The 72,089-nt window shown below is 36.0% G+C and overlaps 3 protein-coding genes, 1 long non-coding RNA gene and 1 pseudogene across 4 annotated transcripts; 3 read left to right on the top strand and 2 right to left on the bottom strand.

The window, feature by feature from the left end:
• The first annotated feature begins 1,363 nt into the window (after positions 1 to 1,363).
• LOC148212856 (uncharacterized) lies at positions 1,364 to 1,927 on the top strand. Its single transcript, XM_088120401.1, has one exon. The coding sequence runs from the start codon at positions 1,364 to 1,366 to the stop codon at positions 1,925 to 1,927; it is 564 nt and encodes a 187-aa protein (XP_087976527.1).
• Positions 1,928 to 10,800: 8,873 nt separating this feature from the next.
• LOC148212855 (putative disease resistance protein RGA3) lies at positions 10,801 to 12,574 on the bottom strand (annotated as a pseudogene).
• A 7,652-nt stretch (positions 12,575 to 20,226) lies between these two features.
• On the top strand, positions 20,227 to 21,469 carry LOC148212854 (uncharacterized). Its single transcript, XM_088120400.1, has 3 exons — positions 20,227 to 20,768; positions 20,914 to 21,115; positions 21,161 to 21,469. The coding sequence occupies exons 1-3, from the start codon at positions 20,227 to 20,229 to the stop codon at positions 21,467 to 21,469; spliced, it is 1,053 nt and encodes a 350-aa protein (XP_087976526.1).
• A 30,586-nt stretch (positions 21,470 to 52,055) lies between these two features.
• LOC111022202 (uncharacterized) lies at positions 52,056 to 52,965 on the top strand. Its single transcript, XR_002602936.2, has 2 exons — positions 52,056 to 52,180; positions 52,621 to 52,965. It is a non-coding gene; the product is annotated as an uncharacterized LOC111022202 (long non-coding RNA).
• Positions 52,966 to 58,908: 5,943 nt separating this feature from the next.
• Positions 58,909 to 59,856, bottom strand: LOC111018895 (uncharacterized). Its single transcript, XM_022295159.1, has one exon. The coding sequence runs from the start codon at positions 59,854 to 59,856 to the stop codon at positions 58,909 to 58,911; it is 948 nt and encodes a 315-aa protein (XP_022150851.1).
• Between the last annotated feature and the right edge of the window lie 12,233 nt (positions 59,857 to 72,089).

The following is a 72,089-nucleotide window of genomic DNA, read 5'->3' as shown; positions in this document are numbered from 1 at the left end:
AGCGACCGACCACTCGGGTGAGGCAAGACCGAGCCCTGATCATCGACCTAAACTGACCACCCTTGATAGGGGAGAATCGGTTTTGAGCTTGAATAAAGGAACGACTACTCAGGTGGAGCAAGACCGAGCCTTGGTCATCGACTTAATTCGACCACCATTGACAGGGGAGAATCGACTGAGGAGGTAGAGTCTGTCCCTCTGATAGCCGAAGATCGACGAGTCAACATTGGAACTAGATTGGGGAATGAGGAAAAAGAAAGCCTTATAAACTTCCTCAGAAGCAACGTCGACGTGTTCGCATGGTCATAAGAGGACATGCCAGGAATTGATCGAGGAGTCATGGTACATCGACTCAACGTCGACGAGAGCTGTAAGCCAGTGAAATAGAAGCGTCGCACGTTCAACCAAGAAAGGAATGAGATTGTACCCGAGCAGGTGAAGGAGCTACTGAAAGAAGGCTTCATTTTGGAAGTACATTATCCCAGTGGATATCCAAGATGGTGCTGGTAAAAAAGCCAAACGGCAAATGGAGAATGTGCATAGACTTCACAGACCTACATAAGGCCTGTCCAAAGGATTCTTTTCCCTTGCCTCGAATAGATCAACTGGTTGATACCACAGCATGACATAAAAGGTTGAGTTTCATGGACGCCTACTCCGGATATAATCAAATCATGATGCATTTACTGAATCAGGAGAAAACCTTTTTTGTCACGAGCCGAGGTTTATATTGTTACACAGTGATGCGGTTCGGATTGAAAAATGTAGGAGCGACCTACCAACAAATGGTAAATCGGATGATTGCAGCCTTAATCGGTAAAAATATGGAAGTCTACGTAGACGATATACTAGTAAAGAGTCGGAAGAACAGGCGACACCAGGAAGATTTGGCAGAAGCATTCGACGTTTTGTGAAAGTACAAGATGAACCTGAATCCTACTAAATGCACGTTTGGAGTAACCTCAGGCAAGTTCCTAGGATTTTTAGTACACCAAAGAGGAATCGAGGCCAATCCAGATAAGATCAAAACTATTATGGAGATGGATCCACCTAGAAATCTGAAGCAACTACAAGGACTCAACGGAAGAATAGCAGCACTCAACAGATTCGTTAGCCGTTCAACTGACAGGTGCCTGCCATTCTTCAAAATCCTGAGGAAGAAAGGGCAATTTGAATGGACAGAAGAATGTGAGGCTGCCTTTAAGGAGCTAAAGCAATACCTGGGAGCAGCTCCCTCCTCTCAAAACCAATCGTGGGTGATGAACTCTACTTATACTTAGCTGTATCCGACACTGCAGTGAGTTCCGCGTTGATAAAAGAAGAAGATGGACGATAGTCTCCAATCTACTACAGGAGTAAAGCAATGGTAGATGTAGAGCTTAGATACCCGCAAATGGAGAAATTGGCGTTAGCACTGGTCACTTCGACTCGGAGACTACGTCCATACTTCCAAGCTCATAGAATAACTGTCCTCACCAACTTTCCCTTACGACAGTTTTTGCAAAGGCGAGACATTTCGGGGCGACTGGTAAAATGCGTAGTGGAGCTCAGTGAGTATGACATTCATTATAAGCCAAGAACTGCCATAAAAAGGCAAGCTGTGGCAGACTTCATAGCAGAATTAACACCAACAGAGCCTCAAGTATATAGTATTGACTCACAATTAGTTGAGGAAGAGCAACCTTGGACACTCTACGTAGATGGGTCCTCAAATTTTCGAGGATGCGGGGAAGGACTTCTACTGGTCTCTCTAGATAGAGAGAGATTTGAATATGCACTGCGGTTCAGTTTTCATGCATCCAACAACGAAACCGAGTATAAAGCTCTGTTAGCAGGATTAAAAGTGGCCACGTACATTGGAATCAGGAATATACTGATACTCAGTTATTCACAGCTGATTGTAGGTCAGGTGAAAGAGGAGTTCTAGGCTAGAGAACCGCGAATGGCGAAATACCTTTCTCAGGTAAAAAACGAGCTCGGCTGGTTTTCTAAATATGAAATTCAACAGATTCCACGTACTCAAAACGTCAACGCAGATGCGTTAGCTCTAAAGGGATGTAAATCCCGGAGCGGAAGCGGATCTTCGTTGCTGATTTTCGGGATACAAAACCAAAATTGAAAGAAGGAAAATACAGAGGAAACTCAGTACCTTTGAAGAACGTTTTTTTAACAAATTTCCGACGAACACCACCACCGAGCCTTCCTTGGTATCCTCTGGGTACGAGATTGTTCTTGTGGGAGAATATCTTTGGAACGAAAGGGAGAGATTGAGAGAGCTATTGAGAGAATTGGTGGGAGTTTTCCTTGGTTCTGTTCTGTAAACTCTTCTTCTCTTCTCCAACACACTTGAAGAAGAAGAGGGATGACGTGGGGTAACACCCCACGTCACAAAACCTCCCACTCTCCTGCAATTTTGCAGGGGAGTTAATATTAATATATATATATATATATATAATAATTAAAATATATATAATAATATATATATAATAATTAATATATATATATAAATAATTAATTAATCCTATTAATTAATAAATATTAGTTAATTATTAATCCAATTAATAATTAATATATATATATATCAAATAAATAATTAACTCTTAATTATTTATCACATGAATAGAATCATATTCTATATGATTTCTCTCATATAACCTATAGTTCTAATGTACATCTTATTCACATTATTTTTAACCTATAGTTTTAATATGAATCTCATTCATATTAATTTTATTTGAATCTCATTCAAATAATTTCTCTCATAATATATAGTTTTAATTTATTGTTAACTATATATTATAATGTATCAATATACATATAATCCCTTAAGTAATTTGAACAATTCAAATTCTTCCAAAAATTTGATTCTCGTTTTACCCGTTATGAGCTAGCAAGGGGACCTAATGGACCTACAGATCAGAAGCTCCAACGATGCAAGATAAATCGGTCAAACTCATATACCGAGTTAATCTAGATTCGTTAACTACAGGTCATTCCACTAAAGACCTGCAGTTGCACTCTTCTTACTGCAGAATGTTTTCGTGTCCATGGATATACGACCATTAATGACGAGTCAATCCTTCACGAGTGTTCGTAACTCAAGTTGGGTCAAATTACCGTTTTACCCAGGAGTTACATCTTACTCCTTAAACACCACTGCTCCTCTAATGAACAACCCGATTATGGTCCAACCAATAACCGGAAGTCCCTCTCGGCCATTGAGAGGGGGGGCCCCTTGTTCAAGTCCCGGAGTTAGGATTTAAGGGAGCACTCATCTACTCCCCTAAAGTTGGGGAGGAGTGCATTCCATCTTGTGAAGTTATGTTCCCAGCTCCCCACTCGGTCTCGTCCCCAAAATGGTAGGAATGTTGAGTCGGCGACTCGGGCCACTCTCACCCATACAGATCAAAGGACGAGCCCTCACGGGCAGGAGTCCATAACTCACTCAGCAATCTATTAGTTAACAGTGTTACATCTAAAGATTGCCTATTTCGTGGTCCGATCTTATACAAAGTCATTGTATAGGATACCCCCACTCACATGTCTCCACACGAACGACCTGGATCGAGTCATCTGTAACCTTTACAGAGTGGGCCGTATCCATAGTGTTGCCAGGATAAGGTACCCAGCCTTATCCATATACTATAGACCCTTTAGGTTATTCACGGGACATTATCCATTCATATATCAGGGGTATATCAAATATATACCCCGTATATCAACTATATACCCAGTATATATACTGTCCCGATTACATCATATAAATAACCTTGGATGTTTAGTTTATTGGATTTTGGACAATGCAAAGCTATGATTCAACAACAAATTTATTGAATAAAACTTTATTAAATAGACATTTGTTTTTACAAAATACAAACTACGAGTTTAGGGCAACACACCCAACAAGCTCGACTAGCTGCAGCTTATGAAACCGACCTAGGATGAACTGTACCGGTCAAGATTCTGCCCGAGCCAAGCATAGAAGCTCAGGAAGCAATGGATATCGACGAACAAAGGCAACCAGAAGAAAACTAGACGAACCCTTTGATCAAGTATTTGAGAGATGAGATTCTGCGTACTGAAAAGATAGAGGCCCACTAGCTACAACGATGAGCAGCTAGATATGTGCTTAAAGACGACAATTTGTTCAAAAGAGGCTACTATTGCCACTTTTAAAATGTCTAACGCCCGACGAAGCTGACTACGTCATGAGAGAGATACATGAGGGCGTTTGTGGGAACCATTTTGGAGCACGATCCTTAAGTCACAGAATAGTTTGACAAGGGTACTACTGGCCGACCATGCTAAATGACACGAAGCAATTCACCAAAAAATGCGATAAATGTCAATGGTTTGCAACAGTACCTACGCAACCGCCAGAGCCTCTAACAAGCATAATGAGTGCTTGGCCCTTTGCTCAGTGGGGAATAGACCTTATAGGACCTCTCCCACTAGGAAAGGGCCAGACCAAATTTGCAGTAGTGGTAGTCGACTATTTTACTAAATGGGCCGAAGCCAAAGCCTTAGCTACAATTACTGAGAAAAAGGTCACTGACTTTATCTGGAAGACATAATTTGCCGCTTTGGAATACCCTACACCATTATTAGTAATAATGGGAAGCAGTTCGACAATGCTGCCTTACGAGAGTTTTGTAGGGAGTTGGTCATTAAGCACATTTGTTCCTCGCTAGCGCATCCACAAGCCAATGGGTAGGTTGAAGCAGTCAACAAAATCATCAAAAGAACTCTAAAGACCATATTAGAAAAACTTAAAGGGTTGCGCAGTAGAACTTCCCAACGCGTTATGGGCTTACAGAACAAAACCTTGTACTTCGACAGGAGAAACATCGTTTTCACTGTCATTTAGCTCTGAAGCGGTAGTGCCAGTAGAGATTGGTCTCCCCTCCTCAAGGGTAGAATAGTTCAGCCTACTTGAAAACAATGAGTCCGTGCAGCTCAACCTCGACCTATTAGAAGAACATCGAGAAATAGCACGACTATGAACGACTGAATACAAAAATCGAATAGCTCGATACTACAACTCGAAGGTTAAAAAACGTGACTTTAAAGAAGGTGATCTAGTGTTAAGAAAGATCATGCTTAATACCAAAGATTCAACTAGCGGGGCGTTGGAAGACCAACGGAGGGCCCATACAAAGTCACTAAGGTTGTTCGAACAGGCACTTATGCTTTGGAAGACCAACAAGGGAAGGACTTACTACACCCATGGCACACTCAGCACCTCAAAAGATACTACCACTAGTTCGACACGTTTGTTCTAGACATTTTATGTTGTTCCATTATTTTGGCCAACTAAAGTTATTGTAACTAAATCTTCGACAAGACGATCTTTTTACTAATAAAGTCTCTGACATTTGACATAATACTTGAGTTTTTAATGTTCATTCTGAAATAAATTTCTCAAGTAGGGGGCATTATATGTAAATATTTACATATCTATGATATCTACATATCTATGGCCAATCAAGAAACTCAAAATTGAGACATACCTAGAAGCAAGGCGATAAGCTAAGTGCTAGGGAAAATAATCACAAGGTGCTGAAAAAGGCATGCGTACAGGCCCAACAGGGTTAAAACAAAAGGCAGACATGCCAAATCAATCAATGAAACCCAGGGATAGAAAACCATTTGGTGAAAACCAAAATAGGTTAAAAACCTAGGGATGTTGATTAACTAAGGGTAAAAACCAGCAAAAGCCAAAATGTTAGAAACCCAAGGCCGACTAGACTCAGGGTATAAAACCATTGGCAAAAGCCAAATAGGTTAGAAATCCAAAGAAGTACCACTGGCCCTGCTGGAAGTTAAATCTCAAGGCCAAAATCAAACGGTAAAAACTAACCGTATAGTAGTGCCTGAGAGACTTGATTATAACCAACGAAAATTGGAAAAACTCCCAATTCATGAAGTAATATCAACAAGCTCAAGATACAAAACCAGTAGCAGGAACCAACCAACTAAAATCCAAAATTGGACCAAAAGCTTTTGGTAGAAGCTCTGTGAATTAGAAACCTTGACATAATTAGCCACTGATATGCATATGAATTATGCTAGGTTACATGATGATCTCGTGGTGACGACAAGTGACAAGTACTCTCAAAATAAAGATCTTGACACAATCATTTGACTTATGTTTTGAGGGTGGGGCCATTGTTATAGAGAACAAAAACGACCCATAACGAGACAAGAGATCAAAGCCCGAGATCATCAACAAGGGAGACCGGCCCATAACGTAATGGGCCAACCCACGCCAAAAGACGACCCGACGCCGAGACCATCGCGGCGCCTCGACGCCGACCCACCTTCTCGGCGTCGAGGCGCTAGCCTCTCACCTTGGCCTTCAGGCCAAGGTACAATGCGGTTTCCTCCACTAGGATCTAATGGCAAGAGGTTAAGCACCCCTGTTCAGGGTCGAGCCCAGCATCGACCCTCTCCTGTTGATTAACAATCGTTGGGCCTTGATAACATAGAGCTAGATCTCAACTAGAAGGGTCTGATGGGATCCTTCCAGCAATTATAAATAACTGTGTTGCCTAACCCTAAGGTAAGGTAGTCTCCATACAAGAAACTGACTATTTCTCTACACTTCCTCACTGAGTTAAGCATCAGAGCCCGTGTGACAAAGGTCACACTGGTTTAGATCGGGTTTGTTTTGCAGGTATTCGCTCCCTTAATCATCGAGTTCGGTGTGTGAAGGAAGGAGAACCGAAAGGTCGCAATCCACGCATCAACAGAAGTCATGTGAATGTTTACTTGAATATCAAATATTATTAATTTATTTCTTTACATATTTGATGTCATGGGTTTTGTATAATTATTATTTTCATAAATATTATATTATTTAGGATATCAATATGTTATCAAAACATCATATAGTACATTTATCAAAATTTATACGTAATTATACCTTTTCAAATTTTGTAAGTGTCTAAACTCGAGAAATCGTGATAAACTTGAAAGCCCTTGAATTTTTTTTAACAATAGGAAGAAATGTAAAAATGGGAGAATAAAATTCAGCAAATGGAAAAAAACAAAAAAACCAGAAGTTATAGAAAAATATATGCTACAAAATTGGTCATACTAATTTTAATGGCCAACTTTTGCTATTGCCAATATAAATTTAGCTGAATTGAATGACATATACTTCTTGAAAGGTTCAAACTCTACTCTCGACTGTTGTACTTAAAAAAGAAGAAAATAAAAGGCTAACCTTTACCATTCCTTACATCAGGGTATTAAATTTCCATCGACGTGAAGAATAAATCGATATTTCTATAGTATCGCAAAAACTATCGATAAAATATAAAAATATATAAAAAGAAAATATCACTAATATTAATAGTAATCATTTTAAACTTATTTAGAAGGAATGAAATGGTCCTTTGTTAATTTAGATATTTTTTACAAAATTTTTAGTTTTATAACATTTTCAGAAATGTCCATTGATACGAACATTTTATCAATATTTCTATGAAATTGAGAACTCGACATCGTTGACATCGACATTTAAAACCTTGTCTTACGTTACATATTGAGTTCAGGTTTGTGATTATTGATTTCTGTCGGTGTAGGTACAAGCGATGCAGAAACCTTTTTTTGCCGTTTCTAAATTTTAATATAGCTAGATTTGGTATATATATATATAGATAGAGGGCAGTTGCAAATATAGAAAAATAGCATCCACATTTCGTTTTTTCAAATATAGCATTTTTTTCAACAAAAATGAAGGTCCAATTTTAAAATTACAACTTTACCCTGCAATATATCTGATATACATATGTAATATATCTGCAATTGATATAATAATGATATACAATTGATTTACTTCTCATATAACTATGATATCTACTGAACTTCTAACATAGTTTACCATTGATATATGTATGCTAATCGTTGATTTACCACACCGAATATTTATATATCTGTGATATATACTTGATATGTCTCTAATTTACCATTGATATACAAATGATATACCACTAATATAACTATGATATCTACTTATATAACTTCTTATATATTATTATATGATTTACTACTAATATAACACTGATATATATTTGATATATAGTTAATATGCTTCTAATTTACCACTGATATATCTCTGGTATAACCATGATATCTATTAATATAATTATCATACCTGTGTGATGATATAATACTATTATATCCATTATTTTTCATATGAAAACAATGGTGCACAAAAAAAATTGAAATATAAAGTTATTGTATAAAAGGTTTATGTGGATCATGCACGTAACAAAAAAAAAAGGTTAGAAATCTGATATACTTTATAAATTTAAACAGTTGATATCTCTTATCTTTAGTATCTAATTAATATTAATATAGAATAAATAGTAGTACTCTAGTAATTAACATTATTGATAATATTAGTATATCAATCAAAAAATTACAATGGTAAACTAGAATTTAAACAACTAATATACCACTAAAAATTAACATTTGATATACCTTATACTTAGTATATCAGTTGCAAATATATTTAGTATATCGTAAATTAGAGTTACATCATATATATATATATATATTAGTGGTATAATACATACATCTGATAATGTATATCATGAATACATTTGATAATGTATATCAAGAGTATATCAGATGTATATTAGAGGTACAACAGATATAGAAATGGATGTATATCAGATACGGATATACATTGGATTTATATCATATATCATAACGGTAAAATCGGAAATAATAAAAATTTCGAAAATAAAAATTCAAATATTTTGCTATATTTTAAATTTTGAAACATTGGTGATATTTTTTGAAATACATGAATTATTTTTGCTACCGACTACAATTACCTTTTTTTTTTAATGTCGTTACTTTCCTTTAGTTAATTAAAAGGTCATTAAGATATCTCTACTTCTCCCAATAACTCGTACGTTCAAATTCGATCCCACCTCACATGTGATGTCACATTCTTGAAAAGAAAACTATAATAATGATCATTATAATGTATCTATATATATATAAGGATTCTGAACTAAACACAGAGTCATGGCTTTTAAAATGGACAACATTTTTTAATTGAAACATTACAAACTTAACATATAACAATGGTTAACAAAAGAGAATTGAAGCATGAAATTAAAGTGGAATACATGTATCCAAGGAGAAAACATACAAGAGGAGGCAACGCAGCAACTTGAATATGAAGTGTGTTGGAAGATGCATGGCATCTGCCTTCCAAGTTTTTGCCAAGTAAAATACTCATTCCCCATTTCTTACATTTATGACATATGTAAGCTCCAATCTTCGCAAAGATGTAAGGTTCTCCAACCATTGTGGCAAAGTTTGGGTGTTACCAAAATCTTGAATCGATGGATCTTGGCTCCCACCCTCCAACTCATCAACCAATTTAAGCTTCAATTCTCACGATAATCAAAACTACTATGGATCCAATTCTTTTCGACGATTCCATAAATGTTTAATTCCTAGTTAGTGCGGTGGGCTAACTTCTGTGGCAGCATGATTCTTAAAGAAGAAACCATGTCTATATTTTCAAAATTTAAGGTCAAAGAAGACAAGTCACTTATATCCAAATACTGGATTGAATGACAACATTTTAGTCCATTGGGAAGTCCGCCTAATTTTGTACATTTATAGATAATAACAGTGGTAAGGTGCTTGTCACCATTCCCATCACATGAACCAAAAAGATCATCTGGAATGCTCACTAGTTGGTAGCAATCAGAAATATGCAAAAATTCAAGACGAGGAAACAAAGTTGTAACATTTGATGCAACTTTCGCTTCTTCCCATTGCATTAGCCTTCTCATATGATGGATACTAAATTTCTTCCACTTGGAGAACAATGTCTTTTGGTTGGAGTCATTAATTCCTCCGTAGAATTAGTTGCCTATACTTCGTACATTTTCTAAGCCAGAGATAGAAAGGTCCTCTCAGTTGGGTAGTTGCCCAAGCATTGGAAGGCTTTTACAATTGTGACAATAATACAGGCTTATTGTTACTAAACTCTCCACAAAAATCTTTGTTTGGGAAGCATTCGCCTTGAAAGTTGTGAATACTGAAAGATTGTAAATTTTTGGGAGGTTGCAGTCCTTCCAACACTTCAAAATCTTTGTGGTTCTTCTCATCTTCACTTTGATCAAGCAAACCAACACAGGGATAGCTGATGTAACTTCTCTTTTTCTACCAATTTTGCAGTCTTGGCTTCCTCTTTACTTTCAACTCGTTCTAGATCGACAAGTTGCAAACTACCCTTCAAGTTTTTCAAAGGTCCAAGCTCTGTAATTTTACAACCCTTCTCAAAACCTACTATAAAATATGATAATGTTTGAAGTTGAATCAATTGGCTCAAATGTGGAGGCATATGTATATAGGAAAAAAATTCCAAATGTCTCAAATTAACCAATTCTCTAAAATTCTTCGAAAAATGTACAATTATGTCTCTCATCAGTGGTGTTTGCAAATTATAAAATAAATTCTGGGAGCTCATTTATTGAACAGCCTGATATGTCGAGATATCTCAAGTGCTTCAATTTATCAATTAAGTTTGGTAATTCTTCAATAGATATTGAATTCATCGTCAAAACATGAAAACAAACAAACTTCATCATCTTATCATGAATCACCTTCTCTATTATGTGAGGTATCGTCTCTTTGTAATAAATTATGGTGCGTAACTTGTTTGCAATTTTTTTATTCTCCTTCGTCCAAAGTTCGCTATACATTAAATTACTAGAATAATCTAGTTGCAATTTAGTATCATTTGAAACATCACATGCAATATCATGTATAAGATCATGCATCTCTTACACTTTATAATTCTCCCTCTGCCATCTTTAACAACATCTTGAAATAAGCAATGAGACAACAAAATGTTTTAGTACCTATCTCCTTCATCTTCCATTGTTTTATTGCTTCTTCCTTCTTGTAAATGAATAAATCTCTGTGCCATCCACATTTGAATTAGTTGTTCTTTGTTAAACACAAAATCTTTAGGGAAATTTGAACAATAGGCAAAACATTGCTTTAAAGAAAATGATGTCAAGCGATCCACACTTGATTTCAATATGGCCGATAAAGTAAAACTTTCCTCTTGAAATAGAGTACTTATTTCACTTTCCAATATCGTCACCCATCTATCATAGTTTCCTTGAAATTTTACTGCTCTCCCCAAAACTCTTGCAACTAATGGTATGCCACCAATTTTTTTAACCAACCCTTGTTGAAAAAAACTTTCAAACTTGAAGTTATTGGTAGTCCATTTGAATTTGCACTTTTTTTTAAATAATGACCAACACTCATCGTCAGAGAGTTTACTTAAATGATGAGTCTTATCAAAATGTTTTCTTATCCTCTCGTGGTGGAAGACCAACTTCGCCAACGTCGTTTTTCCCAATCCACCCATACCAACAATGGGTAAGATGGATGTAACATGTCTATTTGTAGCATCCATCACTTGATTCACTATGCTTGAAACTTCAACATCCCTACCCACAACATCAAAATCATCCAACTCGGAGACTGTCTCTCGAAGTTGGCTAATATCAATCTCTGTTTCTGCAGATTCGCTGGCAACAAGTCCCAAAGAACCTGCCTCGTGATAATGTTTGCATAACAAGTCCGAAATGTTATTCATTCTATTTGCCATCTTGACACGAAAGACAAAAGCATTGTTAGAAGGGGACAGAAAGTTACGTACCTTCTTCACTTTTGCTGTTTGCACCTTTTGTCGAAGATCTTCATAAACAAGCTCGTCTAGTACATCCTCAGCTTGATGAATAAGATGTTGAAGTTTGTCGACCCACAGCCTCACTGAATCACTATGCAATTTTCTTTCGTGATATCATGTAAGAAAGTTTCAGTCTTGAGTAGCCATTCTTTCAGCTCCTCAAGATCCTTCTCCATCCCCATGCGAGCCCAATTTGCTCAGCACAAAGCTTCGCAAACTCAGCCATCACTCTGATCTTACTTTTTGCACAAAATTGCAGCGTGAGAAGATTTGGGGAAGATGATCCAAAATTTATAATCCATGGGGTTTATAAATCAAATTGGATTTGGGACAGAGGAATCTACTCGACAAGAACTGTTGATGCGTGAATTTAAGGGAACCGATACCTGCAAAACCAAACCGATCTAAACCGGTGTGACTCCAAACCGATCTAAACCGGTGTGACCTCAGTCACACGAGCTCCCGATGGAGAGTTGAGAAAATAGTGAGATAAATCACTTGCCTCTCTAGGGTTAGGCTGCCCCACTATTTATAGCTGCGAGGGGAGGTTCCAAAACCTTCTGTAGCTAAGCCCTAATTCCGAATTGTAAGGCCCAACGATTGTTTAATCAACAGAAGAGGGTAGATGTTGGGTTCGACCCCAAACAGGGGTGTTTACTCTCTTGTCGCTAGATCCGAGCAGAGGAAGTCGCACTGCACCTTGGCCCGAAGGCCAAGGTGAGAGGCCGACGCCTCGGTGCAGTGGGGTCGGCGCCTCGGCGCCGGTTCGTCTTTTGACATAGGTCGATCTGCCCTTGTCGATGATCTCAGACCCTCGATTATTGTATCATTTCGGGTCGTTTTTGTTCCCTGTAACAAGAACCAAAACCAAAAATTCATTGCAACCCCATCAAAACGTACAGCTGGCAACCAACGTACTGCGTTTTCAATTTAAAATACAATTTGAGATCAGTGCATTATTGAGATTCTCTCCATTAAAGTGTGTATTATATATATATATATATATATCTTTTTGCCAACTGCTGGCAACCAACTGTTTTCAATTTTAAATACAACTTGAAATTAATGTAGTGAGATGCTGTCGAAAGAATCGTGATCCCATAAATATTTTTTTCAACCATTGCTATCCATCTTTGTAGTAGTAATAAGTACTCTGTTTTGTTGAGTTATGTTTTAATGGACTATAATTTATCTAATTCCTTGTAAGAAGATCATTTATAGAATCATCCATTCAATCAAATACTTTTAACTTCTAACTTTTGTAAATAGTAATATATGTTGTACTAATCATGATCATTTCGAATTTTGAAAGTAATTCGAGTTGAAAATAATTAACTTTTGAGAAAGTATACTGTTAGCTTTTGAAATATTCTCTTTTAATGAGAAAAAAAAAATATTATAAATAAAAATATAAAACCATAAAAAGGCAATGTTACGAATATATGACAAATTTGAAATATTTTTTGTGCAAAAACAAACCAAAAAGCCCACTGCCTCCTTTGTCCAGCAAAACTAACGAAACATCAAAATAAATAATCCACCAAGCAATATAAAAGACGAAATCAAAGTAAAAAGGAGTAGAGAAACAACGTTAAAATTTTCCGTCTTCCAATAACTATATCAAAGGACAATACAAACACAAGAGAGGGGAGTAACGAACCCAAATTCTCAATAAAAAGAAAAATACTACCGAAGGAGATTAAATGCCGAAAAATAAAAGAAGAAGAGGAAACCTCCTTGCTCCTTGTTCTACACACGATGGGAAAAAAAAAAAACTCCACGAAGCCCTGATTTTCCTTTTCGACTGCTACTACCGATGGAGAGGAGAATAAGTTGCTGTATTTAAAAACTCCCAAAAATCACAACAAACTTTTTGGAAAAGTAAAAACTTCACAAAATGGCTTGAACCCTTTTCAAATAAAAAAAACTCACAGAATGGGCTCGAAAAAAAAAAAAAAAAGGTCCAGTTCAAACTTAAATAAAAATTTGCTGTAATATGGCTCGACTCACCAAAATAAGCCAACAAATCATCTCTTTAATTAAGTATATCCTTATATAAAAAGAAAACCATAAACTTGAACTCAAACTGCACTTCAACATCATCGTAAACAAGTAAATTAGCCACCAGTACGTCACAGAAAAATTTATACCTTACACATGATAAAGGCGTTCTAAACCATTGAGTTATGAGTTTTTTTCTTGTAATTCAAATTTAAGTTTCAGTTTTTATTTCTTTTAAGTTTCTTTCTTTTAATTGTTAGATTTAATTTTCAGATTTTTTATCTTTAAGTTTCATTTTTATGAATGGTAAGTTTCTCCATTTTAATGTTGGTAAGTTATGTATTTTGTATAGGTATATAAGGGAGAACTTCTAAGAAGTTAGGGTCACCAACATTTGTAGTTTCATTTGTTTATTCACAATTTTGAATCACTTCAACTTGAAGTTCATCTCTTCTATTGGTTTCTACTCTCTTACACTTCATATTTCTTCGTTGTTCATCAAACATTGAGAATTTTACTATTACTTCCGCATTATTTTTTATCACTTTCATTTATTCAACAGTGGTATAGAGCATTAGATTTAAGGGCTGTGATTTTATGTGAGGGAGAGAAATTTCAATTTCTTATTTAATTGATGTCTTCAAATTTTGGTGTTACCTCACCTCCACAATTTAGTGGTGAAAACTACCAATTTTGGGTTGTTAAAATACAATCCTATCTCAAAGCACTTGGCCTTTGGGAATTAGTTTCAACAATGGTAAGAGCAAGACTCCTTATGAAGCTTGGTCAGGTAGAAAACCTTCCGTTAAAAACTTGAAGATTTTTGGATCTATATGTTACTCTTTTGTTCCTTCTATTAAGAAATATAAACTTGATGAGAAGGCAATTAAAGGAGTATTTATTGGCTATACCTCTGATTCAAAAGGGTATAGAGTTTTTGATTTGAACACCGAAGAGGTTATCTTGAGTCATGATGTCATTATTGATGAAGATTCTTATTGGGATTTTGAGGAGCATAAAATTGTCAGAGACTCACCCACCAATTTTGAAAATTAAGAACAATTTGAATGACGATGATTTTGTTGATGCAACTGGTGATGGTTCAAATTACAAGGTAAGATCACTAGCTGATGTATATGAAAGTTGTAATTTTGTTATTGTTTAACCAAATAGCTATCATGAAGCTTCACGATCTATCGAATGGATTGCTGCTATGAAAGCTAAATTGGAGATGATCAATAAAAATAATACATGGGAGCTTGTAGACCAACCACGAAGTAAGAACACTTTAGGTGTGAAGTGGGTGTTCAGGGTGAAGTATAATTCTGATGGTTCAATCAACAAATACAAAGCAAGGTTAGTGGTAAAAGGGTATGCACAACAACCTGGAGTTGACTATGGAGATACATTTGCTCCAGTTGCATGACATGACACTATACGGCTCATTATTGTTTTAGCTGCACAATTGGGGTGGAAAATATTTCATCTTGATGTAAAATCAGCTTTCTTGAATGGTGACCTTGAGGAGGAGATTTATGTAAGTCAACCCGAAAGGTTTGTAGAAGTAGGCAAGGAAGAGAAAGTATATCGTCTGAGAAAAGCTCTTTATGGCCTAAAGCAAGCACCTTGAGCTTGGTACAACAAAATTGATTCATATATGATCCTTCAAGGTTTCAGGAGAAGTTTGAGTGAAACCACTCTCTATGCTAAGGTTGGTGAAAATTCCAATCAACTCATTCTTTCTCTTTATATTGATGATATGCTAGTAACTGAAAATGATTATCAAATGCTTCAAGATTTTAAAGTTGAGATGGAAAAGATGTTTGAGATGTCAGAACTCGGTTACATGCATTATTTTCTTGGTATGGAAATCCATCAAGAAGACAAGGGTATTTTTATTGCCCAAAGAAAGTATGCTCAAGGGATTTTGAAGAAATTCAAGATGGAAACATGTAAAGCTATTTCTACTCCTTTAGCAATAAATTTGAAAGTTTCGAAGAATGATGGTGAGAAGTTTTCTAATCCTACAAACTACAGAAGTTTAGTAGGAAGTCTCTTGTATTTGACGGCATCCAGGCCCGACTTAATGTTTGCTACAAGCTACTCTCAAGATATATGAATTCACCTAGTGAAGTTCATTTTGGTCTTGCTAAAAGGGTCCTTAGATACTTAAAAGGTACTCTTGATTTTGGAATCTGCTTTGATTGTACAGGTGATTTGACATTGATTGGATGTGCTAATAGTGATTGGGCTGGTTGTGTTGATGACTCTGAAAGTACTTTTGCCTATGTTTTTTCTCTTGGGACCAGAGTTTTCTCTTGGAACTCAAGAAAATAAGAAGTGGTGGCTCAATCTACTATTGAAGCTGAATATATTTCAGCTGCATCAACCGCAAATCAAGCAATATGGCTTCGCAAATTGCTTGATGATTTGGGATTCAAACTAGAGGAATCAACGACATTATTTTGTGATAACAAGTCTACTATTGCTATTGCCTCAAATCCTGTACAACATGGCAGAACGAAACACATAAAAGTCAAATTTCATTTACTGAGTGAAGCAGAGAATGAAGGCGAAATCAAGCTCATTTTTTGTAGTTCTGAAGAACAACCTGCCGACATTCTCACAAAAGCTTTACCACACAGACAATTTGTGTTTTTGCGCCAAAAGTTGGGTGTGACAAAGAAAAATCTCAAGGAGGAGTGTTGAGTTATGAGTTTTTTCTTGTAACTCAAATTTAATTTTCAGTTTTTATTTCTTTAAGTTTCTTTCTTTTAATTGTTAGATATAATTTTCAGTTTTTTATCTTTTAAGTTTCATTTTTATGAATTGTAAGTTTCTCCATTTTAATGTTGGTAAGTTATGTATTTTGTACATCTATATAAGGGTGAACTTCCATGAGAAGTTAGTATCACCAACATTTATACTTTCATTTGTTTATTCACAATTTTGAATCACTCCAATTTGAAGTTGATTTCTCTTTTATTGGTTTCTACTCTCTCACACTTCATATTTCTTCATTGTTCATCAAACATTGAGAATTTTACTATTGCTTCCGCATTATTTTTTATCACTTTCATTTATTCAACATAAACATATCATCAAAAGTACGATGTATAGTTTACATCAACATTATGTTGGGTGTGTTGCCCTAAACTCGTAGTTTGTATTTTGTAAAAACAAATGTCTATTTAATAAAGTTTTATTCAATAAATTTGTTGTTGAATCATAGCTTTGCATTGTCCAAAATCCAATAAACTAAACATCCAAGGTTATTTTTGATGTAATCGGGACAGTATATATACTGAGTATATAGTTGATATACGGGGTATATATATTTGATATACCCCTGATATATGAATGGATAATATCCCGTGAATAACCTAAAGTGTCTATAGTATATGGATAAGGCTGGGTACCTTATCCTGCAACACTATGGATACGGCCCACTCTGTAAAGGTTACAGATGACTCGATCCAGGTCGTTCGTGTGGAGACATGCGAGTGGGGGTATCTTGTACAATGAGTTTGTATAAGACCGGACCGCGAAATAGGCAATCTTTAGGTGTAACACCGTTAACTAATAGATTGCTATTTCTTAGGATGATCAGGCAACTCATTCTCAATCCTGAGTGAGTTATGGACTCCTGCCCGTGAGGGCTCGTCCTTTGATCTGTATGGGTGAGAGTGGCCCGAGTCGCCGACTCAATATTCCTACCATTTTGGGGACGAGACCGAGTGGGGAGCTGGGAACATAACTTCACAAGATGGAATTCACTCACCCCCGACTTTAGGGGAGTAGATGAATGTTCCCTTAAATGCTGACTCCGGGACTTGAACAAGGGGCCCCACCCTCTCATTGGCCGAGAGGGACTTCCGGTTATTGGTTAGACCATAACCAGGTTGTTCATTAGAGGAGCAGTGGTGTTTAACGAGTAAGATGTAACTCAGGGGTAAAACGGTAATTTGACCCAACATGAGTTACGAACACTCGTGAAAGATTGACTCGTCATTAATGGTCGTATATCCATGGACACGAAAACATTCTGCAGTGAGAAGAGTGCAACTGCGGGTCTTTAGTGGAATGACCCGTAGTTAACGAATCTAGATTAACTCGATCAATGAGTTTGACCGATTAATCTTGCATCGTTGGAGCTTCGGATCTGTAGGTCCATTAGGTCCCCTTGCTAGCTCATAACGGGTAAAACAAGGATCAAGTTTTTGGAAGAATTTGAATTGTTCAAATTACTTAAGGGATTATATGTATATTGATACATTATAATATATAGTTAATTGTAAATTAAAACTATATATTATGAGAGATATTATTTGAATGAGATTCAAATAAAATTAATATGAATAAGATTCATATTAAAACTATAGGTTAAAAATAATGTACATAAGATGTACATTAAAACTATAGGTTATACGAGATAAATGTCTTAGAATATGATTCTAATTTTATAAATAATTAAGTGTTAATTATTTATGTATATATATTTATTAATTATTAATTGGATTAATAATTAATTATATTAATTAATTTGATTAATTAATTTTATATATATATTATTATATATATATTTTTAATTATTATTATATATTATAAAATATATATATATTAATATTAATATTATTATTATTATTAATATTAACTCCCTTGCAATATTGCAGGGGAGTGGGGGAGTTATGTGACGTGGGGTAACTCCCCACGTCACTGGTTTTTTCTGCAAAACCCAAGGAAGGTTACAGAAAACACTGATGTTACAGAACTCCCAAGCCTCTCTCTCGTGCAATCTCTCTATCAAACTTTCCCTCTCGTTCCAAAGAATTTCTCCCACAAGAACGATCTCGTACCCAGAGGATAGCGAGGAAGATCCGGTGGTGGTGTTCGAGGGGAACTTACTGAAGAAACGTTCTTCAAAGGTTTGTATTTCCTCTGTATTTTCCGTCTGTAAAATTTGATTTTGTATCCCGAAAATCAGCAACGAAAGTCCGCTTCCGCTCCGGGATTCACATCCCTTCACATTATGTATCAGCAAGAGCACGTGACAAAGACATTGTAAACATATCTCTCAAGAAATGAATCTTTACATCAACATATTTGGTACAATCATGGTATAAACGATTTTCAGAGAGTGAAAGAGCACTTTGACTATCACAATGTATAGTAGGTTCTGCTATATCTCTAAGCATTGTCTGATATTAGCCCCTCCAACCAAATCAATTTCTTAACTGACTTAGATAGAGTTATATACTCTGACTCGATGGTAGATAAAGCCACTATAGATTGAAGTGAAGATCTCAAACTAATTGTGTTGCCAATCACCTTAAACACAAAACAGATGTAGATCTCCTTTTATCTAAGTTAGACACAAAGCCAACATCAACAAAACCTTCTAGGAACTGAAGATCAGAATCTCCAACTGTGTAAATTCAACCATGGTTCTAAGTACCTCTTACATATCACATAACCCATTTTTCAGCTTCCAAATGTTACTCACAATTTCATTGGCATGTGTTCATCATTCTTAAAAATACATTTAAAGTTTTAGCCAAATTTCAAAATACAAAAACAAAATTTAAAAGATAAGATACACTTTTGGCTCCTAAGGTTTGAGGTTTGTGCCTATTTCGTCCTTTAAGTTTCAAAAGAGATCTTTTTAGCCTCTAAGGTTTGAAAAATGGTTTTAATGGCCCCTCAACTTATTTTAGTGTTAGTTGATTGTTAGGAATGATGACATGGTAGTTGTAAAGTGAGTCGACTCGCCGTATTTTGTAATGAATTTGCTAAAAAATAACATTTTTATATTATTTTTCTTGTTGACGTGGCATTTTACCTTCTCCCTCTCTTCCCTTTCCTCCTCCTTTATTCTCTCATTTTTATCCAATTGCTCTAAGTTCAAAATCCCTTCGGAGTATAAGTTCCTTCAACTTGGGGAAGAGTGTGGTTTGGTTGGAGTCAATTCCATAGAATTCATTTCCTATACTCTGTACACTCTTTAAGTGAAAAATATGAAGTTATTCTAAGTTGGTCAATTGTCCAAGCATGGGAAGTACTTTGTAATTATTATCAATATTTGGTTACTATGTGTACCTCACTCAAGTAGTCTATATATATAAACTTTATTTTATTAATAAGATTACGCACAGTTTTTTACTCTCTTTCTTGTAATATGGTATCAGATGATTAATTCACATTAGAGAGTTTTTTTTTTGGGTTCCTCTGTGTCTCGCATCAGTTCTTGATTCCCGCCACCTGCTTGTGCATCTCTTTCTTCATCTTCTCCCATGGCCGACGATGAAACCCTCAATCCAACTACTATACATTGTAATATGGTATCATATACGAATCCATACTTTCTTCATCTTTCGGACAACACCAGTTTAGTTCTGGTCTCCGATCTTCTCATTGATGAGAATTATACTTCCTGGAGCAGATCCACGTTGATCATGCTGTTAAGAACAAATTAGGGGTTCATGGATGGCTCGATTCCTCGCCCCACCGGTGATATGCTCAATTCTTGGACCATTTTCAACAGTGTGGTAATTTCTTGGATTCTGAATTCGTTGTCAAAGGAAATATCGGCTAGTGTTTTGTTTTCCGATTCCGTCTACGATATATGGCTGGATTGGAATGAACGTTTTCAATTCCAAAACCGGCCACGCATCTTTCAACTCCGACGAGAATTGTCAAATCTAGTCCAAGATCAACTTTCAGCCAGTGCTTATTTTACTCGACTGAAAACCTTGTGGACAGAACTGGTTTCATATCTCCCTTCATGCTTCTGTCGTCGGTGTAATGGTGGAGGCATTAAAGATCTTGATGATCATTTTCAACAAGAGTATGTCATGGCGTTTCTTATGGGGCTCACTGACTCATTCAGTCAACTTCGTGCCCAGCTCCTACTTATGGAACCTCCCCTTACTATTAATCGAGCCTGTGCTCTGGTTGCTCAAGAAAACAGCAACGCGCCATATCTTGCCTCGAGTAACATCGTCTGCTGCTTTGCTTGGCCACAGTACATCGAATTCGACCAATTCCAAGACGAATTTCTCTGCATCTTAGTTGAAAAGGAGAGACAAGTATGTTTGTACTCACTGTGGTCTTCAAGGTCAAACTGTGGATAAATGTTATAAATTACATGGCTATCCACTTGGCTACAGATCTAATAACAACAAAGTTGGATCATCAAATTCTTCGAAGTCGACTTCAAATCCTTCGAAGTCGTCTATGACACATTCAAGTGTTCCAGACACACTTAATACTTTAACAACAGAGCAATGCCAAGGACTTCTGTTTCTACTACAGTCACATCTATCAAGTGCTAAGTCCATTTCTGATGGTGATTCTGGCACCTCTCATGTGGTAGGTATCTGCTCTTCTTCTCCAGCTTATGCTTCAAACTATTAGGTCATTGATTCAGGTGCACCAGCTCATGTATTTTTCTCTCGAGAGTCTTTTATTTCTCTCAAATCTGTCTCAGATATGAAACTTTTGTTGCCTGATCACTCGAGCATTGTTGTGGAGTTTATTGGTGATGTTCAAATTAGTTCTATCTTAATACTACAGAATGTGCTTTTTGTTCCATCATTTCAGTTCAATTTCCTCTCTGTTAGTGTATTGACAGAGTCCTCACCAACCTTGGTTAAGTTTGTTGATGGTTGTTGTGTTCTTCAGGACAAATTCTCTTTGAGGATGATTGGCAAAGCTAGAGTATGACAAGGATTATATCTACTATTTGCATAGGCTACTACTACAGCTATTTGTAATTCAGTTTCTGTTAGTTCGTATCATGTCTGGCATGCTAGATTAGGACATCCATCAGCTAAACATTTACTTCATTTACAAGATACTTTACATTTTTTTGCAAATAAGCATGCTGCTGATACCCCTTGTATGATCTGTCCCTTTGCCAAACAAAAGAATCTACCATTTACTTCACATAATAACATTACTAGTTTCTCTTTTGAGCTTGTACACTGTGATGTCTGGGGTCCTGATAACTCTCCAAAAGAGAGTTATTATAGTGTATATTTGGGTATTTTGATGCAAGGAATTGTCAAAGTGTGTCAATTTTAGCTCTTAACTATCATAAATAATATTATAATGTGGAATCCGAGCTAAAAGTCCACGGTCTTGAATGCTTTGGATAATATTGCGCTAAATGCTTGTACTTCTAGCTTAATTTCATATGATTGGAAGCAGGAGACAAAGCGTAAAGAGAGTGCTAGGCCTAGAGAAGAGTGAACGAAGCATCTTCAAGATAGAGCAGACGAAAGCTGGAGCGACGCAACGTGGAAGCATGGAATTACTGCGCAATAACAGCCCAGACACTGGAATTTACCATGTACGTACAAACTTCAGCTGGGTGCCCTAAAAACGGGACCCGATATGAAAAGGACATGTTGCCTAGCCGACATACACAGATCCCAAGAGAGACACGTTTTTTAGAGCTTAAACGACAGGGAGGAGGAATCTCTCCATTTTCGGGGGAGAACGCTGACAACAGAGAGGGATATTCAACTGCTACATCGAGCTATCATCTTCTTTCTCGATTTTCTGCTATTTCCTTGAAATGGGTTGTCTTCTTCCTTTACCCATTGTATTTTCTTCTTTCTCCACGAGCTAAACCCTTTTTCGGGGGAGATTTGCATGTTGTAGCTGATAAACAACCGAACCTCTAGCTGTTTCATCCATTTTTAAATAGAGTTGTTTCTATTTCTTAAATCTTACCTAACATTGTTGGCCACTCTGTTCTATATGATAGCTTCTGTATTGACCAGGGAGGGCTTACGGATTGCTGACTTGCTCTGTTTGTGATTACTACTATTTTATAATAATTTGTGGATGCTCAAGAATGGGATCCCCTAATCATGCTTAGAACTTGTGTATATTGCTTAGAAACCTAGCAACGAGAGTTGTGGGTATTCATGTTTGGATGTCTCGGAAGGAAACCATGTTGAGTTGAGCACTAACGAATGTTGTCTTACTAGAGGGTAGGTTGAGAAGTCAGTGAAAGCATATTAAATCTCCCCTACATTCCCATATATGTGAAACCCTCATTTTCGTTGTTATGTGCTGTAACCTCTTCCTATTATTAGCTTTTCGAAGTGTGTCTATGATAACTCTCCAAAAGAGAGTTATTCTGGTGTTTATTTAGGTGAAAATATGCATTCAATTGTCAAAGTGTGTTGGTTTTAGATCATAAATAGCCTGAATAGTGTTAAAATGTGAATTCTTAGCTAAACATCCTTTAAGAACTTTGGCAAAAAACAGTATAAACTCTAGCATTTTTTGGTTCATGTGTACAAGTTGGTAAAGAAAAGCTAAAGTCGGAAGAAAGTGCTGAGCCAAAGAAGAAGCCCAAGTTGGCATTCTCAAGATCAGAGCATGTGAAAGCTGGAGCAAAGCGGTGCTAGAGCATGGAGATACTGCACAATTAAAGCCAAAATACGGGATTTACCCATGTCCGTTCAAACTCCAATCGAGTGCCCTAAAAACGGAAGCCGATATTTAAAGGATGTTTTGTCCTAGTCAATAGACACACAAATCCCAAGGGAGACAAAAATTGGAGAGCTGACAAGACAAGAGGAAGGAATATCTCCATTTTCGGGGCGATAGCTGACGACAGAAAGAGGAGACTCACCTGCTTCGACGAGATGTCCGCTTCTTCTTCTCTGCTTCTTTTTGCTATTTTCCTCAAATGGGTTGTACTCTCATTTCTTCCATTTTGTTTTATTTATCCATGTTGAACTAAACCCCATCTTGGAGGAGGTTTACATACTGTAACTAATTTTATACTGAACCTCTAGTTGCTACTGAACCTCTAGTTGCTGCATCTATTTTTAAATAAAGTTGTTTTGTATTTCTCCAATCTTGCGTGATATTGTTAGCCACTCTGTCGTGTTTGCTAGCTTCTGTATTGACTCGAGAGGGCTTATGGGTACCGATTTGCTTTATTTGCGATTAGCGCTTTTCTATAGCTTTAGGGATACTAAAAAATGGGGTCCTCTAATTGTGCCTAGAGCTTGCACGTATTGCTTGGGTATTTAGCAACAAAAGTTGTAACTCATGTTTGGGCATTAATAGATGTTGGTAAGCTAGAGGGTAGGTTGAGAACCCGTGAAAGTATGCTGAATCTCCTCGCCTTTTCCATATTTGTTAACCTTTCATTATTGCTTTCTGTGCTAGAGCTTTCTCTTGTTGATAGCATCGAAAATCTTGTTTGTTCTAAGCATCTGTTGTCTTGTAGTTATTTTATTTCTTTTAGATAATTTCCATACACCAACTCTCTATATTTTTGTTCTCTATTGGTATCTGCAAGTATAGTTGAAATATTATCCAAAAATCTCTGTGGATACGACCTTGTTATGTACTACAACCGACGATTTCGTGTATACTTGCACGTGTTGTCAGCACAGTTGTGCGGACGCAACAGGTTTTTGGTGCCGTTGCCGGGGATTTTCGCGATCTTATTTTAACATTGATATTTGTAGATACGGTGCTGAAGTGAGTTTTCTTGTTCTCACATTTTTATTTTGTTGTGTGTTTTTGAGAGGTGAACGAGTACGAAGAATTGAAATATCTTATTGACCACGAAATAGAGCGCACTTTCCTCAGAAATATACGAGAGTAGAGGCGACAACAAGCGGCAGCAAACATGGATAGAATGAATCCACAAGTTCAACCTAATGCACCTATAAGACCGAATGTTAGGATTGAGAAAATAGTAGATGGGGCTCCTATCGTTGCTGACCCTGAGGTAGCAGTGCCCCCTCTTAATGCTGTACTGTTAGCAGACGACATCGACAGGGAAATCAAAGCATATGCAGCTTCGACATTCTACAATGTCAACCCAATTATCACGGAGCCAGAAATTGAAACTTCCAAGTTTGAGCTAAAACCAGTGATGTTTCAGATGCTCCAGACAGTGGGTTAGTTTCACGGACATGCTACCGAGGACCCACATCAGTATCTGAAATTCTTTATAAGAGTTTGCAATTCATTCAAAGATGAAGGATTAAACAAAGAAGTGTTGAGGCTTGAGCTATTCCTGTATTCACTTAGAGATGAAGCCAGAATATGGTTGGAGTCACTTCCTTTAGAATCAATCACAAGTTGGGATGATTTGGCCGAAAAGTTCTTGATGAAATATTTCCTTCACAGCAAAAATGCGAAGTACCGCATTAAGATTAACAATTTTCAGCAATTTGCTGGAGAATCGGTCAGTGAATCTTAGGAGTGTTTCAAGCGACTGTTGTAAAGATGCCCTCACCATGGGATCCCCATATGCATCCAAATTGAGACATATTATAAAGGCTTGGACGAAGCCACGCGCTTAGTAATTGATGCGTCCTCAAACAGGGCTTTGCTAGCAAAACCCTATGCTGAAGCATTTAATATCTTGGAAAACATATCGTAGAACAATCACTCATGGTCTGATCCTAGAGCTGTTCAAGGAAAAGCAAGTAAGGGGCTAGTTGAATCTGAATCCTATCTGCTTTGAATTCAAAGATTGAAAATCTGACAGACTTGGTAATGAGAAGTATGACGGAACAAAGTTCAGTGGGAGCATCAGCTGGTAAAGCTAATGTTAGTCAAATCCAAGGGATTTCTTGTTCTTTCTACGAGGGAGATCATCATTATAACAATTGCCTGGGAAATATTGAGTCGGTGTACTATTTGGGAAACCCGCAGAATAGTAAAAATAACCCATATTTAAATACGTACAATCCTGGCTTGAGGAATCACCCCAACTTTAGTTGGAGTGGCAATCAGGGAGGAAACAATGCTGGGACGTCCAATGCTCCAGCATATCAGCAGAAAGTAAGTTATCCTCCAGGTTTTGCGAATCAAGGTCAGATGGTAGCACAGAAGCAGTCAGAAGGATCATTTGCATCGTTAGAAAAGCTGATGAAGTAGTACATGGCCAATAATGACGCCACTGTGTAAAGCCAGGTTGCATCATTAAGGAACATAGAGTTGCAAGTAGGATAGTTAGCGATAGATTTGAAGAGCAGACCGATCGGAGCATTGCTGAGCGATATGGAAGTGCCAAAAAGAGACGGTAAAGAGAAATGCAAGGCCCTCACACTGCGAAGTGGGAAAGCATTACCTCCGGCACACCCAAATGCTCCAGCAGCGATCAAAGAGCCTACTCAAGTTGACCAAGGAGAAATGTAGCCAGAAAAAGACAGTGAGCCAGTAGAAGCAGTTGTACTCACTCCACCGGAGAAGATGGTTGAGAAACTAGGGGAAGTTCAGAATACGTCCAATCAAATGGTTAACCTAGTAATTGCTCAGGTACCTGAAGTAGGGTCAACACAGACCAGAGTGCCCAAGAAAAGAAAGCAGGCAGAGCATGATAATTCTTCAGCAGAATATAGGCCAACACCATCATACCCTGAACGATTGCAAAAGAAAGAACATAATGTTCAGTCTAAGAAGTTCTTAGATGTCTTGAAGCAGCTGCATGTGAATATACCGTTGGAGGAAGACCTACAACAAATGCCAAATTATGTGAGATTTCTGAAAGAAATACACACAAAGAAGAGAACGCTGGGAGAGTATAAAACTGTAGCAATGACCAAGGCCTGCAGCACCATACTCACAAGCAAAATTCCCGCAAAGATGAAAGATCCTGGGAGTTTTACCATTACTAGATTCAATTGGAGGACAAAAGATAGGACTTTCCTTGTGTGATCTAGGCCCCAACATCAATCTCATGCCGTTATCAATTTATAATAAGCTGGGCATTGGAGAAGCAAGACCCACAACAGTAACATTCTAGCTGGCGGATCGATCCAACACGCATCCAGAGGGAAAAATTGAAGATGTTCTGGTAAAAGTCGATAATTTTATTTTCCCTGCTGACTTTATTATTTTGGACTATGATGCAGATAAAGAGGTCCCTATTATTCTTGGAAGATCATTCCTAGCAACTGGGAGAGCATTAGTAGATGTCCACAAGGGAGAGTTGACAATGCACGCGCAGGATCAATAAGTGAAGTTCTTAGTGCATAATTCCTTAAAGTTCCTGCTGAATCAGAAGAATGTTGTGTGTTAAAGATTTTAGATGAAGCATTAATGGAGGAATTGGAAATAGAAGCTATGCTGGAGCATTTAGAAGCGAGTGACGCTGGAGGTGTTGTTGACGAACTTGAAGAAGAACTAGACGATAACCAGTTGGTATGTATGAATGCCAGTGAAGGATTGGTGAAGTGAATGTATGAGTCCTTAGATCTCCCAAACCTTGAGCTTAGATCACTGAAGCCATCTATTGAAGAGCCACCAGTGCTGGAGCTTAAAGCATTACCACAGTATCTGAAATATGCTTACCTGGATTCATCAAAAACATTGCCAATCATCATAGTAGCGGACTTACCCTTAGAGAAGGAGCAGATGCTGTTGAGTGTACTTACAGCACATCAGAGAGCAATTGGTTGGACTATCGCTGATATCAAGGGGATAAGCCCCAGCTTTTGCATGCATAAAACTATGCTAGAGGAGGATTGCAAGAACTCTATTGAGCCCCAGCGTAGACTAAATCCAGCTATGAAGGAGGTTGTGAAGAAAGAAATTATCAAATGGTTAGACGCAAGCATCATATACCCAATTTCAGATAGCGAGTGGATAAGTCTAGTGCAGTGTATGACTAAAAAAGGGGGCATGACTGTAATGGATAATGCAAAGAATGAGTTGATACCCATGAGGACAGTGACCGGATGGCGTATATGTATGGACTACCGCAAGCTGAATAAAGCTACAAAGAAGGACCACTTTCCTCTTCCTTTCATTGATCAAATGCTGGACAGACTTGCAGGCCAAGAGTACTACTGTTTTCTAGACTGGTACAGTGGGTATAATTAGACTACAATAGCACCGCAAGATCAGTAGAAGACGACATTTACTTTTCCCTACGGAACGTTCGCTTTCAGACGAATGCCTTTTGGGCTTTGCAATGCCCTAGCAATGTTCCAAAGGTGCATGATGGCCATCTTTTCTGGCTTGGTAGAATCAGTAGTTGAGGTGTTTATGGACGACTTTTCAATCTTTGGAAAGTCATTTGCAGAATGCTTAGATAATCTGAAGAAGGTGTTGCAAAGATGTGAAGAAACAAATCTAGTATTGAACTGGGAAAAATGTCACTTCATGGTGAAGGACGGAATTGTGCTAGGGCACAGAGTCTCCAGCAAGGGCATAGAAGTAGACAAGGGGAAGATAAAGGCAATAGAGAAATTACCCCCACCTGTAAATGTCAAGGGCATCCACAGCTTTCTGGAGCATGCCGGTTTTTATCGCAGATTCATAAAGGATTTTTCGAAAAACTCTAAACCTCTTTGTTCTTTGCTTGAGAATGATAAAGAATTTAACTTCACATCTGAATGTTTGCAGGCTTTTAATACGCTGAAATATACTCTACCCATCTACCAATAATAACAGCTCCATATTGGAACCAGCCCTTCGAATTAATGTGTGATGCCAGCGACTATGCTGTGGGACCGTCCTTGCTCAGTGCAAAGAAAAGCTGCTGCATCCGATATATTACGCCAGCAAAACTTTGATTGAGGCGCAGATCAACTACACCACCACGGAAAAATAATTATTATCAGTGGTGTTCTCCTTTAAGAATTTTTGGGCATACCTGGTAGGATCAAAGGTGATTGTCTACACGGACCATGCAGCCCTGAAATACCTACTGACGAAGAAGGATGCTACACCAAGGCTAATCCGCTAGATTTTATTATTGCAAGAATTCGATATAGAGATCAAGGACAAGTAAGGAATGGAAAACTTGGTTGCTGACCACTTGTCCAAGTTACCCAGTTTATGAAGCTCCAAGCATGAGACAGAAATTAGAGGAACCTTTCTAGACGAGCAAGTGTTGGCAATTGAAGTCCTGAATGAAGAGGCGGAACCATGGTTCGCTAATCTAGCCAACTATGTCGCTAGTGGAATTCTGCCAGCGAATATGAACAAGCAACAGCTAAAAAGGTTTCTGTACGAGAGTAAATTCTACCTGTGGGATGACCCATACCTTTAGGAATGGCCAAGACAAAGTGATTAGGAGATGCATTGCCAATGCTGAAGCACGACAGGTGTTGGCTAAATGCCATTCTGAACCATATGGTGGACGCTTTGGAGGGCAGCGCACAGCAGCAAAAGTTTTCCAGAGCGGATACTTTTGGCCCACCATTTTCAAGGATGCATACGAGTTGGTATAGCTTTGCAACGAATGTCAAAGAGTTGGAAATATTTCCAAATGGAAAGAGATGCCTCTAACATACATCTTAGAGGTGAAGCTTTTCGATGTATGGGGCATGGACTTTATGGGACCATTTCCTCCATCAAATGGAAATCTCTTCATTTTGTTGGCAGTCAACTATGTATCAAAATGGGTCGAGGCAGTGGCATGCGCCAACAGTGATGCCAAAGTGGTTTCCAAGTTTTTACACAAGCATATATTCACAAGGTTTGGCACACCCAGAGCTGTGATCAGTGACGAAGGCTCCCACTTCATTAACAAAGTTGTAGCATCTATCCTTACTAAGTATAACATCAGAAACAAAGTATCCACAACTTATCACCCCCAATCGAATGGGCAAGTTGAGATATCGAATAGAGAGATCAAGAACATTTTGGAAAAAGCTGTTAACACGAATCGAAATGATTGGGCGATGAAGTTGGATGACGCATTATAGGCTAATCGCATAGCCTTTAATACACCTTTGGGCATGTCTCCGTACAAATTGGTTTTTGGGAAACCCTGCCATCTCCCGTTGGAGCTGGAGCATAAGGCCTTTTGGGCTGTGAAAAAGTTAAATCTAGACTATGCTGCAGCAGGAGATGTTCGCCGCTTACAATTGCTAGATCAGCTTGAGGAATTTCGTAGAGACGCATATGAGAATGCCAAATTATATAAGGAAAAGACAAAGTGATGGCATGATGCAAGAATTACTCCTAGGAAGTTTGAAAAATGACAGCAAGTGTTGCTTTTCAATTCATGACTCAAACTCTTCCAAAGAAAGCTTAAATCGAGATGATCAGGTCCATTTTTGGTCTCACATGTATTTCCTCATGGAGTAGTTAAAGTGCAAGAAATGGATGCAGGAAGAGAATTTATAGTGAACGAGCAGAGGCTGAAGCATTTCTTTGGCGCTGTCGCAACGTCATCGCGACGCGGAGCGGCTGACGTCATCCCCTGAAGGGTCTCTTTCGAGATAAGGGTTTGGAGTCGCCACCAATCATCTACGAGGTGTGATTGGTCACCTATTTAAAAACTTGGTATGCGAAAACAGATTTTTGGTTCGGGAGTCGACTGAGCGTAGAGAAGGTGTTAACACCCTACGACACCCGTTCGAAAACGGTACCACATTTTATCATAAATTATCCTATTATTTTATTTGGTCCAAAGAAAAAAAAAATATTTTTATTTTATTTTAAATGTCCCATATTATATTAATTCACATTTTGTAATAAGATATGAATTAATACGTATGAGTGGCACGAAGGCCATTAGGAAAATTAGGCACCTCGGAATATTGGAAGGTTCCAATTCCCGTCATTGGAGTTTTCGAAATAATTATTTAGCAAAAAATAATAATAAAAATAATAATAAAAATAATTTTAATTTTATGAAACATTAAGACTTGAACTTGCAACATGAGTGTTGACACTAAAACATCACAACAATGTGCCACCAGTTTGAAATATAAGCTATGCTCTTTTTTAAAATACATATTTTGTATTTTTAATTTTGTTGAAAAAAAGAAAAAAAACTCTAGATGAAATCTTTTATTTAAAATAATTATTTAGTAAAAACAACGATAAAATGAAGCATTCAAAGACTCGAACTTGGGTCATGTAAACATTAAAAAACAAACATCTTACCACTATTCCAACATCTTAAGATGTAAACATTATATTCTTTTACACAAACAAAAGTTTTAATTTGTTTTTTTAAACTAAAAAAAAACTACAAAAAAAATATATCCTTTTTTATTTATTTAAAAATTAACAAGATTATTTAAAAGAAAAAAAAACTTTTATTTAAAAACAAAGTCAAATTTACTTTAACAAAACTTATTTGCTAAACAAACTGATTTTTTGTTAAGATTCTTTTCAAAACCATAACCACCAAACCATTAAAAGAAATTTAAATGAGATTTTATTATAAAATACTCTGTTTTTATCTCCTCGTTTAAAATCCTGCAGCAGAAGATTCTTTTTTAATTAAAAAATAAAAGAAAGGTAACACAAAAAGAATAAACCTTGTAAAAAAAATCATTTTAAATAAAAACTACATTTTAAATAAAAAGAATCCAAATTTAAACTTTGAATCCAAATTTAAAAGAATCCAAACTTTTTTCAACAAGATTTATTTTATAAAACTCCTATTTTTTCAACGTATTTTAACCAAAATTTTAAAGTAAAATATTTTATTAAAATAAAATTAAGTTTATATTTATTTCATTAAAAAAACTCTTCTTTATTAGAAAAGAAAACCTTTTATTTTAAAACAAATTTTAAAATATCAAAATCCTTATTTTATTTTCAAAAACTTATTTAAAATTAATTTTTTCTTACTAAAAACATTTTCTTTTTAAAAAAGAGTAAAAAAAAACTTTTTCTTTAAAAAAACATTTTTTTCTAAAAAAACAAAAAAAAATCTTTTGATAAAAACAAAAGAATCCGTTTCAAATTAAAAGCATGATTTCCAAAGCCTTTCCCTTTCCAACGTATTTGATACTTACTTAAAATGCACTAACGGGGAGAAGATCGTCGGAGTGCCAGCGGGCTTGGAAGAAGCTGTGAAGAAGAAGGTTGTTACTACTGTTGTTCCCGTCGTTCCCTTACGTCGTCGGAGGTCGTGGGTATGCAAGTGAAAAGTGGTGATGTTGGGATAAGAGAGATGGAGAGAAGAAGATACAGTGATGAGGTAATGGGTTTCTAACTCTCTGCACTATGTACTGTATGCACTGTCCCTTAAATACATAAAAAAAATAACTGTAAAAGAAGAAGAGTCAAAAGAAGAGAGAAAAAATGAGGGAGAAGAAGAAGGGAAGGATGACACGCGTTAGGTTATGACGAAGGAAAAACGGGAGGAGAAACCAAATCCTTATTTTTAACTAAAAGAGAATCTATTTTTTTAATTAAAAAACCTTTATTTAAAATCAAATCTTTTTATTTCTTTTATTTTAATAATAAATCAAATTCTTTAAAACAAAATCTATTTTTTTAATTTAATTTTAACTTTAGCTTATAACCAATAATAAAGTAATCTTATAGTATTTTAAACCAAAATAATCAAAATAAAACTTAATAAAACAAAAATTAAATAGTAAAAATTAAAATTAAAATGAAGCCAGACCAAATACGATGTCTACAGCTTGCCCCTCTTTGTGTATCCTTTCAGAACTAAAAGGGTAGACAAAGACAAAAGACAAAGTATTTGGGAAGGCGAAAATTTAATTCAAACAAGACAAGATAGAGATGGACCCAACTAGACACTAGGCGGGATCCCGACATGCAAAGAAACTCGTACTTGATACAGGCTTTAACCTCGATCTTGGATCGGGTTTGATTTAAACGACATCATAAGTGTGATGGACCTGGCTTGACACAGGCTTCGACCACAATCTTGGATCGGGTTCGATTTAACCGAATGACAAAATGCAACGGACCTGGATTTAACACAGGCTTTGACCTCGACTTGGATCGGGATCGATTTAATCGAATGATGATGCAATGGACCTGGCTTTAACAACAGGCTTCGACCTCGACTTGGATTAGGTTTGATTTAACCAAAAGAGAAAATAAAACGGACCTGGCTTTAAAACCATGCTTCGACCTCAACTTTGATCGGGTTCGATTTAACCGAATGATAATGCAACGGACCTAGCTAGAACACAGGCTTCGACCTCGATTTGGATCGGGTTCGATTTAACCAAATGATAAAATGCAACGGACCTGGCTTTAACAACAGGCTTCGACCTCGACTTGGATCAGGTTCAATTTAACTAGATGATAATGCAATGGACCTGGCTATAACACAGGCTTCGACCTCGACTTGGATCGGGTTCGATTTAACCAAATGATAAAATGCAACGGACCTGGCTTTAACAACAAGCTTCGACCTCGACTTGAATCGGGTTCGATTTAACCGAATGATAATGCAATGGACCTGGCTATAACACCGGCTTCGACGTCGATTTGGATCGGGTTTGTTTTAACCGAATGATAAAATGCAACGAACCTGGCTTTAACAACAGGCTTCGACCTCGACTTGGATCGGGTTCGATTTAACCGGATGATAATGTAATGGACCTGGCTATAACACAGGCTTCGACCTCGACTTGGATCGGGTTCAATTTAACCGAATGAGAAAATGCAATGGACCTGGCTATAACACAGGCTTCGACGTCGACTTTGATCGGGTTCAATTTAACTGAAAGATAAAATGCAACGGACCTGGCTTTAACAACAGGCTTCGACCTCGACTTGGATCGGGTTCGATTTAACAGAATGAGAAAATGCAATGGACTTGGCTATAACACAAGCTTCGACCTCGACTTTGATCGGGTTCGATTTAACCGAAAGATAAAATGCAACGGACCTGGCTTTAACAACAGGCTTCGACCTCGACTTGGATCGGGTTCGATTTAACCGAAGATAAAATGAAATGGACCTGGATTTAACAACAGGCTTCAACCTCGACTTGGATCGGGTTCGATTTAACCGAAGATAAATGTTTGATCATAAAAATTACTAAGCTTACAAGCTCGGCTCGGACGGAATGATGACCTTGAGGATGAGCTGAAACGTGATGAGCAAGAGACCTGGGATAGAGGCAAATGATTTCTATATATAGGCAAGGTCTCCGACAGGATTCCCGAGGAGTCTCAACGGCTAAGGTAAGCGTGAACTACGATATGTTGTCATGGAGTTTGTCGGAATATGTGGCTAAACAAGACACATCTAGGTCGGTTCAAACAAAGAATGAGAATGAAACCAAATGAGATCTTGGTCAGCTCGATCATAACAGGTGTCGGCTCAGTAGATAATCGAAACACCGAGGTAATAACACGTTTCTCTTCTAATAAGAAATTGCCAAGTGTGAGGCAAAAAACTAGCTCCAACAGATTAAAATGCAATTTCTCAAAAAAGCTGAAATGGTTTGATTTACTAGGAGGTTTATTACCTAAGTACAGGACTTAGAAAATTCTCCTAAAAGCTAAGTGCATGAGATATGCACTTTGATGCATGACGATAAGACTAACAAAAAACCATGTGTTCATGCAAATGCGAACTTTCAATGGCAATATGCAGTGCTTATCGTAGCAGGAGTCTGACATCCGAGCGAGAGGTCAGACCAATCTAAATCATCCTGGTAATCGACACTACACTACATAGGTACCTGTGCAGGTGAGGCATGGGTCAGTCCTAGAAACGGTCGTAGTGGCATGAGGAGTTAATGACTGGAATACCCAAAGATCATAAATAATGTGATAGGAATGGAGGCTGTGGAAAGCTGTTCTCATATTAAATTGCATCCCCTTGTAGAGCTCCTACTAGAAATAGCTAATGAAGATCGGGTACCCTATCACTGACAATTGAGTGTGGCCTATCAACTAGCTCTAATTCTAAAGGCCGAGGAAAAGCTAAAGAGATCTGTAGGAGGCTCCCAGGGAAGCTGTTGCGCGACCTCTAATGCGACTATCTTATGATGGATGGGTTCATCTACAACTGTGTATTGCCCCAATGTCATGAATAATGCTCCATTTTATTTTGCATTTATTTTTATCACTTGAAAATGTGTGACAGTATATAATCTATTTTTTATTTAGCTTAACCAATGAAGTTGATCTTCAATGCATGATGCAATATGTATGCATGATGCTAATTTTGTTTTGACAATGGAATGTGGTTATGAATGCACAATGCATGATACTTAATTTTCATAATCTAACCATGATATTTTTTTTTTTTGAAGAATATGTATGCCAATGATGTGAATGAATCATTTGTGAAAATATAGTTGAGAGAACAAGAAGTTTTTCCATATTTTGCAGAGATGTTACTTTTTTGTCTACTCGCATCCTTCTTATTAGCAATTATTTTGCAAATAATCAAACGAGAAAAGGTAATGTCGACATTGGAGGAAACCTGCCAACTCTTTTTTCTTTTTCATTTTTCTTTTTCTTTTGTCCATTTTTTTAATGAATGCCTTCACCTCATAAAAAATATACACATAAGGGTAATTTCTCAACCATATCAGGTTTGGTGGGGATGATTTTGTATATGTATCTCATGTGCTAGTTTAGAAAACTATCCAAGGTAATTCATAGCATTATACATCTTGCTTGATTAAACTGTTTCATAAACTCAGCCTTGTAGTTGACAAGAATGTTGGATACAAGAAAATAGATCTGGCTTTATGAACAAACGAGGATGGAAATCATGATTTTCCATCAAGCTTAACGATGAGAAAAGTCAGCGAGCTTCCTTTTTAAAGAAAAGGAAACCCAGAGTTTAAGAATATTTTGTCAAATCTCTCGAACAATAAAAGACTAGAATATGTTTTTTTTTAAAGCTTTGGTGAGAAATTAGAGCATGACCAAATGAATAGAAGAGTAGAAATGATTCAATTTCTTTGGATAGATATCCTTGAGAAATTGTTGCGTAACTCCTCCAAGAGTTCATCTCATTGATCTCGCCCCTTCTTTGAGTATTTGATGAAATCATCTTTCTAGCCGCATTTTATTCTTCATGGAAATGTTGTTATGGTCCACTTTGAATGTAAAGACCATCTTTTTAGCCGTAGTTTTGACGTGCAGTTGATGCAGTCCACTTTTGAATGCAAATGACCTCTCTTTTCTCAAAGTGTAGCTCTTTATGGATAGAGTACACTTTGTGAATGTTGAAAGCTTCTCAAAATTGAAAGATTTTACGCAATGTAAAAATCTCAGTTTGAAGATGGCCTTTGTCTCAAAGCTTTGTACAATGCAATTACCATTTTCCCTCAACGTAGCATTTCTCGACTTTGCCCCAGTTTGGAGATTTGTAAAAAAAAAGATCTTGAAACCTTTGAAAATGATGTCGTTGATCTATGTTGATTGCTCCAGTCATTGAACTAAAGGATTGTTGTGACATTTTTTTCTACCAAACACAACCTTTTTTTATAAAAAAATGGGGTGCAATCACATATAAAACGTTGATCATGCAATAGTCGCCTTTTGTCACCTTGACCGTTGTTCCAAATTATTTCTTTGTCGATCCTGCTTCCGTATCATGATGAAACTGATCCCAAGCAAACTCATTAATGGAGATTGATATCTTGAGACTATTTCTTAGGTTGTTAACTTTCCAATTCTCAAAATCATTATCCTCGGTCTTGGAATCACTTTTACTCGAGAAAAGAAAGTAGACGAAGGATTAAACTTGAAGAACAAAGATGAGATAGATTAGGGAAGAAAATTTTAGATATGAATAAAATAAGTCAAAATAGGGAAATATGTGCAATCAAAAGTACTGATTCATGAAGCAGCAAATCATAAGAGTTCAATGTTATTTCAGTTACCTTCAAAGTTCTCAACATTATGTGGATAATGATGTGGTAGGCCTAGCAAAAGGCTTTTATGATGAGTAATATTTGGATATTCATCACAAAATTGTATGTGAGGGACTGAGCAAAGGATTTTTTTCCAGTAAATAGTCAACTCTTAATGTTGACCATATTTACCATATATCGGTAGGTTAGACTCAAAGCAGGCTAGGCTCAAGGTTTTACAGCTCTGTTTTAGATTCTCACCTCAAAAGACATCCCTACCCCAGTATGAATATTTAATGGTTTACTGGTTCGCACATGGGAAGAAATAGGGAGGCCAAGATAAAGCTATTTTGGTTTAGGGATTTAGCCTGACAACAAAGCTTTGAGAAATATGTTTCAAAGAGGAAAAAAAATGGTTGAGACTTGGCAAAAATTTATATCTCATTGAGAGCATCGAAGACATTCATTTTTTCACTTTTTTTTTTACATTGTTTCCTTTTTTCACCTTTTCATTTTTTCATTTTCTCACTCTTTTTTTCCAAGTGACTTACAATAGTTGCTTTATGATTCTTGCTAAGGTCTTAACTAACAAAAGTGATAAGAGTAGACCTTTTTAAAATTATTATTGAAAATCTCAAAACATGTAACATTTTTTTGTTTTTTGTTCTTTTGTTTTTCAACCAATGATATGATATGAGTGATGCATGAATGAATGTATGACTTAGATTTTTTTTAAGAAAATAGCTCAATTTCCACACACTTACATTCTTTTTTACAAGTACTTAGCTAAATCATGGGTGACTAAAGCTCCATTGTCGTTTTAACACTAGCAAGTAATCTCAAAGATGACTTCAAATAAGAAATATACTTTATTGATAGTGGGAAAATATTAAATCCACATTGATTTCCATAGTCTCGTGAACTCATGATTCTAGTGCTTCATGTGTGAACCATCTTCCTTTGAAAACTTTAGCCATCCCACCTTCATTAGAACCTACACTTTATGCCTTAGTGAAGTACAGTTTTCAGTTGAATGACCTACAGCTCCTGCAGGGTAATCACAGCGGACTTGCGGGTCGTACCACTTTGGATAAGGTGGTCGTAATGGCTCTACGGGTACGGGAGCTGATAGATTACCTTGAAATAATTGGGATAACAACTCGGTATAGGATATTGGGATTGAATGAAAGCTCTCTCGCTTTAGTTGTCTCCGACTACTATGATTGTCAGGTAATGTTTGTGGATCATTCTGCAGAGTCAATGAGTTTATGGGTACCGTAGAAGGACTGTATGCCACGAATCCTTGTTGGTACTTCCCCTTGCGATTCAAAACTACTGCCTGAACTTTATTTTTCCTTTTAAAAGAGCTTCTATTCGTTTCAAGGTGTGGCTCTTTATTAATTAAAGGCACTGGCGGTTGTTCCATTACTTCTCCCCATCTCTGAGCATATTCTTTCCCTGCAGTCTCTTCAACATTTCCATTGGTAACATTTTCTTTTTCTTTACCTTTTAAAATATTTGAGTGAATGGCCTTTGATGCTTGTCCATCTTGGAATGTGAATTCACAGATTGTAGGAGCTTGTTGGCCTTTCTTGGAAAGTTGAGCTTCATGTGATGAATTATGCTGGGGGAAGCCCTCTATTGACTGACAAGGAGGTGAGTTCACCTTAGGTGATGAATTATTATGAGGTTCGACTAAATTGTTAGGTTGAGAAATGCCCCCAACAATATTTTTTAAGATATTGAAAATTTCTGTGATTTGTCCCTGAATCTTATCAATGTCTTGTCTCCTCTTCTTTAGCTCTACATCATGCACCTCCATGACCTATTCTTGAATCTCGCATCTTATTTTCTTTAGCTCAGTATTCAATTCTTCCATGACCCGTTCGTGGATTTTGTCTCTAATTTTGTCTCTAATTATGCTGCTTTATGTACCTTGTATATAAAGAATAGAAAATATGTGGTTGTTGAGCTATTTTTTAAGAGTTCGTGTTAATTATGATGTAATGGAGAATGCATAGATTTTGATTTTTTTTAAGATAGAAATTGATATGCGTGAGATGATGTGATGCAAATGTTAGATCACCAATTAGGGGAAAATTTTGAAATGATTATGAACATGTGGAATGATGCATGCATAAGATGATGCATGAGAACGATGGACATGTAAAATGATAAATGCGAGATATATTCTTTTAATTTATGATATGTACACATGTGACATGTGGCATGAGAAAGACAGAGTTTTTACTTTGATTTTCTTTAAATATGCTACAAAAGTGTCCTAATGATATGATATATATTTCATGCAATTATGTTTTTTTTTTTAAACGATTCATGCAATTATTTGTGCATGCAAATGCAATACTAGACTCTAACTCATCCTAAGAGAGAGACATGAAGAAGTAAGGTAAATGATTTTTTTTATTCTTTTCTTTTATTTAAAAAAGTGGTTTATTTTAAACCTTATGGTTAAAACTCCAAATCAACCTTAAATAACAAAATGCCATGAAAGACATAACAACCCACATAAAATGCAAACTAATGCATTTTATGGTTAAAAGTGTGAAATTATGTACTAATGCATCCTATAGGATAATGGCCCTCAAATCTTCCATATGCTTTGGAAATATGGTCGACTTGAGTGGAGAATTTCATGCGCCTGCACGGGAATCGAAATTCCACGAAGGTCACACTACTCAATCTCCGATCTAATCCTAAAGGTAAATCCCGGGTAGGAGGTTTGTAAATTTGTGTGATATGCATGAGTAATGCAAACTTACAAAAACAAATAATTAAAACACAAAATGTGCAATAAAAAAGGAATGGACCAAAATATTTTATAACGGATAGTAAATGACAAAAATAATGGCTTGACTCTCTAAAGTCCCCAGTGGAGTCGCCAAGCTGTCGCAACGTCATCGTGACGCGGAGCGGCCGACGTCATCCCTTAAAGGGTCTCTTTCGAGATAAGGATTTGGAGTCGCTACGAATCATTTACGAGGTGTGATTGGTCACCTATTTAAAAACTTGGTCTGCGAAAACAGATTTTTGGTTCGGGAGTCGACTGAGCATAGGGAAGGTGTTAACACCCTACGACACCCGTTCGAAAACGGTACCACATTTTATCATAAATTATCCTATTATTTTATTTGGTCCAAAGAAAAAAAATTGTTTTTATTTTATTTTAAATGTCCCATATTATATTAATTCACATTTTGTAATAAGATATGAATTATAGGTATAAGTGGCACGAAGGCCATTAGGAAAATTAAGCACCTCGGGAATACTGGAAGGTTCCAATTCCCGTCATTGGAGTTTTTGAAATAATTATTTAGCAAAAAATAATAATAATAAAAAAAACTAATTTTATGAAACATTAGGACTTAAACTTGCGACATGAGTGTTGACACTAAAGCATCACAACAATGTGCCACCACATTGAGATATAAGTTATGCTCTTTTTTAAAATACATATTTTGTATTTTTTAATTTTGTTTAAAAAAAAAGAAAAAAAAACTCTAAATGAAATCTTTTATTTAAAATAATTATTTAGTAAAAACAACGATAAAATGAAGCATTCAAAGACTCGAACTTGGGTGATGTAAATTAAAAAACAAACATCTTACCACTATTCCAACATCTTAAGATGTAAACATTATATTCTTTTACACAAACAAAAGTTTTAATTTATTTTTTTAAACTAAAAAAAACTACGAATTTTGTTAAATTAAAACAAAAAAAATATATCATTTTTTATTTATTTCGAAATTAACAAGATTATTTAAAAGAAAAAAAAAACTTTTATTTAAAAACAAAGTCAAATTTACTTTAACAAAACTTATTTGCTAAAAAAACTGATTTTTTGTTAAGATTGTTTTCAAAACCATAACCACCAAACCATTAAAATAAATTTAAATGAGATTTTTTTCTAAAATACTCAGTTTTTATCTCCTCCTTTAAAATCCTGCAGCAGGAGATTCTTTTTTAGTTAAAAAATAAAACAAAGGTAACAGAAAAAAAATAAACCTTGTAAAAAAAATCATTTTAAATAAAAAGAATCCAAATTTAAAAGAATCCAAATTTTTTTCAACAAGATTTATTTTATAAAACTCCTATTTTTTTCAACGTATTTTAACCAAAATTTTAAAGTAAAATATTTTATTAAAATAAGTTTATATTTATTTCATTTAAAAAACTCTTCTTTATTAGAAAAAGAAAACCGTTTATTTTAAAACAAATTTTAAAATATCAAAATCCTTATTTTATTTTCAAAAACTTATTTAAAATTAATTTAGAAGATTTTTTTTCTTACTAAAAACATTTTATTTTTAAAAAAAAGTAAAAAAAAACTTTTTCTTAAAAAAACAAAAAAAAAAATCTTTTGATAGAAACAAAAGAATCTGTTTCAAATTAAAAGCATGATTTCCAAAGTCTTTCCCTTTCCAACGTATTTGATACTTACTTAAAACGCACTAACGGGGATGAGATCGTCGTTGTTGCGTGGGATATGTGGGCTGCATTCAAAAGTAGGCTGCAGTAATGACGACGTGATGTCGCTGGCACAAAAGGATAAGGCAAGTGGGAGCTTTGGGATGTGGCAGACATGCAGTTATGCATTCATAGCAAATTTGGCTCCGAAGGAAAGAGGTAAGGAATGATTTCAATTTTGGGGAAGAGATATTAATTATCAAGAATTTCGGGGAATATTTTTTTTCAATTTTTGGGGGGAGTTTTTCAAATTCAATTAAGTAAAGAAAATCGTGGGAAGATCTTCCTTAATGGCATAACCATTTTCAGTTTTCCTTTTAAGACCCATGTCTCCCACATCCTGCTTCCCCACTCTACACCATAACCGTCTCTCTCTCCCTTTTAAGTTCCCTAAATTCTCATCCTCTCTCTAAGCACCAAAACCCTAAGCACCGTGATGCCTCGCGTCAAACATAAGGCAAATCGCAAGAGGGCGTTGAAGCTAGAGCTCTCTGCCAGTTCTGGGTCCAGAGGCGAGTTCAAGGAGGCCGCCAAGTCGATTCCACCGCCGGAGGTCTCTGACGAGCGGAGTCCTGCTCAGAAAATCCCGACAAGTTCGGAGCACACTCCGCTGATGCAGAGTTCTCGCCGCCTCCTCCGCCTATCATTAGCCCTCAGGTAAGTGTTCCGGCCCCTGCTGCCTCTCTCTCTCAAGCCCAGCCAGAAAACCCATTACCCGGTAACGATAACCCAGAAACCCTTGCCCCTGCTGCCTTGCGTCCTGAACCACCCTCCACTGTCGAAAATCCACCCCCTCCACCCACCCTTACGCCTATTTCACAACCCCCAGCCACCTCCACTTCCGCATCCACTATCCCTCCGCCCATCCTCATTGAAGAAATCCACCCACCAATATTCTCCAAGCTCGCACCTACAGACGGCCCTGCTTCGCGAACCCGCAAGGCGATTAAGACCAAGGACTTTTATTTGGAAAAAGTGTTTTTAGTCGCGGAGATGCCCCAGTTTGTGAGGGATGGTGCTGCGCATATGAAGTGGGAGCATTTCTGTGCTCCCCCTATGCCGGTTATGCTGGAGCTGGTGAGAGAATTCTACGCGAATTTTGACCATGACAGGGTAGGCTGCACAACGGTAAGGGAGGTGGAGGTAGACTGGACGCCGGAGCGGATTAACAGACTCTTTAAGCTGCCAAGCATTTCTCAGGCTGAATTCAACGAGATGATCGAGCACCCTTCTATGCGTGAGCTTGACCATGCCCTACAGCTTGTAGGGATCGAAGGTACTGTTTGGCAGGTAACTGACAAAGGTGCCCGCTCCTTGAAGTCTGGTCAGCTCAAGGGCGAATCCAACGTTTGGCTTTTCTTCGTCAAGAGTCGGGTCATGCCTACAATGCATGATTCGTCTGTTATGAAGAACAGAGTCCTTCTGTTGGCATGCATCTTGGAGGGCCGTTCAATTGATGTAGGACAACTCATCCACCGGGAAATCGTCCAATGCGCAACGAAGAGAACTGGCCGACTGTTCTTCCCTATTCTTATTATCAAGCTCTGCCTTCATAGAGATGTGCCCATCCTTGAAGACGAAGAGCCCCTCAAGGATAAACTGATGATCGACAAGAGCATGGTGGATCGGTTGATGAGCCAAGATCCTGCTCATCGTGGAGCTGTGCCAAACGTGGCCACCCCTCAAGGATAAGCTGGTGATCGACAAGAGCACCGTAGAGCGATTGATGAGCCAAGATCCTGCTCATCGTGGAGCTATGCCAAATGTGGCCATTAATTAAATACTGGCCCAGTTAGCCAAAATGTAGAAGCAGCTTTCGCGAACAGAAGAGGCACGGTCAGCCTCTGCTGAGAAGGCGAAGAAGGATGTGGGCATCCTAATGGCGCTGGAGCGTTTCAAAGCGGCAGCACCATCCACATCCTTTGTGCCGGCCAGATTGAGGGAATTGCTGGAGCAATCCTGTAGCTCTAAAGAGGAAGATCAGCCCACGGGCGACTTTTCAGAGGAAGAAGGGAGCTTAGGTGTCCTCTCAAATCACTATGTTTCCTAATAAGTAGATTTTGTAGAGTTAGCCATTAGCAACTTTCGATGACGAAAGTTTTTTAAAGGTGAATAAATTGTAGCGACCTGTATTTTTGATAAATTGTTTTTATATAGGATAATTTATAATTTAAATATTTTTAAATTGGCCATAAGAATCTTTTATTAATGAAATTAGTAATACTAGCTAAAAAATATTTGGTTTAAGTAGTTTAAAAATACTTAAAATATTTAGTAAAATACTTCTTACATCAAAAAAGAAAAAGGGAGATAAATACAACCTAATTAGAATTAGAATTTGAATCCTAATTAAATTAGGCCCTTGAAGTTTCTATAAATAAAGTCATCCAGACCTCAACCACATTTAACCATTCTCCCATCATTCTCCCATCCTTCCGTCTTTTTGACAACCACCATCTTCCCTCTTACAGTATCAACTTCTAATTAAGTTTGAGTCGCTGTTTAAGGTAGGTGGAAATTCTTTCAAAAGGTAAAGCTAGATTGGAAAATATGTATGATGTTTAATTGATGTTTTGGAATGAATTTGTTGTTCAATGTTATTTATGGATGTGATTGTTATGTATGATTGTTATGTTGCATCAAAGAATTTTTATTTAATGGGACTATGTATATGTATATGATGACGAAAATGTTTTATGAAAACTTTTAGAAAAGTTTGTGGCAATTACCCTTATTTTAAAGTAGATGTACGCATATTAAGACTGAGACTTAGGCTAAGAAGCTATGTATGTTGGTCTCGGCTGACATACAGAGTGTCCACTATCATCTGTTGGGGTAGGGTCCCACATGAAACCTGTCTATGCACTACCATGACGTTGGTAACTAGGAAATTTTTATGTACATCATACACTAAAACGTTTTATTGAGTGAGACCTGACTCTGGTATTATTTATCCAATAATAGCTAGGTTAATTGTCCACATTGGTCAAAAATGAAAAGGACTCTGACTAATAAAAGGATTTAGGTCTTCCATGTTTATGTTAATATGATACATGTTATGTATGTGTGTGCATGTTTGACCTTGTTGACTATGTTGCTTCTTACTGAGTATTTTTAATACTCACAATTTTTCCTTCTTTTTTTTTTGAGAAAATAGCGAAGACCTACCGACGAGTGATGAGAATGTCTGCTGGTTATGTCATGGGTTTCTTTCACATTAGTACCATGTTTTATTTTAATGTATTAGAGTTATTTATTTTACTATTACGTGTTATGTAAACTTTTTATGGGATTCTAAGTAAAGCTTCTTAATTATTTTGTAAAATTATTTTACGAAAGTGTAACTTATTATTTATCTTTTTTTATAAAGAGTTTTAAATGTAATTAGCATGCATGTAGTAACGTCTCTAAACAATTTAAGTTCCAAAAAGTTGGGTCGTTACACCCTTCATCACTAGTCACACTAGTACAAACCACAATTTCATTATCTACATCACGATCAAGTTAAATACATCATCGTATGAAAAGTTTAGGGAACAATTATGATGAAGGAAGAGTTAAGTCAAAGTTTTAATGATGAAGAAGTTGCACAGGATGAAAATTGGAAGATTGCAATGGATGATGAGAGAAAGGTCATCGAGAAAAATGATACATGAGAGATTTCTACTTTTCCAAGTAGAAAGAAAGAAGTATGTGTGTCAAATGGGTGTTCAAGACAAAGAGAAATAAAAGAGGAGAGGTGGAGAGACATAAAGCGCGAGATAGGTGGCAAAAGGTTATTCTCAGAGAGAAAGATGTTGATTATGATGAAGTATTTGCTTACGTTGCTCACTTGATAAGGTATTTAACATGCACAACACTTGATATTATTTTTAGTGTTGGATTGGTAAGACAGTTTATGTAATCTTCTACAACTACTCATTTTAAAAGTAGCAAAGATAATTCTTTCATTATCTCAAAGATATGTTGAATTATGGATTATTTTATTCATCATATGGAGAATTCAAACTTGAAGGTTATTGTGATAGTGATTGGCTGGAGATCTTAATGATCGTAAACGCATAAGTGGATTTGTATTATTTATTGGTAATACTTATTTTAAGACTAAATATGTTGCTGCATCTTATTGTGTTTGTTATGCAGTTTGGTTGATAAACTTGCTGAGGGTAGTTGGAATTGTGCAAGAAGATGTAACTATTATCTATGTGGACAATAAGTTAACTATTGCTCTAGCAAAGAATCGGTGTTTCACGATCGTAGTAAGCACATTGATACAAAATTTCACTTCATAAAAGATTGCGTTTGAAGAAAGAGATTCAGGTAATGATGTGAAGGAGATTCAAGGTGTGTGTGGTGGAAGTTATGTCGATGGCTGAAGAACTTCCAGTTGAGCTAAGTAGGTGGAAGTTAGTAGGTTTTATAGAAATTTGACGAGGAAGAAAAATTTTGGAAGGCGACATTCCAAATCATCTATTTTTATGGTGGAGTAGGCTATAATTATATGAATTGAGAATTAAGATTGTCAGAAAAGACAACTAGTGCAATAGAAGGTGTGAATTTTTCAATATCTTGCCAAGGTGAAATTTGTTGGGTTTTGACAAAATATTGAAGTTGAAGTTGTCCACATTGGAAGAGTATAACGATGGTCTTCAAGTGCTAGAAGTTATCTCAAATAAGAAAGGTACAAAGATGAGGTGTGTTCGAACGACTATTAAAAGGAGTTCATGGCTTTGGGTTTTAATTATCCAAATTAAAATAGTTTAAACCTGGTATACCAGCTCTAGTTAAATGAGTGATATTTGCTTTGAAAGAGTGTTTTGTGTAATTTGGGTTGGGGAGATAAATCTATATGATTGTAATAATTTTTCACATCATGGATTCTTTGTGGGCCGTAGTTTTTTTCACCGATTGGAGTTTTCCACGTAATTCTTGTATTTCTTTATTTTATTGCTTCTTTTGAATTTATCAATTATTTTTTGCTTATTTGTTACCGGACATTCTTCCCATCACATAGCTCTACCTTAAGAGGGGCATACCCTATTTCCATAGTTTTCGACATCGCGTACTTGATTCTGGATCATTATTGAACAACCGCCTCCACCCCTATCCTCGAGCGATCTTGCAGACACGCAGCATTAGCGTAAACCATAATCCCATCGACCGCGACACCCGGAGATGACACCGCCCTAGAAGATCCCACCATCGTCCTTTGATTGGCCGTCGAATTTGCATCTTTTGGTAAGACTCTACAAAGTTAAAAATTTACTCACACTTTGCATCAACATTCCAAACCTCTTGATTCTGGATCTTCCTATTTCAGTCATTTTCCAAATGGACCAGCAAACCACGGCTGCCACTCCAACCTCAACCTCGCCCAAAAACTCACACAAATGCACCCAAGAGTCCACAAAATCAAGCATAGAAATAGACTGCATTTGAAGGGGTAGAACACACGGCTCCCAGATACGATGGGGCCTTTGACAGTAAAAAAGATGAGTAACAATTTCAGAATTCACTATACACATTGAACAGCAAGGGCAACTTCCATTATTTTACTAATCAAATTATCTCTAGTAAGTAGAACATGATGAAGAGCTCTTCATATAAAATGCTTTTACTTCTTAGGGAATATTCAATTTCCACGTTTGCTTCCATAGTTTCTGACCTCCAGTTGAGTTAGATAAAGAGGAATTAGTCTTTCATATTCATGATCAACTTTATCCACTTTTCACAGTAAAATTTCCTTTCTTATCGTAACGCCAAACCCATACGTCCCTACTCTTAGATACAATAATCGGAATATAGTCCACATCTTCTAGCCAGAAAACACCATTTAGTTTTTTGAACCATCCATTCCCCTTCTTGATTTATAAAATTTTGCCACTCTAGCATTCGAATGAATCCCCGACGGAGTAATTGGTTTGAAAGTTGACTCCCTAGGCACTTATCCCCAAACGCAGCAATTGACTCACTTACCAACTCTCATCCTCAAGCATCTTCAGCATATTCGACTTTTCAGGCTCGTTTGGTAACGTTCTCGTTTCCTGTTTCTTGTTTCTAAGTTTTTTAGGAGAAATAAAAACAAAAACATGTTGGATAACTATTTCCTGTTTCTTGTTTATATTCTTATTTTTTTAGTACAACAACTTGAGGGTTGAGATTTGAACTCACAACCTTTTGACCGGGAATATATATCTTTAATTGAGGTTGACTTATTTTTATTTTTAATTAAAATAAGATTTAGTAAATATAGTATGAAAAGATATAACATATATTCCAAGAATATAATTTATCCAAGAAAATATAATTTACAAAATAAATTTCTTTCGTATAAAATATAAATTATTAGCTTTAAATAAAAAATAATATTTCAAAATATTTTTGAAAATAAAAAATTTTGTTTTATAAAAAAATAATAGCTTTAAATAAAGAATAAGTTTTCAAAAGGTTTTAAATTAAAAAAAAAAGAAAAAGAAAAAAGAAAAAAACATAAATTATTAACTTTAAATAAAAAAATAACATTTCAAAACATTTTTAATTTGATAACAGGAAATTTTTGTTTTAAGAAAATAAATAACTCTAAATAAAGAATAAGTTTTCAGAAGGTTTTAAATTCAAAAAAGAACGGAGGAGGGAAAAAAAACCCGTCTGACCACAGTCAGGATCGAACTTTAGACGTGGGAGTGGATTAAAGAGCGCTTCACATGGAAAATAAAAGAAACGGCAAGAACGAAACTACTTTTCGTAGTTTCCAAAAATTAATCCCTTTTTTGGAAACGTTTCTTAAAATTTAGATCGACAAATGAGATTGGTTACCAAACATGTATGTTTCTAAAAAAAATAGAAATAGGAACAAGAAATAGGAAACGAAACGTTACCAAACGAGACCTTCATTACATGTGGAAGATGCATCTCGGTTATTTTGACCTATTTATTCAGTATTTTTTGTTTCTATTATTTGATACTAATCTTGAATTGTTCATCTTAGTTCATTATAACCTATTTACGACACAGTTTCTGGTTCAATGTTTGTACTAACCTTCAAATGTTTAAAGTTACATATTTTCTTGGCAAAAAAAAAAAAAGAAAAAAAAGTTACAAAATAGAGAATAAACTAAGTTTTACTCTTGCGTATAAATAATTTTAAAAAATTGACTGATTCGAAATTATACGAGTCATTAAGACTAGCCAACTTTTACTGCTTAAATTTCTCTCGTCCGGAGGAGTTGAGGATAAAAGGCTGCCCTGAAATGAAGAAATTTTCACATGGAATAAAAAGTAAACCCAACTTGAAACACATGAGAACATGAGAATTAGGCGAAGTCCACGAGGCTGAAAATATGAACACCAAAAACCAATTATTTCCTCCAAAATAGGATTTTTATTATTTGCTTCTTGTCCTTATTTAATCATCATTATTCCATTTGATTTTTTTTTCCGAATGATTTTTCTTTCATATGTGAAATAGTAAATGAATCCTTTGCAAAAAGAAATAGTAAAATGAAAAAAAAAAGGAAAAAGGAGATGGAAAAAAATTATTTTGTTTTTTTTTTATGGTTTATCATATATACTACATATTTTATTGCTGAATAAAATAATAAAAAGTTACGAAATATTTTTTTTTCCAACGAGTTAGAGATTCGAATTTCGACCTATTTGATTATCCAATATTTTTTTTTATAGAGAATATTTGATGAGTACGAAAGAAACTGAAGAGTCTCGAAGGAGCGCTGAGAGTGTGGTGAAATTCAATTTATTATTATTATTATTATTTCTTTTTTTTAGAACACACCACGAAACAAAAGCTCTAGGACAAAACAAAAACACTCGGGAAATTGACAAAAACCACCTAAAAAAGTTTTCACTACCCAAATCAATATTTTATTTAATTTAAAGAACTGTAAAATTACAATGATGCCCCTCCCTTCTTCCCTTCTTCCCTTCTTCCCTTCCCTCCTCTCTCTCCCATTTATTCTCTTGCATTTTCAAACTTCTCTTTTATTCTCTTCCCTACTTCCATTTTTTTCATATAATATTATTCTTCACTTTCATTTTGTAAACGTAATTGTGGCTAGCAGGGCCTCGAACTATTATGCCCTTTCTAATTTTCCTTATTTATATTTACTCCTGTTTTTCGATTTGCTTTCTCTTCTTCTATTTTTCGATTTCAATTTTCGTCACTTTCTTCCGATTTGAATGGGGATTGAAATACAACTCTAATCTCCAATGATTTTTTTTTTGTTTTAAATTGGGTTCGTTTAAATTAGAATGGACATGACTTTCGGACTTGAATCCATATTGCGTAAATCTCAACCCCTTATTTTTTTTCAATTTAGGTTATGACCATTCGTATCAAGCTTGAATCTCATCAGAAGTGGCATAAATCGTGACCGAAATCCATAAATCTCGCTCGAGACTCGTTCAAACTCACCAGGATTCAAGCAAAACTCTGGCGAGTTCAAAGAAAACTTGTCCAGGATTCAAGTAAAACTCGAGCGAGTTCAAAGAAAACTTACTTGAGAATCATTAAAAATTCGGACGAGTTCGAAGAAACCTCGCCCGAGTTATGAAATTGCGAGTTTGAATAATTTGGCGGATAAAATCAAATTTAAATAATATGTGCAATTTGATCCAAGTAACGGTGCTTGGCTTGTTGGCTTTGCATGCGTACCAGCATCTTCAATGTCATTGAACACAAGACCTTAATTATAAGTGGGTAAATCATCTGAATCCTATTTCTAATTTTGAGAAAAAAAAAAACTACCAAATTTCATCCCACAGGCATTGAACTCGAGACATTATGAGTGGGTAAATTTGAATCCACTGAGCCAAATAACCATTTGATAGTAATATTGACAATAAAAAATATATACTCAACTTTAAACTTCCCAACCCCTAAAAACTCTCCCGTGGACTAATTCCGATAAAATTTCATAAAAACTTGGGTGACTTTAATTCTTTGAACTCGTGGAGTCTTGGTCTGATTTTGTTTCACAATTTTTTCATTAAGTTGAGGGACAATTTTGTACTTTCACTCTTGCTAGAAAGTATTTTTAGATTAGAAAAAAACATATTTTCAAATGGTAGGGTTATTTGAGCAACAAATTTGTCAACTTCCCGACACACTGACACGCTAAAAGAGCAGAAATTTCTGGAAAATTCAGCTAAAACTTGCCCCCATGTGATCCTGCTGAAAAATCCATTGCCGAGAAGGCGAAATGTGTGTTTATTTTATAAATTCCTTCTATAAACAAGCTTTGGACCAACTCTCAAGAGGCACCTGCGGCAAGGAAAGTATTTTTAGAGAAGGATGGTTAGGGACCCGTTATCGCCATATATATGCACGTCCTCCCCATTTGCACTTCTCTCTCGTTCCCACACCAAACTTCGCTAAATAAAAGAGCTTTGTTAAACAACTCGAGATCGCGAAAGCCCATACCACCAAGACATTTAGGCTTCCACGTCATCTTCCACCCCATCCAATGAATTTTTCGGTCTTTTCCCACCAAAACCGAGCTGCCAACTGGTTAAGATCATTAACAAGTTTTTTAGGCAACCTAAAACAAGACATCGAATAGCAAGGGGAGTTTCCTTACCTCCTGCTGAGAAGAGCTTACCTTTCCAACCTTCGAGGTTTTTCCACACCCGATCTTTGATATAAGCAAAATTTACTGTTTTGCACCTCTCCATAAAGGAAGGAACATCGAGATATTGCTGTCTTGATTATCCAATTGAACTATATTTTGCTGTTCTATATTTAAGTTCACCATATATTTTATTTTAAGAATAGTTTAGGAATATGTTAATTATTTCTACCGTAAATTTATTAAATTCTCATGAAAAGATAGGGAAAACTATACTTTTAGTTCCTAAATTTCGATTAAGTTTTCAAGTGCTACACTTCGGCTCACAAAATTTTGAAAATATATTACTGTAAACAAAGGTTTTTATTTATTTATTTGTTTATTTATCTTGTGTTGGCTGAGCATAGTTAAGTAGATAAAAACGTATATTACCTTTTTTAAGATTGAGACGTTCAATCCCCCAACTCGCATTGTTGTACTAAAAAAAGATTACTTATTTTTTCGCATTGGAATTTTTGTTATCATTAATAATATTGAGATTGAGATGTTCAAGTAATTCCTTTTTGCTGACATAGACGTAGCTCATAAATTGATCATTACATTATTTATCGTCCTCGAGGTTTGCGATTCGAATTATTCACACTATATCGGTTGAACTAAACAAAAGTAATTTTGAATTTCTCAAAGATAAAAAAAATGGTACTTTTGTATTTTTTTTATCTCGTTTGTTATAATTTGTCTCTAAATACTTCTAAAATATAGTTGTATTGCTTACTAACACTAAAATATTATTCCAAACTTCTTAAAATATTTACATTCTAAAAAAGAACGAGTAATTTAAACATACAAAATTTTTTTGGCAAAAATATGTGCTTTCAACATTTTCTTTCCTTGTTTTTTCTCACAATTTTCATAACATTTGAAACCTCTGGAATTCAATACCATCAACTATAATTTCTATAACTACTAAAACAATAATATTATTTATTAAGGTGTTTTAAGTTTTAATAATTATGTTACAAGCTCAAGCACAGCCACAAGGGATTCCATATAAAAAGGGTGTAAAAACTGATTAATTTTGGTGTTTGTAGAAGGTTCATTTTAGTTGTATATACTTTTTAATTTTTATTTATTTTAATCTTTTACTTTCAATAAGTTTTATTTTAGTCTTTGTACTTATAGTGGCCAATTTATAGTCATTCTCCGTAAAATTTAACACAAATTTTATACACAAAGGAAAACCATGAATGTAAATTTATAGCTATATTTCAAAGAATTTAGTGAGTGAACTCTCATGCAAAAATCACAACGAGAAGAAGCAAGATAAAAATTAAGATTACAAGACCAAAATGAACAAAAAACATACGTTTAAGAGTACACAATAACTAAAATGAACAAAAACGTTCAAGGTGAAAGTACAGGGATCAAAATGAAGCAAAAGTCGAGATAGCGGAGATCAAAATATTACACAAACCTTTTATGAGAGCAGTATCCTTATCAATTTTCCTAATTTGGACATGGAGTCTAAAATTAGGCGTCGGTTCTTGAGGGCTGAATTAGTCATGGCTCAATATCCACAGTTCCTTAGTTTATGGCACAAAAATTAAGACCCTATTATTATGAAACAGTTACAGCTGCACAGACTATAAATTTCTACGATCTGAATTACAAAAATCAGATATCCTTCTCGATCAATAATAATCTCCAAGAAGCATAAACATTCAAATCCAAGAGGCATGGCATCTCGGAAGCTGTTCATGGTGTCCATTGCTGCCATGCTCGTATTTGCATGTTATGCTTCTTCAAGTATGTTCTTATCTTGTAACTTTATTCTTCTTTTCTCTCGACATGATCTCGTTAAGCCGAAACCATAAATTTTCTTAACGAGGGTCGAAATCTTTATGTGCTAACCTTTTATATGTATACACATTGTTAAGTATTTTGTAGGTATAAATACTATTATTGAGTGATGATGTTAACGTCACGAAAAGTTATAATTTTGTATTAATTTTTTTTTATTAGGTATAGATTTTGTATTAAGATTTTACAAACAAAGATCAAAATATCGCTTCTCAAAATACAAAATAGCATAGGGACCAAACTAAATCAAACACCCCTTGAAAGCAAATTTATATACAAGTTTTGAATTACGACAAATTAAGAGCGTCTTCAATTCTAGAATGTTTATAAGTTGTTTTTGATAAAACATTATTAGTAACGAAAGCTAATGTCTGGTCTGATGGCAGCTGAAGAAAATGATGAGGATCAAATTTGGACTTGCACTCGACCATGTTCAAGCAATTTTGGAGATCTAGAATGCGACGTAGGTTGCGTCAATGGAAACGAAGGCAACGGATTTTGTCTTCCACAGCATGGTGACTTTAATCACAAAGTTTGCTGTTGCAGTAGAAGTGAGCTGTTGCAATAGTAATCCATGAATTTAAGAAGGATATTTCAGTATCTTCCATTGGATATAAGTTCCAAACAATTCTATACCTTTTTCAATGCAAATATGAAATGAAATGTGTGGTTGAATACTATATTATTCGGTTCGTTTTAGTTCCGGTGCTTTTAAAATGTTTCAGTTTTCATCCCTGTTGTTCATTTTAGTTCTTATACTTCCAAAAATTCGGTTTTGATTCTTGTACTTTTATTTGGTCTACTTCCAAAAAAAAAATAAAAAAATTTACTTTATCCTTGGGTCTATTAGTGAACTATCTCTCCACGGATTGTGAAAGATGTTCCCATATAAATATTCTTGGACCCATATTCTCCAAAAAATGAATCCCGCTCTAATAGCTCTGAATAAATTAAATACATACATTAAAATACGACGGCTTCTTATTCCACAACAACGAAAGCACTTTTTCACTATTAATTCATATATTAGGGGATTTAACTTGGTAAAGAAAATGTTCCATACTAATGAATTCTAAAATGGACGTTGAAAAGTACTTATTATATATTTGAATTATATACTCATTATATATCTTATTTAATTATCTTCCCTCCATCTTATTTTTCTACTAATCAAGGGCATGTTTGGAAGAGATTTTTGCTATGTCAAAAATCACTTTTGCCATTGTCAAATATAACAAAAAAAAATGGAAGAAAATAATAAATTTAGCACCTACATTTTAGTTTTGCAAATATAACAAATTTTTTAGAAAAAAAGATAAATCAGTGATATATATATATGTCTGATACATACCTGATATACCTCTTATTTACTACTGATACAACGGATATAACTATGATAACCACTAACATAATTTTTTATATGGTTAGATGATTTAATATTCGTTGATTTACCACTGATTTATGTCTGAAATATATTTGATGTGTCTCTAATATAATACTGATATATACAATTGATTTACTTATGATATAACTATGATAATTACTAATATAACTTCTAATATGGTTTACCATTGATATGCATATGATATAATTATGATTTCTACTGATATAAGTTCTTATATAATTATATGATTTACCATTGATTTACCACACTCATATAGGATATAATTATAATTTCTACTAAGTTCTTATATAATTATATGATTTACCATTGATTTACCACACTCATATAACACTTATGTATCTATGATAGATACTTGATATGTAAAGAATAAAGAGTAGAGAAAAGATGAAGACGCCAAAAGTTTATAGTAGTTCGATCAATTTGATTTACATTTTCAGTCTATCCACTAATTGAATCAGAGTGATCACAATATAGAGAAATACCCTCTCATACCACCAGCATCAATCCGTTTACAGAATCTACCCTGGAGACCCAAAATATACAATGCACTACAAAAAAAAAAAAACGAAAGAAAAGAAGAACAGAGCATAAAAACTCTACCACCATCTCTCTACCAACTTTGAGTGTTTTTAAGCAACTCTCAAGTTTATTAACGGGTAGCGATTTTATAAAGGGATCAGCAGCGTTCTTTTTAGTAGATATCTTTTCAAGTTTTACCTTCCTTCAGCAACCATGTCTTTGATAAAATGAAACCAAACATCAATATGTTTCGTCCTTTCATGATATGTTGATTTTTTTGTCAAATACGCAGCAGTTTGGCTGTTACAAATACAATAGCTTGATCATGTAAGTCTTCACATAATTCAGTAATCAACTCAAATAGCCATCATGCTTCTTAAAAAGCTTCTATAAGAGCCATATAGTCTACTTGGCTGTCCAATGTTCTTTCTATTCAATACTTCTTTTAGATACATTGGACCGTGTGTAACTGTGCCTTAGATATATCTCATAAGCCATTTCATAAAACTCCAATGTTCTTTTACAGGGTTGGATATGTATCTACTCACCATACTTTATCCACGAGCCAAATTAGATCTCGTACATACCATAAGGTACATAAGACTCCTTACTGCATTAGCATATGGAATAGTTTCCATATCTACTTTCTCCACCTCAGTTTTTGGAGATTGATTCACGGATAATTTAAAGTGATTTGCTAATGGTGCTGATACAACTTTACAATTCAACATTTTAAAGCTTTCAAGCATCGTCAGTGAGTATAAATGTTGGAAAAGTTTTGTAACACCAAGTTTTTTGTTTCTCACTGTGTATTCCAAATTCTTTTAGCATGTCCTAGATCCTTCGTTTCAAAAACTTCACTAAGTTTTTGTTCTCAAGTTCTCAATTTCTAACTTATCAACTGATGCCAATAACATATCATCTATATAAAAAAAAAGTAAGTAAATTAAAGGCTTATTCTACATATGTTTAAAGTAAATGCAACGATCTAATTTGAAGATCACAAGACATCATAAAGGAATCAAATGTTTAGTATCATTGTCCAGATGCTTGCTTTAAACCATAAAAAGACTTTAATTTTGAGGAGGCATACCTTTTCTCGATTCCTTTTGATGAAAAACCCATTAGTTGCTGTATGTAGATAGTTCCAATTGGTCGAGTTCAAGATCATACTCCAAGACCATTGCCAAAAGTGTTCTTATCCACGAATGCCTTACAATAGGTGAGAAAATTTCACGACAATCTACCCCTCCCTCTGGGGTAAATCCACTTGTCTGTTGGAAGCGTGTGATGGACACTTGCTAATTTAGGATCAACAAGACTTGTTTGAGAATAAACAACTTTTCTTGTATTGAAATTTCTCACAAAATACACACTTGGTTCACAAAATCTCTCAAACTCTCTTGTTTTTCTTCTCCACACACTTGCTTGAAATACAACAAATGAACATCCTATTTATAGGACTCCAGGGAAGAATCTAGATCCATAAACATCCTATGAACCTATACATACATGAACACAATTAACTCATCTTAAAACTAAATACATGAATGTACTAGTTCATGTACATGTATCATGTACCTAGGAATGCATATGCATAATGTATCTAGAATAATACATGTTTAATTTCCAACATCCCCCTTAAACATGTCTTCCTCATAACTCCAAGTAAATTCCTCAGTTTGTTAAAGACATCAACTTTGAGTGGCTTTGTGAAGATATCCGCAATTTGATCTTCAGTCTTCACATAATCAACTTGAATCTCCTTTCTTGAAATGCATTCTCTGATGAAGTGAAATCTCGTATCATAGAGCAATTGCTGACTTAACACATGGACCATAGTTGCATCTTCTTGCACAATTCCAATTACCTTCAACAAATTCCTCAACCAAACTGCATGACACACACATGATGATGCAGCAACATATTTAGCCTCACAAGTAGATAGTGTCACAATAGCCTGATTTTTAGAACTCCATGTAAAAGCAGTATTGCCAATAAAGAACACAAATCCACTTGTGCTTTTTCGATCATTGAGATCTCCAGCCCAATCACTATCACAATAACCTTCAAGTTTGAATGCTCCAGATGAAGAATAAAATAATCCATAATCCAGCATCCCTTTGAGATAACGAAGGATTCTCTTTGCTACTTTTAAATGAGTAGCTATAGGAAATTCCATAAACCGACTCACCAATCCAACACTGAAAAGAATATCAGGCCTTGTGCATGTCAGATATCTCAGGCTCCCAATTAAGCTTTTAAAATGTGAAGGATCAACAACATCTCCATCTTCATATTTTAACATTTCATTCCAGTTTCAATTGGAGTGGCAACTGGTTTCAAATTGAACATCTTGAATTTCTCAAGAATTTCTCTAATGTATCGTTCTTGAGAGATAAAACTTCCTTCCTCCGATTAATTCACCTCAATGCCAAGATAATATGACATAAGGCCAATGTCTGTCATCTCAAATTCCTGGATCATGACCTTCTTAAATTCGTCAAACATGTTTGGACAATTTTCTGTAAAAATCAAGTCATCAACATATAGACAAACCAACAAAATATCTCCTTGATCGTTAGTTTTGTATAAAGAGAATGTTCATGTGGGCATCTTAAATACCCATTGTCATGGAAATATTTGTCAATTCTGCTATTCCACATCCTTGGAGCCTGTTTCTACCCATACAGTGCCTTCTTCAACTTTAGAACTTTATCCTCTTGTCATTTCACCACATAACAAAGAGGTTGTTCTAAATATACTTCTTCTTCAAGATATCCATTCAAAATTTCCGATTTGACATCCATCTGAAAAATTTTCCATCTATTTTGAGCAGCAAGTGCAATCATCAATCTTATGGTCTCCAAGCGAGCAACAGGAGCAAATACTTCATCATAATCAACACCTTTTCTCTGAGAGTAGCCTTTCGCAACTAATCTTGCTTTATGTCTTCCCACTTCTCCTATTTCGTTTCTCTTTGTCTTGTACACCCATTTGACACCTACTGCTTTCTTTCCACTTGGAAGAGTAAAAAGCTCCCATGTGTCGTTCTTCTTTATAGCCTTTATATCTTCATCCATTGAGGTCTTCTAGTTTTCATCTTGTACAACTTCTTCAAAATTTAAAGGTTCATTGTCACCAAATAGACAAAAGAGAGTTAGATCATTAAAACCTTCATTTAACTCTTCAGTTTCATCATATATGTCCCGCAAACTTCTCATGCGATGAGTCGCTTCAGTTGAACTTGATGTAGATGATGAAGGCGTGGTTTGTACTAGCGTGACTGGTGATGGAGGTGGGGTTGATGGAGAAGCAATATCACCAATTTCATCATTATCTTCTGGAAAAAAATAGATACTTGTAGTCTTTTGGTTTATCACACCAATTCCATGCAGCTTCTTCATCAAACACGACATCTCTGCTTACAACCATCTTCTCTGTAGTAGGATTATAAAGCTTGTAGTCTTTGGAACTTGCATCGTAGCCAACAAAAATATGTTTCTCACTTATATCATCGAGCTTACTGCGCTTCTGATCTGGTACATGGGCATAGGCAATACTCCCAAAAACCCTCAAATGAGAAATACATGGCTTTCTTCCGGTCCATGCTTCTTGCAGAGTTTTACTCCATACACTTCTAGTGGGATAACGATTGGACAAATAAACAACACATTCATCATCTTGTGCCCAAAACTCTTCTAGCATCTTCTTACTCTTCAACATGCTCCGAGCCATGTTAAGTATAGTTCTATTCTTCTTCCCGACAACACCATTTTGCTGTGGAGTCCATGGAACTGTCATAGGCCGACGAATTCCATTTTCTGCACAAAAATCTTTGAATTCATTCGAAGTGAATTCTCCTCCCCTGTCAGATCTCAAAGCTTTTATATAAAGACCACTTTCTTTTTCAACAAGAACTTTGAATCTCTTGAACATGCCAAATACTTCTGATTTCTCCTTGACAAAATAAACCCAAGTTTTTTCGGCTGAAATCATCAATGAATAATAAGAAATAATTATTCTTACCGAAATAACTTGGCTTGATAGGTCCACAAAGATTAGTGTGAACAAGCTCTAATGGTCTCTTTGCTTCCAAAGAAGATTTTTGTGGAAACTCTTTCTTGATTGCTGCCAAGCAGACATCCTTCACAAAGTTGATCTGGATGCTTGACATATGACAATCCTTTCACCATGCCCTTCCTCGCTAATAATCTCAAGCCATCAAAGTTCAAATGCCCAAGTCTTAAGTGCCAAATCCAGGATGAATCTTTCAAACACGACTTCAAACATTTTGCAACATCAGTTTGAATGTTTAATGGAAACATTTTATTCTTTGTCATTCGAACTTTAACAATCATATTGTCACGATGATCCCATATTGAAAGACTATAATCTTTCATTAAAATATTATAGCCTTTCTATAAGAGTTGTCCCAAACTCAAAATATTGTTCTTCATATTTGGCATATAATAGTCATTAGAGATAAACTCATGCTTCCCATTATTCAAATCGATCAAAATCTTACCTTTTCCTTTTACAGGAATTTTTGTAGCATCACCAAATATGATATTGCCACCAATAGATTCATCCAATTCCACGAACATGGATTTACTTCCGCACATGTGGTTGCTTGCACCACTATCAAGATACTACAAACTGTTCTCACATGTTTCTTCATCTCTACATGCTAAAAGCAATGATGGCTCACTACTTTTAACATCTTCTTCAGCGTAATTTACATTTTCTTCTACTTTATTTCTGCACTCCCATGAATAATGACCGAATTTATGACAATTATAACATTCAGCTCGGCTTTTGTCATACCTTCTATCATCATTTGACTTTCCTCCATACGACCTCGAATAATTTTGTTTGCCACGACCTCTTGACGAACTGGAGTTGAAATTACTCCCATCAAACTTTCTTTGACCAAAGTTTCCTCGTCCACGACCTCTGAAGTCACCACGTCCACGACTTCTACACGACCACGACCATGACCTCGATAACCTCTTTCTTGGCTATCTTCTTTATCATTCAACTGCAACTTTGATTGAAAGAGTTGTTCGGTTGCCTGTTTGCTCTTCTTGAAAAGCTTCTCTTCATGGGCTTGCAAAGTACCCATAAGTTGATCAACGGACAATGTACTCAAATCCTTTGATTCTTCAATTGCTACAACGATGAAATTAAATTTTTCATCCAATGAGCGAAGTATCTTTTCAACTACTTGCTCATCATTTATCGTCTCACTATACCTCTTCATTTCATTTACCACGGCAAGCAACCTTGAAGTGTAATATGAAATTGATTCAGACTCCTTCATATGCAATGCTTCATAATCACCTCTCAATTTTTTAAGTCGGACTTTCTTGACCCGATCAACTCCTTTATAAGTATTCTCCAAAATTTGCCATGCTTGCATTGCGGTGGTTGCTCCAGAAATCTTCTCAAAATTTGTATCATCAATGGTTTGATGAATAATTGTGAGAGCCTTTTGGTCTTTCTTTCTGGTATTTTGCAAAGTTTCTCGTTGAGCTTGATTCAAAATCACATCCTCTGCCGGTTCTTCATAGCCTCTATCAACAATCTCCCATGCATCTTGTGAACCAAGTAAAGCCTTCATACGAATACACCAACTGCCATAATTTTCTTTGGTAAGACGAGGCACTTGGAAATGAACCAAATTCTTGTTTACCATTTGCAAAAAAGAACTCTTTTCAAACTCAAGCTCTAATACCACTTTGTTGGAAGCGTGTGATGGACACTTGCTAAATTAGGATCAACAAGACTTGTTTGAGAATAAACAACTTTCTTGTATTGAAATTTCTCACAAAATACACACTTGGTTCACAAACTCTCTCAAACTCTCTTGTTTTTTTTCTCCACACACTTGCTTGAAATACAACAAATGAACATCCTATTTATAGGACTCCATGGAAGAATCTAGATCCATAAACATCCTATGAACGTATATATACATGAACACCATTAACTCATCTTAAAACTAAATACATGAATGTACTAGTTCATGTACCTAGGAATGCATATGCATAATGTATCTAGAATAATACATGTTTAATTTCCAACATTGTCACTAGTCTAGCTTTGTAACAAATTGGTTGAGATGGGTGTACATTTTGTTTTAATTTGTAAATCCATTTGCACCCAATCAATTTTTTCTTTGGAGGCCTTCCTACTAGTTCCCAAGTGTTATTTTTATAAAGTTATTCAATTTCTTCTTCCCTGGCTAATTTCTACTTATCTGAATCAATGGAACTCATTGCTTCTGTAAATGACATTGGTTCAATGTCTGCACTTTCCATTTCAACATCCAATGCATAGTGAACAATGTATGCACTTGCATACCTAGGTGGTGGCCTTGTTTATCTCCTTTCCCTATTATGAGTAAGATGATAGTTCTGTAATGAAAGAGATACTTCAGGCTGAATTTCAGAGGTTGAATTCTCACTTTGCATTTATCTCTTGATTAAATTGAAAAATTAAAAGATTTTCTAACTAATTGATTATTCTTTTAATAGAAAATTAGATTTGGTCTCTAGGAGTGAGTTAGAAAAGTTCTTAAGTTTTAAATTAGAAAACCTATTTTTAGTTTATTCAATTGTTGTATAAGAAGGTTGTAGAGGAAAAGTAAACACAAGCTTCACATATTTTCTCCAAAACCTTCCCTTTGTCTTTTATGAGCATACAAGTTGGGTGAGATTCGTGAGAGAGCTTAGTTGCACACAAGGTCTCTTGAAGAGTGTTGTATCTTAGGAGTGAAGTGCCAAACAACTCAGTGCAGGTGGGGGCACATCTTCTCTAAGGACAGTGTTCGCCAACACACCTCAACCCATACACAGGCTTTCTAAAACCCTTTGTTTTTCTGAATAATATTATTTCTTCATTGGTTTGTTGTCGTGGTTGTGTGTTAAAATAGAATTCTTGTTTCATTGAGTTTGGTTCTCACTAGTAGATTTTGGCAATCCAAGCTCTAGTTCAAGAGTGTTTCCATTATTGTCATCAACTTCTAGGTCTGCACTTGAAGTTTCATAAGCTATTTTTGCTTCATCAAAGGTTACACATGTCGAATTATCAAGCATTTTCTTCACCTTTTTCAATGCACCATAGTCTATAACCTTTTATTCCTTATGGGTATCTAAGAAACAAACAATTTTTGCTCTATGATCAAGTTTTCCTTCATTACTATGTGCATATGCAGTACATCCAAACCCTCTTAAATGACTCAAATAAGGAGGGTGATGATTTGACCACCTTTCAATTGGACTTTTAAGTTCAATAGCTATTGATGGACTCCAATTCACAAGTTAAGTTGCTGTCATCAAAGCCTCACCCCAAAAAATATTTGGCAGGTTGGCATTGGACATTAGGTATCTTACTCTTTTTATGAAGTTTCTATTCATTTTTTTCGATGAAGCCCATTCTGCTGTGGCGTTCCCTTTATTGTCAAATTCCTTCGTATCCCTTCCTTATTACAAAATTATTTGAATTCCATGCTGAGAAACTCCAACCCATTATCAGTTCTTTAAGATTTCACCTCCCTTAAAAGTTTTTTTTTTCAACCAAAATTTTTCATTCCACAAACTTAAAAATTTCATCTTTGGGATTATAGAAATAGGTCTATACTCTTCGAGAGTAATCATCAATAACTAAAAGAAAATACCTTGCTCCTCCTATAGTTGGATTTTTCTCTGGTCCTCATAAATCTGCATGAACATAGTCAAGAACTCCTTTTTGATAAATGGTGACCTTTTTCCAAAGGATACTGTTCGACGAGAAATTCAATAAGAGAAAACTCGAATTTATGAACTTGTATCTGTATTTATGTATGTGGGTGTTACAATCTCTAATGTATAATCCTCTCAAGGGCTTGTGAACTTGTTCTTGAATCAATGGTTGATGCCTTCAATTTCTTACATGACGAAGGATCTTTGAAGTCTTCGACTTCGAGCTTGTTGAAGACTTTGACTTGTTGATAAAGTTATGTGGCTTGTAGCTTGACGAAGGTTTTGTGAAGTCTTCGGCTTTGAGCTTATTGAAGAGTCTTTGAAGTCTTTGGCTTTGCGCTCATGGAGTTCTTCGGCTTTGTAGCTTGTGAAATGCTTCAGCTTTGCAGCTGGTAAAGTTCTTCGCCTTCGCAGCTTGTGAAGTTCTTTGGTTTTGCAACTTGTTGGAGTTCTTCGGCTTTGCCACTCGTGGAGTTCTTCGGCTTTGTAGCTTGTAAAGTGCTTCGGTTTTGCAGCTGGTGAAATTTTTCGGCTTTGTAGCTTGTTGAAGTTATTCGGCTTCACAACTTGTGAAGTTATTCGGCTTTGCAGCTTGTTGAAGTTCTTCGGCTTTGCAGCTTGTGAAGTTCTTCGGCTATGCAGATTGTGAAGTGCTTTGGCTTTGTAGCTTGTGAAGTTTTTCGGCTTTGCAGCTTGTTGAAGTTCTTCTGCCAATTTGATGAGGACTTTGTAGTTTGATGAATTCTTCAAGTAATGTTGCTTGGGGAGAGAAGATTCAATGTTCTTGAAGTCTCGAACTCTTCGGGTCTTGAATTCGTCACGTCTTGTTGGCTTTGGATGTTTCGCTTGACTCTGGATGATTGTAGATGATTCTTAGTGCTCTGAATCTCCAGTTCTTTTGGATCTCTTCCAACCCTTCTTCTCCTCTCTTCTTTCTTCTTCTGAATTTCCCTTTCTTCTAGCTCTTCTTCTTTCTTCTGTCTTCTTGTTCCCCCATTAAATGAGGGTGACACCTCTATTTATAGAGTCTTGGTGGGTCTTTTATGGGTCATGGGCTTGGGCCCAGTCTCTTGATGGGTTTTGATCCAATTAGTTGATTTCATCTGGACAACCATAGGAGAGACACGTTGTACAATTTGATTTCTTGATTTAAAAATTAATTTAGCACACGTGTAAATTTGTGATTGGTCCTAAATATAATTTTAATTTGTGATGTGGCATTTAGTGATTAGTTGAAATTTCTCCGTCAACAAATACTCTGGTACTCTTTCCATATATACAATACCACTAATATCTAGTGAGCGTATGGATGATTTTCCAAGAAGACTTTACTTTTAATGAGTCATATGAAATGAGCACAGGAATCTAATATCCATTCAAACTCAAAATTGCCATAAGAACCCATAAGAACTCCAGCAGTCTCATAATTTTCACTTACATTTAAATTGTGTGACTCTTCTTCCTTCTTAGATTCATTTCTTCTTTTGTTCTTAAGTTCATAGCAAATTTTTCCTTATCTGCCCTTCTTTACGACTGTAAAAACGTTTCTTAACTCTCCCTTGAGATTCTGACCTTGCACGATTACTATTCTTGCCAAATTTCTTATTCGTACGATCTCTAACCATCAATGCTTCATAATCTTTAATTTTATTCTTTTTCATCTCAAGGCCTCTTGTTCTTAGTTCATTTAACACGATGTCTAAGGTTAAGCTATCTCTCCTATACTTTATGGTCAATTTAACATCGTTGAAAGAGTCGGGAAGTGAATTCAAGAGAATGATAACTTTGTTTTTATATGACATCATTTCATATCAATATCACTAAGGCGTATTACAATTCGATTAAACTCATCAAGGTTCTGTCTAAATCTTTAGACCCATTTTGAATCCAAATAATTTTTCCTTTATGTTCAGCTTATTTGTAAGTGACTTGGTAAGATAAATAGAATCTAATTGTTTTCATACATTCCGAGTTGTCTTTCCTTCATGAACTTGGCGTAGGATATTATCAACCAGGTAGAGTATAATTGTACTTAATACAATTTCCTTTCGTTCAAAGATTTCATAAGGTGATAAACTATCTTCACATTAGTGACTTTCATCAAGGACCTTTGAAACCATTTGTTGGACTAAGAGTACCCTCATTTTCTTCTTCCACATATCGAAATCACCTTTGCTATCAATTCGTTTTACCTCAAATTTCGTTGCCATCATAAATAGAGATGAAACCACCGTAAACGAAAGAAGTATGAAAACCAAAGCTCTGATACCATATTGTTTGCAACCAATCAGTTCACAAACAACTAAGTAACAACATTCAAGCTTCAATCAACAAGCATAAGAATATCCCAGAAGCTAATACGTGTAAAATAGAGAGAAGAATTATATAATTGAAAAATTAATTCTCTTCAATATTTCTGCAGTGATCGATGTCACATATAAATACAAATCAATATGAATTTGTTAATAACAAACTTCCTAACTATAAGTAGTTAAGATACAAAATATGGATAACTCTAATACTAGCCCCTCAAGATGGACTGTAAATGTAAAAAACACCCATCTTGGACATAAGAAAATGAAGTGTAGTAGAAGGCAAGCTTTAGTAAACATGTCGCAAGCTGAAGACTAGACCGAATAGGTAGTAGCTTTATGAAACCATCAGTGATTTTATCACGAACAAAATGGCAATTGATCCTGATGTGCTTGGTACGTTCGTGGAATGTAGGATTAGAGGTAATGGACACGGCGACCTAATTGTCACGGTAGACAACTAGTGGTGGAGAAAAAGAAACACATAAATCAAAGAGTAACTGTTGAATCCATAATAGCTCACTAGTCACACCAGCCAAAGCACGATATTCAGCCTCAGCAGACAAACAAGAAACATTAGGTTGTTTCTTGGATTTCCATGAAATCAAAGAGTCACCCAAAAAAACACAGAAACTGTTGATGTACTTATTGAGAGAGAAATAAGAAAGTGGGGGAAGTGATAATTTCATTCATTAGTGCTCCATATAAATACATACTATGATGCTAAAAATAAACATAATTATCTCCACATAATTAGCTACTCAACTAACCCATAAGAATAGCAACTTAGACTTGACTACAACCAAAAGAGGAATATTAACAACTTCCTAAAAACTAGGTCTTTGACCAAACGAATTCAAAACTAACATTCAAACTTTGTATTTGTAGCTTTGAGTTAACTAACATTCTCCTTCTGACTCAAATGCTACAAACACCTTCAAATTGGCCAACTTTGGTTTAGTATCAAACCAAACTTCATAGGGTGCCTTCTTCTCCAAGACCCTTGTAGGTTGTCTACTCAATAGAGAGACGATTGTGTTTGCTGTTTCAGCCCAAAACTCCTTTGGCAAATTCTTCTCATGCAACAAGCATCTTGTCATCTCCATAATACTCCTATTCTTCCTCTCACTAACTCCATTTTGCTGTAGAGAATATGGAGCAGTGAGTTGATGCTCTATCCCATCTTCGTCACAGAAAGAATTGAATCTTTGCGACGTATTTTCTGTCCCATTATCAATCCTCACCACCTGGACATTACAACCATTTTGATTTTCAATCCATCGGCTACTATTCAGTGAGAGAATTGGTTGAGGTCTACATAATTCAGTGTGGCTGAGCTGCAGTTTCTCAGCTTCTTTCCAGATTGACTTCTGCAAACAAACTCCGCAGTTTGTTTTAAGCTCCTCCAGAATTGGTACTCCTATTGTCATCTCATTTTCCTGCCGATACTGCAACCCCTTTTGATGAAAATGCCCCAATCTTTTATGCCTGAACTCAGTGTCATTCACTTGACACTTGAAAGCTATATGTTCCTTCTCTAGTGGATCTAATGAGAAGCTCTTGTGTTGCATCTTTATTTTGAACCACTCATTCCCATTAGAATAAAAAATGATACACTTCTCATATTCAAACAACACTTTAAATCCCTTCTCTACTAGTTGACCAACACTTAACAAGTTTTGAGCAATCCCAGGGACAAACAATACTTCAGTAATCAACTTGGTTCCAACACAGCTTTCTATTGACACTGTGCCCTTCCCCTTTACTTCAAGATACTCACCATTCCCTATCTTCACCCTTGACTTAAATGACCTGTCAAGGTCCTTAAACAACTCTTTGTCACTTGCCATTTGATTGGTACACCCACTATCAACCAACCAACTATCACATTGAGTGACTGATGAGAAACAAGTAGCCACAAAAAGTTGATCTTCCTCTTGTTGTACTGCAGCATGCGCTCCTCCTTGCTGTTGAGTTTTTGCTTCTTTACAGAACCTCTCAATGTGCCCCAATAAATGACACCTTCTACACTTCACATCTGGCCTTCTCCAGCATCTAAAGTGTGGATGATTATGCTTTCCACAGTGCTTGCATGCACTACTAGCATCCTTTACAACAGACTCTGAGCTATTGCTGCCACTTCCCTTCTTCCACTTCTTCTCTCTTTCATATTCTCCCTGCTGCATTCTAGCTTTCAGTGCCCCTTCAATGCTTCCTTCTTGTCGCATCAACCTCCTCTGCTCCTGTGCTTGTAAAGCACTCACTACTTCTATCACTTTGAGCTTAGTGAGGTCTTTAGAATTTTCTAAGGAAGCAATGGTTGCTTCATATCTCTCAGGTACTGAAACCAGAATCTTCTGAACCAATCTATTGTCAGATAGATCAGTTCCTAATGCTCTTGCCTTGTTAGCAATCCCGATCAACTTGTCTGAGTACTCTTTGATGGACTCAGAATCCTTCATCTGGATTCTCTCGAATTCCCTCACCAAGTTCAACACCTTCATGCCTTTAATCCTCTCATCACCTTCATACTCACTTTTGAGGAACTCCCAGATCTCCTTTGCTGACTTCAATGCCATAATTCTGTTGAATATGGCGGGAGACACAGCTGCATATAGGCAAGCTCGAGCCTTTGCCTTCCTGGTGACCCTCTCCTTGTGAGTCTTGATCTGATGCATTGTTGGATTATCAGGAAGTGGAGCAATTTCATAATCTTGCTCAATTGCTTCCCAATAATCACAACCCTCCATGTAGGCTTGTATTCTGATTGCCCATGTTTGATCGTTTTCACCATCAAACACAGGTGGAGCCAGTGAAGAAAGATTGTTTGATCCTAACTCCATTGGACAAAACTCTCACAGGTGTATCACTTAGTTTCTCTCGGGAATATTTCACTAATCCTCACTCACAGATCCCTTAAGAATTTAAGGCTCTGATACCACTGTTGATGTACTTATTGAGAGAGAAATAAGAAAGTGGGGGAAGTGATAATTTCATTCATTAGTGCTCCATATAAATACATACTATGATGCTAAAAATAAACATAACTGTCTCCACATAATTAGCTACTCAACTAACCCATAAGAATAGCAACTTAGACTTGACTACAACCAAAAGAGGAATATCAACAACTTCCTAAAAACTAGGTCTTTGACCAAACGAATTCAAAACTAACATTCAAACTTTGTATTTGTAGCTTTGAGTTAACTAACAGAAACCAGTAATGGATCGACGTGTATCAGGACAAGAACCCCAGTCAGCATCTACAAAAGCACGAAGATGAAATGAGGAGGATTTTCGTAACAAAATCCCTTGGCCAGGAGCAGCTTTAAGATATCGCGCGACAAGTGATGAACAACAACAAGATGATTAGTGCATGGCTGTTGTAAAAACTGGCTAAGTTTATGAACTGAAAAAGAAATATCCGGGCGAGAAATCTACAGATAAAGCAAATGCCCGAGTAAACGACGATAAGTAGTAGCATCCTTAGTAGATAGAGGAGTACCAGTATCCTCAAGGATTTGAAGACAATATTTCCTCTGTGACAAAAAAAAAATACCTTGAGAAGAACGAGAAAGCTCGATACCCAAAAAATACTTTACAGACCTCAAATCACTGAAAATGAAACTGAAGAATATCCTTGACAAAAGTAATTTCATGTGAAGATGGTCCAGTTAAAATGATATCGTCAACATAAACCAATAAAGCAACAAATGAAGAGCCAGCCCCTCGTGTAAACAAGGAATAATTAGCCTGAGATTGAATAAAACCACTAGAAAGCAAAGCATGAGAGGACTTGGTAAACCATTGTTAAGAAGCTTGCTTTAAGCCATAAATTGATTGGTTGAGTTTGCAAACAAGAGATGCCCCTTGACTAGAAGAAGAAGATTTATAACCAAGAGGTAAAGTCATATAGACTTCTTCAAATAAATCTCCATTGAAAAAAGCATTATTAACATCCATTTGGGCCAAAGGCCAGCAATACGAAGCAACTAAAGTTAATAATGTTTTGACAGTCACAATCTTGACAACAGGAGAAAAAGTGTCAATGAAATCCATACCTTCTTGTTGATTATAACCTTTGGTAACAAGACACGCCTTGTATCGATCTACTGTGCCATCAGCCTTATATTTGACACGATACACCTATTTACATCCAATGGCACGGTGCCCAAAAGGCAGAGGAACCACCAACCAAGTATTGGTATGCTCTACAGCAGCTATCTCATCATTCCTTGCTTGGCGCCAATGGGGAAATTGGGTGGCCTGATGAAAATAAATTGGCTCAAATTCAGTAGAAACATTAAGCACAAATGACGTTAATCAGTAGATAAGTGATCATAAGAAATAAAATTCTCCGAAGGATGAGAAGCAGGAGATGTAGTTGTGGACTTAAAAAGAATTTAATAAAAGGTTGCAATGGAAATCCTTCAAACAAGGAGGGTTGCGCGATCGGTGAGATCTACGTGGAGTAGACACCATAGGATGTGTAACAGCAGGTGGCACGACATCATCTGTAGTAGACGGCACGGTACCAGCATCACTATGTGCATTAGACGCAACAGTTGGTGCAGTAGTAGGCGGGTCAACAAGGGCAGCAGTTGGTGTGATGTCAGGTAAAGAATCAGATGCTGCAGGTAAGGAAATAAAAAGGTGCAGTAGACAAATTGTTATAAAAAATTGGAGCAATCGATGCATCATCAAATGAAAGAGCAGACGACTGTGTATTAAGAGGTACAATAGCGGGAACAGAGGTAACAGCAGGCACATCAGCTGTAGTACTATCCATTGGAGGAACTGATGTATCTTGAATAGGACTAATAGGTGCCACATCAGAAGCAGCAGATGGTAGAACAAAATCAGCCAAGAAATCTGCAATAAAATATTCATCAGATAAAGGCAAAGTGTGGAATGGAAACAAATCTTCAAAGAAGTAGACATCACGTGATATGAACATCTGTTTCTTGGTGATATCATATAATCGATAGACCTTAACCCCAGCTGGATAGCCCATAAAAACACAAGGACGAGCCCGTGGATCAAACTTTGTTCGATGTAAAGACAAAGTGGATGCATAAGCAAGACAACCAAATACCCGAAGAGATGCATAATCGAAATCTTGGCCAAATGAAACATAATAGGAACACGTAATTGAAAAAATAAGGCCCGAGCAACATTAAGAATATGTTGATATTTACGCTCGACTACTGAATTCTGTTCTGGACGAGCAACACAAGAAAACTGATGTAAAGTTCCTTTTAATGCAAAAAACTTAGTAAACTGAAGCTCTGCAGCATTATCAGAACGAAAAACTTTAATGACCTCAGAGAACTGAGTTTCAATCATGGAGAAAAATCGACGAACTATAGTCAAAACAACAGACTTGTGATGCATGAGATATACCCAAGTAAAGCGAGAACAATCATCAACCAATGTAAAAAAATATTTATAACCAGATGTAGGAATGTTAAAAGGACCCCAAATATCACAATGTATCAAGTCAAAAATAGAATTAGATACATGATTATAAGCAGGAAATGAAAGTCGACGTTGCTTAGCCAACGGATAAATACGACAAATAGTAGAAGTACATCATTCAGAAAGATGCAATGGATGCTTTAATGAGGCAAGACGAGCAGGGGAGGGATGTACAAGTCGTTTGTGCCAAGTATCAGCTATAGTTGGAAAGTAAGTGCTGGAACATCCTTATTACCAAGATTAGTATGCAAAGGTAATGAAAGTCTATAAAGCCCATGTATGCAGTCGGCCCCGCCAATCATCTTGCATAGTGATTTGTCCTGAATAATACAAGAAGCACCAGAAAATTCAATGAAAAAACATCCATGTTGAAGTATGACACTCACAGAGAGAAGATTATATGTGAATTGTGGATAAAGAGGACATCTTGAAGAAAAGTCATATGATAACCGGATGTTGCCAATATAATCAACAGTAATCTGTGAGCTTGTGGGCAAAATAACACTAATATGAGAAACCAAAAGAGATCGCTGATGACAAATGTGGCTAGATGCACCTGAATCAATTATCCAAGATTCATTATGAGTAATATTGGAGTAAACTGCGAAACAAGTACCTGCAACATGAGATATTGAAGCTGTTGAATTATCATCTTTGGCAACCTTGAGATGAGATTGAAGCATATCCATCAGTTGAGAATACTGATTGGATCGAATTCAAGGTGGCAAAAAATCCAGGGGAGGTGGTGGTATGTTGAGTGGCAGGGGAAGAGGCCGCAGAAACGTGATTAACTGCATTGGTACCAAAAGAGTGAGTTGAAGAAGAATTGGACTGACTAGATCGATGGCCGGCCTTGAGAAACATCGATCAATTACATCGCCCCTAAGTCCATAGTGTGTACAGTAGGAACGATTATCTTTCCTCCGAAAATGGTGTGTGTAAGACTTCTCAGATGTATCAGCAACAACTATGGCCAGAGAAGATGAATCAAGAGAGGAAGCATAATTATTACCAATCATACGTTGACGTTCTTCCTGGATGAGTAGAGAGAAAACTTTGTTGATTGAGGGAACTGGATCCATAAGCAGTATTTGAGCCCTAACATTGGTATAGGAATCATTGAGGCCCATGAGGAAGATCATTACATACTCCGATCGAAGATGTTCCAAGAGAGATCTCAATCCAGTGCATTTACAGTCAATTGATGGGCGATATTCAAGAAGTTCTTGCCAAATAGTTTTCAATTTAGTATAATAAGATTCAATTGACAAATATCCTTGTACTGTGGTGACCAAATCCTACAGAAGCTGAAAGATCCATGGGGCGTTGCTCTGCTGAAATCGTTCCTTTAATTCATCCCATATCTCCTTTGCTGAACCAGTGTAAACGATGCTGGCCGCTATTTCTTTCGAGACAGAATTGATAATCCAGGATGTGACAATATCGTTGTTGCATTTCCAAGTGGTGAGAAGATTTCCTACGGGTTTCTTAATAGTGCCATCAACAAAACCAACTTTATTTTTTCCAGAAAGTGCAATAAAGCATCGATCTACACCATGAATTGAAATTGTTTGCTCCAAGTAGTTGTTGGTTAACCAATACAGTGGTAGTAACAGTAGAATGGTGAATGGTGTAAGGATTCAATTGTGATTCAATGACTGCAGTATCAGAAACTATGATGGCTGCATCAGGAGTAATGGCCGGTGTTTCAAGATTTGCCATGAATTAATTGGTGAAGATGTCCACTGAAGGAGACGACTGCAATTTCAGTCGGAAAAAAAAATGGAATAAGCGATCGAAGAGCACACAGTCGGTCAAGAGATTTGCTCTGATACCATAATTGAAAAATGAATTCCTACAAATCAATATCAATTTGTTAATAACAAACAAACTGCATAACTACTTAGTAGTTAAGATACAAAATATGGTTAACAGAATCATTATCAGGAACAAAACAAGTAAAGAGTAAAGAAAAGAGGAAGATACCCAACGTTTATAGTGGTTCGATCGATCTGATTTACACTAATAGAATCAAAGTAATCACAATATAGAGAAATCTCATCTCATAAAACCAACATTAGTGCATTTAAAGAATCTACCCGAGAGACCCAAAATACAATGCACTAAAAAAGAACATAGCATAAAAACTCTACCATACCTTTCTGACCCGCTCCACAAGCAACCGGGGTATTACCCAAGTTGAGCTCATGTAACAAAAATATTAAGCTAGCTTTATTAGACGCCCGAACACATCAGCAAATAAGCAGTCAAACATTTAATTAGCTATCAAAGACTAATAATACAATCTAGAAGATAAAAGTTTAATTACTCATTTCCAAACTAAAACAATAAAATCCCAGGAAAGTTTCGTAACAAAAGTAGACAAAAGGGATAGG

This window comes from Momordica charantia, assembly GCF_013281855.1.
Source record: "Momordica charantia cultivar OHB3-1 chromosome 2 unlocalized genomic scaffold, Mcharantia_2.0 BLBB01000002.1, whole genome shotgun sequence".
Classification (NCBI taxonomy): Eukaryota; Viridiplantae; Streptophyta; class Magnoliopsida; order Cucurbitales; family Cucurbitaceae; genus Momordica; species Momordica charantia.
The sequence above is the reverse complement of the archived record's forward strand: the minus strand, read 5'-3'. Positions and strand labels throughout refer to the sequence as shown.

What these genes read in the sequence shown, in the direction of transcription:
- LOC111018895 (XM_022295159.1), bottom strand. Translation starts at nt 59,856, where the DNA reads ATGGTAAACAAGAATTTGGTTCATTTCCAAGTGCCTCGTCTTACCAAA.
- LOC148212854 (XM_088120400.1), top strand. Translation starts at nt 20,227, where the DNA reads ATGGATGGCTCGATTCCTCGCCCCACCGGTGATATGCTCAATTCTTGG. An exon ending in TGCTGCTTTGCTTGGCCACA is followed by an intron (nt 20,769 to 20,913) that starts GTACATCGAATT and finishes ACTTGGCTACAG; the next exon opens with ATCTAATAACAACAAAGTTG. An exon ending in ATTCTGGCACCTCTCATGTG is followed by an intron (nt 21,116 to 21,160) that starts GTAGGTATCTGC and finishes TCAAACTATTAG; the next exon opens with GTCATTGATTCAGGTGCACC.
- LOC148212856 (XM_088120401.1), top strand. Translation starts at nt 1,364, where the DNA reads ATGGTAGATGTAGAGCTTAGATACCCGCAAATGGAGAAATTGGCGTTA.